Here is a 72,089-nt window from a genome sequence, read left to right on the forward strand (position 1 = left end):
GGATACATAAATGCCACAGACACATAACTCGGTGAATCTTTTCAGATTGTGACTCAGCTTTGCTAGAGTCTCCAGTTAGAGGTGCTCAGAGCTCTTAAGCACACTCTTTTTGCTTTGGACCATGACTTTAACCGCTCAGTCTCAAGCTTTTCACTTGACACCTTCACGCCACAAGCACATGGTTAGGGACAGCTTGGTTTAGCCGCTTAGGCCAGGATTTTACTCCTTTGGGCCCTCCTATCCATTAATGCTCAAAGCCTTGGATCCTTTTTACCCTTGCCTTTTGGTTTAAAGGGCTATTGACTTTTTCTGCTTGCTTTTTCTTCTTTTTCTTTCTTTTTTTTATTTTTCGCATTTTTTTCACAAGCTTTGTAATTTTCACTGCTTTTTCTTGCTTCAAGAATCAATTATATGATTTTTTTAGATTATCAATAACATTTCTCTTTTTTCACTATTCTTTCAAGAGCCAACAATTTTAACATTCATAAACTTCACTATAAAAAATATGCATTGTTCAAGCATTCATTCAGAAAACAAAAAGTATTGCAACCACATCAAAATAATTAAACTAATTTCAAGATAGATTTCAAAATCATGTACTTCTTGTTCTTTTGCAAATAAAAACATTTTTTCATTTAAGAAAGGTGAAGGATTCATAGGACATTCATAGCTTTAAGACATAGACACTAAACACTAATGATCACGTAATAAAGACACAAACATAGGCAAAACATAAAGCATGAAATTCAAAAAATAGAAAAATAAGAACAAGGAAATTAAAGAACGGGTCCACCTTAGTGATGGCGGCTAGTTCTTCCTCTTAAAGATCTTATGGAGTGCTTTAGCTCCTCAATATCTCTTCCTTGCCTTTGTTGCTCCTCCCTCGTGGCTCTTTGGTCCTCTCTGATTTCATGGAGGACAATGGAGTGCTCTTGGTGCTCCGTCCTTAGTTGTCCCATGTTAGAACTCAATTCTTCTAAAGAAGTGTTGAGTTGCTCCCAATAGTTGTGTGGAGGAAAGTGCATCCCTTGAGGCATCTCAGGGATTTCTTGATGAGGAATTTCCTCATGCTCTTGTTGAGGTCCATGAGTGGGCTCTCTTGTTTGCTCCATCCTTTTCTTAGTGATGGGCTTGTTTCCTTCAATGAGGATGTCTTCCTCTATGACAATTCTAGCTGAATTGCATAGGTTACAGATGAGATGAGGGAAGGCTAACCTTGCCAAAGTGGAGGGCTTGTCTGCCACCTTGTAGAATTCTAGAGGTATGATCTCATGAACTTCTACTTCCTCTCCATTCATGATACTATGGATCATGATAGCCTGGTCTATTGTAACTTCAGACCGGTTGCTAGTAGGAATGATAGAGCGTTGGATAAACTCCAACCATCCCCTAGCCATGGGTTTGAGGTCAAGCCTTCTTAGTTGAACCGGTTTGCCTATAGAGTCTCTCTTCTATTGAGCTCCTTCCACACAAATGTCCATAAGGACTTGGTCCAATCTTTGATCAAAGTTGACCCTTCTAGTGAAAGGGTGAGGATCTCCTTGCATCATTGGCAAGTTAAATGCCAACCTCACATTTTCCGGACTGAAATCCAAGTAATTTCCCCGAAACATTGTGAGCCAATTCTTTGGGTTCGGGTTCATACTTTGATCATGTTTCTTAGTTATCCATGCATTAGCATAGAATTCTTGAACCATTAAGATTCTGACTTGTTGGATGGGGTTGGTGAGAGCTCTCCAACCTCTTCTTTGAATCTCACGTTGGATCTCTGGATATTCACTCTTTTTGAGCATGAAGGGGACCTCGGGGATCACCTTTTTCTTGGCCACAACTTCATAAAAGTGGTCTTGATGGACCTTTGAGATGAATCTCTCCATCTCCCATGACTCGGAGGTGAAAGTAATTGCCTTCCCTTTCCTCTTTCTAGAGGTTTCTCCGGCCTTAGGTGCCATTAATAGTTATGGAAAAACAAAAAGCAGAGCTTTTTCCCACACCAAACATAAAAGGTTTGCTCGTCCTCAAGCAAAAGAAGAAAGAAAGGAGTAGAAGAAGAAGAAATGGAGGAGATGGAGGGGAAGGTTGGTTTCGGCCAAAGGGGGGTTAAGTGTGTATGATATGTGAAATTGAAGGTGGTGAGGAGGGGTATTTATAGGGCAAGAAAGAGGGGGAATTTGTGTATTAGAGGTTGGGTTTGGGAGGGAAATATTTTGAATTTGAATGGTGAAGTGGGTGGGGTTTTATGATGGATGGATGTGAGTGGTGAAGAGGTTGTGGGGAAGAGGGTAGGATTTGATAGGTGAATGGTATTTGGGAAAGAGGTATTGATGTGATTGGTCAAGTGTATTTAGGGAAGAGTGTTATGGAGAGGTGTGAAGAGGAGAGAGAGTGAGTTGGGTTAGGTGGGGATCCTGTGGGGTCCACAGATCCTGAGGTGTCAAGGAATTCTGCTCCCTGCACCTTTCTGGCGTTTAAACGCCCTCTGTGTGCTATTTCTGGTGTTTAACGCCAACTCTGCTACCTTTTCTGGCGTTAAACGCCAGGCTGATGCCCATTTCTGGCGTTTAACGCCCATCAAACACCCTTTTTTGGCGTTAAACGCCAGTCTGTCTGCCATTTCTGGCGTTAAACGCCTAGAATGCTGCCCATTCTAGCATTTAACGCCCAGAATGCTGCCAGACTGGGCATTAAAGGCCCATTCTGCTATCTTTACTGGCGTTTAAACGCCAGTAAGCCTGTCCTCCAGGGTATGCTATTTTTTATGCTGTTTTTTATTTTTCTTTAATTCTGCAGCTGTTTTTATGACTCCACATGATCATCAACCTAAAGAAAACATAAAATAACAATGGAAAATAAAATAAATATAATTAAATATCATTGGGTTGCCTCCCAATAAGCCCTTCTTTAATGTCAATAGCTTGACAGTGAGCTCTTAGAGAGCTTCACAGAGACTCAGAGCTTAATGGTGGCCTCCCAACACCAAACTTAGAGTTTAAATGTGGGGGCTCTGTTTGACTCTGTGTTGAGAGAAGCTTTTCATGCTTCCTCTCCATGGTTACAGAAGAAGATCCTTGAGCCTTAAACACAAGGTAGTCCTCATTCAATTGAAGGACTAACTCTCCTCTGTCCACATCAATCACAGCCCTTGCTGTGGCTAGGAAGGGTCTTCCAAGGATAATGGATTCATCCTCATCCTTCCCAATGTCTAGGATTATGAAGTCAGCAGGGATGTACAGGCCTTCAACTTTTACTAAGACATCCTCTACAAGTCCATAAGCCTGTTTTATTGATTTGTCTGCCATCTCTAGTGAGATTCTTGTAGCTTGTACCTCAAAGATCCCTAGTTTCTCCATTACAGAGAGAGGCATGAGGTTTATTCCTGACCCCAGGTCACACAGAGCCTTCTCAAAGGTCATGGTGCCTATGGTACAGGGTATTAAGAACTTTCTAGGATCCGCTTTCTTCTGAGGTAATTTCAGTTGAACCAAGGCATTCAGTTCATTGATGAGCAATAGAGGTTCATCCTCCCAAGTCTCATTACCAAATAACTTGGCATTCAGCTTCATGATTGCTCTTAGATACTGAGCAACTTGCTCTTCAACAATATCTTCATCTTCTTTAGAGGAAGAATACTCATCAGAGCTCATGAATGGCAACAGTAAGTTCAGTGGAATCTTTATGGTCTCTATATGAGCATCAGATCCTTTTGGTTCCTCAATAGGGAACTCCTTAGTGGTCAGTGGATGTCTATTGAGGTTTTTCTCATTGAAAATCACTGCCTCTTCCTCCTCTATAGTTTCGGCCATGTTGGGTATATTTATGGCCTTGCACTCTCTTTTTGGATTCTCTTCTGTATTGCTTGGGAGAGTACTAGGAGGAATTTCAGTAACTCTTTTACTCAGCTGACCTACTTGTACCTCCAAATTTATGATGGAGGACCTTATTTCAGTCATGAAACTAAGAGTGGTCTTAGATAGATCAGAGACTATGGTTGCTAAGTCAGAGAGGCTCTGCTTAGAATTCTCTGTCTGTTGCTCAGAAGATGATGGAAAAGGTTTGCTATTGCCAAACCTATTTCTCCCACCATTATTATTATTGAAGCCTTGATTAGGCTTTTGCTGATCCTTCCATGAGAAATTAGGATGATTCCTCCATGAAGGATTATAGGTGTTTCCATAGGATTCTCCCATGTAATTCACCTCTTCCATTACAGGATTCTCAGGGTCATAAGCTTCTTCTTCAGAGGAAGCTTCTTTAGCACCGCCGGATGCAGCTTGCATTCCAATCAGATTCTGAGAAATCATATTGACTTGCTTAGTCAATATTTTATTTTGAGCCAATATGGCATTCAGAGTATCAATCTCAAGAACTCCTTTCTTCTGAGTCATCCCATTATTAACAGGATTTCTTTCAGAAGTATACATGAAATGGTTATTTGCAACTATCTCAATGAGTTGCTAGGCTTCTACAGGCATTTTCTTCAGATGAAGAGATCCACCAGCAGAGTGGTCCAATGACATCTTGGACAATTCAGATAGACCATCATAGAATATACATAAGATGCTGCATTCTGAAAGCATGTCAGAAGGACACCTTCTGATTAATTGCTTGTATCTTTTCCAAGCTTCATAGAGGGATTCACCTTCCTTCTGTCTGAAGGTTTGGACTTCCACTCTAAGCTTGCTCAACTTTTGAGGTGGAAAGAATTTGGCCAAGAAAGCATTGACCAACTTTTCCCAAGAGTTCAGGCTTTCTTTAGGTTGTGAGTCCAACCATATCCTAGCTCTGTCTCTTACAGCAAAGGGAAAAAGCATAAGTCTGTAGACCTCGGGATTAACCCCATTGGTCTTAACAGTGTTACAGATTTGCAAGAATTTAGCTAAGAATTGATGAGGATCTTCCAATGGAAGTCCATGAAACTTGCAATTCTGCAGCATTAGAGGAGCTAATTGAGGCTTAAGCTCAAAGTTGTTTGCTCCAATTGAAGGAATTGAGATGCTTCTTCCATAGAAGTCAGAAGTTGGTGCAGTAAAGTCACCAAGCATCTTCCTTGCATCTCCACCATTGTTGTTGTTTTCGGCTGCCATGTCTTCTTCTTTTTCGAAAATTTCTGTTAGGTCCTCTCTAGAGTTTTGTGCTTTAGCTTCTCTTAGCTTCCTCTTCAAAGTCCTTTCAGGTTCAGGATCAGCTTCAACAAGAATGTTCTTATCCTTGTTTCTGCTCATATGAAAAAGAAGAGAACAGAAAAGAAGAGGAATCCTCTATGTCACAGTATAGAGATTTCTTTATATGAGTAGAAGAATAGAAGAAGGAAGAAGAAGAAGAATTCGAACACAGAGAGAGGGAGAGGGTTCAAATTATAAGTAGAAGAGAAGTGTTAGTAAATAAATAAAATAAATAGAAAGAGATGAGAAAGAGAGAGTATTCGAATATTAATAAAAATAAAAGAAAAATATTTTTGTTTTTATTTTAATTATTAGTTAGAATTCAAAATTTAAGAAAAGAAATAAAATAAAATTAGAATTTAAAACAATTAGTTAATTAAAAAAATTTTGAAAAAGTGGTTAGTTGTTTTCGAAATTAATGAGAGAGAAAAGTAGTTAAGTGGTTTTGAAAAAGACAAGAAATAGTAAACTTTTTAAAATTAAAACAAACAAGTCAAGTGGTTAATTGAAAAAGATTTGAAAATCAATTTTGAAAAGATAAGAAGTTAGAAAAAGATTTTGAAATTAAGTTTTGAAAAAGATATGATTGAAATTTATTTTGAAAAAGATTTGAAAAAGAAATTTAAAAAGATTTGATTTTGAAAATTAAAGTTGATGACTTGACTAACAAGAAACTAAAAGATATGATTCTAGAATTTAAAGATTGAACCTTTCTTAACAGGAAAGTAACAAACTTGAAATTTTTTGAATCAAAACATTAATTGTTAGTAAAGTTTTTGAAATTATGAAACAAAATTAAGAAAAAGATTTTGAAAATTATTTTGAAGAATTTTTGAAAAAAAAATGAAAGAAAAATAAAAAAGATTTGAAAAGATAGAATTTTTAATTTAAAATTTTGACTTGACTAACAAGAAACAACTAAATTTTAAAAATTTTTTACTAAGTCAATCCAAAATTTCGAAATTTATGAGTAAAATAAGGGAAAGATATTATTTTTGATTTTTTTTTTGAATTAATAAACAAATATTATTTTGTTGCTTTTCTCATTCTTCATTAAACAACAAAATGAAACAAAACATAAAAATTAAGATCTAAACAATAAATGCATGCAAGAACACTTTGAATATCAAGATGAACACCAAGAATACTTTGAAGATCATAATGAACATCTAGAACATATTTTTGAAAAATTTTTAAGAAAAGAAGCACATACAGGACACCAAACTTAAAAATTTTTAATCCTTAGACACCAATAATTCAAAAATGCATATAAAAATAAGAAAAGATACAAAACAAGAAAAATTAATGATTAAACAAGGAAAATCATCAGGAACAACTTGAAGATCAAAGAAGAACATATGATAAATTTTTGAAAATTCAAGAAAAAAGAAAGACATGCAATTGACACCAAACTTAAAATTTGACACAAGATTCAAACAAGAAACACAAATTTTTTTTTGTTTTTATGGTTTTATTAAAAAAAAATTTTGTATTTTTCGAAAATATTTTGGAAAAAGAAAATAAAGAAATTTAAAATTTTTAATAAGAATTCCAGGATTCATGCCATGTTTAGTCTAAAGCTTCGGTCCAAAAGAATTAGACACGGCCAAATAGCCAGCCAAGCTTCAGCATAACAAATATATACATGTCCTTTCTATAATTGAAAGTGGAAACCTCGGTCCAAAAGATTAGACATGGCTTAACAGCCAGCCAGGCTTCAACATATCTCAAGAAACTCTAGAATTCATTCTTAAAAATTCTGAAGAACAATTTTTTTGAACACCTTTTTTTTTAATTTTTCAAAAATAAAAAAAATAAAGAGCTTAAACATAAAATAAAATTACCTAATCTAAGCAACAAGATGAACTGTCAGTTGTCCAAACTCGAACAATCCCCGACAACGGCGCCAAAAACTTGGTGCACGAAATTGTGATTCACACTTTTCACAACTCCGCACAACTAACCAGCAAGTGCACTGGGTCGTCCAAGTAATACCTTACGTGAGTAAGGGTCGATCCCATGGAGATTGTCGGCTTGAAGCAAGTTATGGTCATCTTGTAAATCTCAGTCAGGCGGATTCAAATGATTATGAGTTTTGATAATTAAAAGATAAATAAAACATAAAATAAAATAAGATAAAGGTACTTATGTAATTCATTGGTGCGAATTTCAGATAAGCGTTTGGAGATGCTTTGTTGCTTCTGAACCCCTGTTTTCCTATTGTCTTCTTCCAACCATGCATACTCCCTTCCATGGCAAGCTGTATGATCCTCTCGGATGAAAAATACCAGGTACAATCTCTACACGGCTAATCAACTGTCGGATTTCTCGTCTCGGATGAAAAATACCAGGTACAGCTACCACACGGCTAATTATCTGTCGGTTCTCACTAGCGTCGGAATAGGACCCTTGTCCTTTTGCACACTGTCACTGTGCCCAACATTCGCAAGTTTGAAGCTCGTTATAGTCATCCCTTCCCAAATCCTACTCGGAATACCACAGACAAGGTTTAGACTTTCCGGATCTCAAGAATGGCTGCCAATTGGTTCTAGCCTATACCACGAAGGTTCTAATCACGGATTCGGATGCTCTGTTGTCAGGACAGACGATGCGAATCGTGGCTTAGAGACCCAAGAGAATATACTCCGGCTGTCGTCCAATGACTACGTTGAACATCATGTAGACCGCTTTGTGGCTGTCAGGCACGCGGATATTGGCTAAGCGAGTAACGAAGATTGGGTGATTGTCACGGGTCACCCCTTCATTCTGACTTAACTAAATTAAGTACGAGAGTATATCTTGGAGAATAAGTAGGCGTGAATTGAAAGAGAAATAATAGAACAGCAGAGCTCCACACCTTAATCTATGGGGTGTAGAAGCTCCACCGTAGAAAATACATAAGAGAAAAATGTTTAGGCATGGCCGTGTGGCCAGCCTCCAAATGTGAAAAATGGCATAAACTAGATGCGAATACAATAGTAAAAAGTGCTATTTATACTAAACTAGTTACTAGGGATTACAGAAAATAAGTAACTAAGTACAGATAGTGCAGAAATCCACTTCCGGGGCCCACTTGGTGTGTGCTTGGGCTGAGCATTGAAGCTTTCACGTGCATAGGCCATTCTTGGAGTTAAACGCCAGCTTGGATGCCAGTTTGGGCGTTTAACTCCAGTTTTGGTGTCAGTTCTGGCGTTTTACTCCAGAAAAGGGTCACTGGTGGGCGTTTAGACGCCAGTTTGGGCCATCAAATCTCGGGCAAAGTATGGACTATTATATATTTCTGAAAATCCCAAGATGTCTACTTTTCAACGCAATTAAGAGCGTGCCAATTGGGTTTATATGGCTTTAGAAAATCCACTTCGAGTGTAGGAGGGTCAGAATCCAACAGCATCTGTAGTCCTTTTTCAGCATCTGGATCATATTTTTGCTCAGGTCCCTCAATTTCAGTCAGAAAATACCTGAAATTACAGAAAAATACACAAACTCATAGTAAAGTCCAGAAATATGATTTTTGCATAAAAACTAATAAAACTATAATAAAAAGTAACTAAAACATACTAAAAACTATGTAAAAACTATGCCAAAAAGGGTATAAATTATCCGCTCATCAGCCCACTTAGCATATTACCAAAAGGACTATGACTCAACTGAAGAAACCTTGTATACATATTCGTGTACGACCATCAATACTATTCAAAAAGTTGCTTTGATTCTTACTCTAACAAACTTCACCACAAGAAAAACAGTAATTATATAACTGTTACGATGGGTAACTGGAGATTAGTGGACTGGACTCATTGGGTTGGCGCAATCACCTGAAAGAGGGAGCCTCTGACTAAGTTTGCATCTGGGAGCCTCCGTCCGACTAGTATGTATGGAGGAATGGGGGTTGGTACCTGTAAAGACACTCTGATGCCTAAGTCAGCAAGGGTCTTAGCAAGTTTAGAGAGTATTGGAACTTAAAGATACCTGAAGGGTGTTAGTGTATTTATAGTGGTGAACCAATAACCACCGTTGGAGTAGTTCCACCTTTTAAGGTGGATAACCGTCCCTTCATCTTAGAAAAGTTGAGATATGGCTCCTGGAAGTGGGTTGAGAGATTTTAGGAGCAGTTACTTATTTGAATAAGGGTTATCTGCCAGCTACTCTTTACTCTGACTTCCTTAGAGAAAGTCTGTGCTGGATCCGACTTCTTGAGAGAAGGTCGGTGTCGAGTGGAGGCCAATCTTTGGATTGGGCCTTTTATCTAGACCCGGGCCTTAGTATTGGGTCAGGGTATGAACAGTGCCCCTACTCGAGTTCAATATCTTTTTCTTAAGAGTTGGATTCGAGTATTTGAACTCGGGCCTGTAGCCGACGTGAAATGGGAACCGACGTGATTCAAAAAATTTTCAACAGTCACGTCTAATCAAACGTCGCGTCTGTTTAGAGGTTTTGTATTTATGAGTTGGGGAGGGGGGACAGTTATGTTGGTAACGGTGCATTTTGTTTTTAATGATTGCGTCGTTTTACCCTTCTGCCTCTAGTGTGTTTATAAATACTTTTCCCTCTCTTTTTTCTGTTTTCTTTCGAATTCTGAAATCCCTTATCTGCAACCCTTATTTTTCCTCTTTATAGAAATGGTGACGAAAAATTTCAGTTCCTCCTACCAAAAGGTCCAAGATGCCAAGAAGAGGTCTCGAGCCCAAGTTGACACTGCCAAGGCTGCTGGCACTCTTCCTCCTCCTCCCCCTCCTCCTCCTCACAACTTGGTGACCTCTTCTCGTCCTATTATAGTATCCTCTTCTTCTGTTTCTTCTCTTCCTTCTCTTCCGCCCCGATCTTCCCCTGAACCAGAGAAGAAGAAGCATAAGACTTAATAGTCTGGCTCTTCAAGGGAGGCTAAGTTTAATGACCCCCAATTCGTTCGGAATCACATTTATCCTCATTCTCGAATAAATATGGATGATGTTTCCATTCGAAACCATCTTAATATACTGGTCCAGGTGAGTGTTCGTGCGGCTGGAGTATGTACTAAACTTTTTGATATTTTGGGGAAGACTCCCCTTAGCTCTTTGAGTTCTACCCAAAAGGTTGAGGAGTTAGAGAGGAGGATCTTCCTTTATCAAAAGGAAGAGAAGAGGCTTAAGGAAGAGGTCGCCGAGCTGAAGGAGGAAAGGGATCATTTCCAAGAGAGGGAGAAGAGGCTGATGGGCCAGTGTGCCATGGCGGAGGGCCTTAAGGAGAAGGCGGAGCAGAATTATATCAGGCTCTATGGGGAGAATCTCGACCTGAAGAAGGAGCTGGCAGGATGTCGAGAGGCTTTCCAGGATCTAGAGGACTCGGTGGCTGAGGGTTCAGAGGAGGCTTGGAGGGTCTTTAAGGAGCAAGTCGGAGTTATTGCTCCCGATTTGGACCTTTCTCCTCTTGACCCCGACAAGATTGTAGTTGATGGAGCCATTGTCTCTCCTCCCCGTCCTGAGACTGATTCTGACCTGAAGACTCGGGGACAGAGGATATTGGAGTCTCCTCCTCGTGAGGAGCGACAAGATGGAGATTTTCCGAGCTCTTCTGGGGTTCCTTCTCAAGGTGCAAAACAGTCTGCTCCAACTTCTCCTGTGGCTGCTCCGACTTCTCTTTCTGCTGATCCTCCTTCTGGTGGTGGTGATCTTCCTTCCGGTAGTGCTGATCTTCCTTCTAATTGACATGTGGTTATTGGGGCTCGGCCTGTGGGCCCCCTTGTTATTTAAACAATTTGACATTTTGTTTGTTGATGGTGGTTTGTCCTTGACTCTTACTGGCCTTTTATGGCCGTAAACAAAAATGCTTTTAATCCCTTTTTTGGATAAGGGGTTTTATGGTTAATTAGCTTGTGCATGCTTTCTATGTTTTTCTTTGTTAGGTTCTTTGTGAAAAACCCTTTTGATCTTTTCTTGTCTCTTGGAAAAACCTTTTATCTGGGCAGGCTGTGCTTTATTTGAAATGACTTAGATTTTTCAAAGATTTCGAGCCAGCTCATGCTTATGATTTTTTATGATTTTCCCTTTTTTCTCTTTTTTGTATTCCTTGTGAATTCAAATTTTTCTATCTGAATTGCTTGTAACTTAGGTTATTTTCGCGATGCATTTTCATTCTTCTCGGTTTTGCCGACTTATAGGTCGATAAATTTCTGAGTTTATCATGATCTACTTTTATAACCTCTTTACACCGACTTGTACCTCGTCGTTTTATCCTGATGACCTACTAGGTCGGTTCATGGGATTTTCACGTTTTGTCGAGTTTAAGTCGGTGCGTTTCATAGAAAAAAATAGTAATATCTTAAATGGAATTTATAAAGAGATGTGGAACAAGATCTTTATTATATTTTGCAAAGGTACTTTTTTGCTACCAAGGGGTTAAAAATTGGTGCCCCTTAGCCTCCACTTTGATGCCTCGTTAAAAACCACCTTTAGGAAAACCCTTTCTTTGGGAAAAAAAACCATAAAGTTGGGAAAAGAGTACACCAGAGAATGGAGTTCGCTTATAACTATAGTACCTTTCATATTACAAGCATGCCACGATCTGGGTAATTCGGTGTCGTTCAAGTCGGTCACCTTATAGTAGCCTTTTTCCTAAGACCTCATTAATTTTGTATGGCCCTTTCCAGTTGGCAACAAGCTTTCCATCCCCAGATTTATTAACTCCAATGTCGTTTCTGATCAAGACCAAGTCGTCCGGGGTGAAACTTCTTCGAATGACTTTTTTGTTGTATCTATTTGTCATCCTTTGCTTTAGTGCTACTTCTCTTATTTGGGCTTGTTCTCGGACTTCGGAGAGTAGTTTGAGTTCTTCTTGGTGCCCCTGTATGTTGCCAACCTCGTCGTAGAAGTTTACCCTTGGACTTTGCTCATTGATTTCAACTGGTATCATGGCTTCTATGCCATAAGCAAGTCGGAAGGGTGTTTCTCCTGTGGTAGACAGAGGTGTAGTCTGATAAGCCTATAGTACTTGAGGGAGCTCCTCAGCCCATGCTCCCTTTGCTTCTTGCAACCTTTTCTTCAATCCTGCCAGTATAACTTTGTTGGCTGTCTCGGCTTGTCTATTTGCTTGTGGGTGTTCTACTGAGGTGAACTGATGCTTGATCTTCATACTGGCTACCAGGTTTCTGAAGGTTGTGTTAGTGAACTGAGTGTCATTATCAGTGGTGATGGAGTAAGATACCCCGTACCTTGTGATAATGTTCTTGTAGAGGAATTTCTGACTTCTCTGGGCGGTGATGGTGGCCAATGATTCTGCTTCGATTCACTTCGTGAAGTAGTCTACTCCCACTATTAAGTATTTTACTTGTCCAGGCGCTTGGAAAAATGGTCCCAATAGGTCCAATCCCCATTTTGCAAAAGGCCATGGAGAAGTTATACTTATGAGCTCCTCGGGGGGAGCAACGTGGAAGTTTGCATGCATTTGGCATGGCTGACACTTCTTTACAAACTCGATGGCATCTTTCTGCAAAGTCGGCCAGTAGAACCCAGCTCGGATGACTTTCCTAGCCAAAGACCTTGCTCCGAGGTGATTTCCGTAGATACCATTATGGACCTCTTCTAAGACTTCTATCGTCCTTGAGGTCGGGACACACTTCAATAATGGTGTTGATATTCCCCTTTTATAGAGGATATTTTTTACCAAGGTGTAGTTCTGTGCTTCCCTCCAGATTTTCTTGGCCTCTTATTCCTCTTTGGGTAGGATGTCGAATTTCATATATTCGATTAGTGGGTTCATCCATCCGAGGTCCAACCCGGATATTTCAAGGACGTCTTGTCTGCCCTCCATTTTTGTAACTGAGGGTTCTTGGAGAGTTTCTTGGATCAGGCTTCTGTTGTTCCCTCCTGGTTTGGTACTAGCCAACTTGGAAAGGGCGTCTACTCTACTGTTGAGATCTCGAGTTATATGTTTGACCTCGGTTTCAGTGAATCGCCCAAGGTATTCCAAGGTTTTATCTAAGTACCTCTTCATGTTGGGGTCTTTAGACTGATACTCTCCATTTATTTGGGAGGTCACCACTTGAGAGTCACTGAAGATGACTACTTTTGTTGCACCGACTTCTTCTGCCAGCTTTAATCCTATAATCAAGCGGCTTCGTACTCTGCCTGATTGTTGGAAGCTGAAAATTCAAATTTGAGGGAGACTTCTATTTGCATTCTCCCTTGGTTGACTAGTATTATGCATGCACTACTTCTGAATTTTATTTGAGGATCCATCTACATATAGATCCCACGTAGTGGATGCTTCCTCTTGATCTCCTGCATATTCTGCCACGAAGTCGGTGAGGCATTAGACTTTTATTACTGTCCGAGTTTCGTACTTTAAGTCGAACTCGGATAGCTCTATTGCCCATTGAACCATTCTACCCGCAATATCCATCTTCTGGAGGATATGCTTCGTGGGTTGTTTCATTTGAACCCTTTATTGTATGAGCTTAAAAATAAGGTCGTAGTCTCCGAGAGGCTACTATTAAGGCGTATGCAAACTTCTCAAGTTTTGGATACCTTAATTCGAGGCCTTGTATGACTTTGCTGGTGAAGTATACAGGATGCTGCCCAACCTCGTCTTCCCGTATTAGAGCTGATGCTACAGCTTTGTCTGCTACGGACAAATACAGGACGAGTTCTTCCCTAACTTTAGGTCGGGTCAGAATGGGAGGTTGGCTTAAAAACCTTTTGAACTCCTGGAATTCTTCTTCGCACTCACGAGTCCATTCAAACTGGCATCCTTTTTTTAGTAGAGAGAAGAGTGGTGGGGATCTTAATGCTGATCCTGCCAAGAATCCGGAGAGGGCGGCAAGTCGACCGTTCAGCTGCTGGACCTCCTTTAAGCAAGTCGGGCTTTTCATTTCTAGGACAGCTTTACACTTGTCGGGATTTGCTTCAATTCCCCTTTGTGTAAGCATGAATCCTAGAAACTTTCCTGCCTCCACCGCGAAGGTGCATTTTGTAGGATTTAATCTCATCCCAATCATCCTTATGGTGCTGAAAACTTGCGAAAGGTCAGCCAGGAGGTCGGCCTTATCCTTGGTTTTTACTAGCATATCGTCTACGTAGACTTCCATCAATCCCCAAGGTGAGGCGCAAACACCTTGTTCATCAGCATTTGATATGTGGCTCCAGCATTTTTCAGTCCAAAGGGCATAACCACATAGCAATAGTTTTTCCTAGGCGTGATGAATGATATTTTTTTCTTGATCTGGCTTATACATCGGGATTTGATTGTACCCCGAGTATGCATCCATGAACGACAAGTACTGATACCCTGAGCTAGAGTCTACTAGGGTATCAATGCTTGGAAGTGGATATGGGTCTTTGGGACACGCCTTGTTCAGGTCAGTGTAATCGACGCACATCCTCCACTTGCCGTTTTGTTTTTTGACTATTACCACATTTTTCAGCCATACCGGATATTTAACCTTTTTGATGAAACCGGCTTCTAGGAGGGCTTGCACTTGTTCTTCCACCCCTTGGGCTCGTTCAGGTCCGAGCTTCCTTCTTCTTTGCTGAACAGGTCGCGATCCGGGGTACACTGAGAGTCTATGTGACATGAGCTCGGTATCTATCCCTGGCATGTTGGAGGCTTTCCAAGTGAAGAGTCGAAATTCTCTTGTAGAAGTCTTATAAGCTTCTGCTTCAAATCTTCTTTCAGGTTGGCTCCTACGTTGGTGTTTTTTTCTTTCTCTTCTCCGACCTGTACCTCCTCAGTTTTTCCCCCGGGCTGTGGTCGCAACTCTTCTTTAGCTCTGATTCCTCCGAGCTCAATTATGTGCACCTCCTTGCCTTTTCCTCTCAGGTTCAAGCTTTCATTGTAGCACTTCTTTGCCAATTTTTGGTCTCCCCTAATGGTTGCTATTCTCTCTGATGCTGGGAATTTCATGCAAAGGTGGGGAGTGGATACCACTGATCCGAGCCGATTTAGGGTAGTTCTGTCGATTAGGGCATTGTAGGCCGACCCCACATCGACGACTATAAAGTCAATGCTCAGAGTTTTGGATTTTTCCCCCTTTTCAAAAGTTGTGTGAAGGGGTATGAATCCCAGTGGCTTTATTGGTGTGTCCCCTAGCCCATATAGGGTGTCAGGGTAAGCTCTTAACTCATTTTCATCCAACCTCAGCTTATCGAATGCTAGTTTGAATAAGATGTCGGCTGAGCTTTCCTGATCCACCAGGGTTCTGTGAAGATGGGCGTTGGCAAGGATCATGGATATCACCACTGGATCATCATATCCAGAAACAATACCTTGCCCATCTTCTTTAGTAAATGAGATGGTTGGGAGGTCGGGAGGTTCGCCCCCGACCTGGTAGACTTCCTTCAAATGCCTCTTGCGAGATGACTTTGTGAGGCCACCTCCATCAAATCCTACCGAGATCATATGTATATGTCTTTCCGGAGTCTGAGGTGGTGGATCTCTTCGATCATCATCATCTCGCTTTCTTTTCCCCTGATGGTCTGACCTTTTCATGAGATATCTGTCCAGCTGACCTTCTCTGACCAGCTTTTCTATCACATTTTTGTGGTCGTAACAACCATTTGTTGAGTGACCATATAGCTTATGGTAATCATAGTAGTCGCCACGACCCCCCCCCCCCTTATTTTTGATGGGTCTAGCGGGAGGTAGTCTTTCAGTATGACAAATTTCCCTGTAGACATGAACTAGGAAAACTCGTAGAGGAGTATAGGAGTGGTATCTCCTGGGCCTCTCAGGGCCGAACTCCTCTTTTTTCTTGGGCTCTCTCTCTTTCTCTTTTGATGACTGAGAGTGCCCAGGTCGCCAGCCTGGTTCTTGAAGCCTGGCATTTTCTTCCATGTTGATGTACTTCGCAGCTCTCTCCTATACATCACTTAGGGAGGTCGGATGCCTTTTCAATATGGACTGGGAGAAGGGACCTTCTGAAAGTCCATTAACTAGGCCCATAATCACTGCCTCTGTGGGCAGGTCTTGAATCTCCAAGCACGCTTTATTGAACCTCTCCATGTAGTCCCTCAAAGGTTTCTCGACCTTCTGTTTTACTCCCAGGAGGCTTGGTGCATGCTTCACTTTGTCCTTCTGGATGGAGAATCACATCAGGAACTTTCACGAGAGGTCATCGAAACTGGTGACCGACCTCGGGGGAAGACTGTCGAACCACTTCATCGCTGCTTTCGTCAAGGTTGTCGGGAAAGCCTTACAGCGAGTGGCATCAGAGGCGTCGGCCAGATACATCCGACTTTTGAAGTTGCTCAAATGATGCTTTAGATCGGTGGTTCCATCGTAGAGGTCCATATCAGGGCTTTTAAAGTTCCTTGGAACTTTTGCCTTCATAATGTCCTCGCTGAACGGGTCTTCTCCTCCTAAGGGAGAATCTTCTCAGTCGCTGCGGGAGCTTCGACTTTTAAGAGCAGACTCCAACTTTAAGAGCTTTTCTTCTAGCTCTTTTCGCCGCTCAATCTCGTTTCTCAAGTTTCTCTCTGCCTCTCGCTGTTGTTCCAGCACTTGTTCCAACTGTTCCAGGTGCCCTTGATGGCCGTGGAACAATCCCATGAAATCAGCTGCGTGGGATTGTCCCTCCTTTCCTGACTCGCGTCCTTCAGAGGAGTTTGTCTCCGGGTTTTTCAATCCTGAGGTGCCTTCTCTATGTTGATTGGTCACCCCTTGGTGAGTGTCGATATCCTCGTTGTTGTTTCCAACATCCTGATTTTCCTGCTCTGAATCAGATGCTGTGTGGCCATCTTCATGCGAGTCATCCACCATTACTGGTTGATCTCTCGGGTCCTCGGCAACGGCGCCAATGTTACGATGGGTAACTGGAGATTAGTGGACTGGACTCGTTGGGTTGGCCCAATTGCATGAAGGAGGGAGCCTCTGACTAAGTTTGCGTCTGGGAGCCTCCATCTGACTTGTGTGCATGAAGGAATGGGGGATGGTACCTGCAAAGACACTTCGATGCCTAAGTCAGCAAGGGTCTCAGCAAGTTTAGGGAGTATTGTAACTTAAAGATACCTGAAGGGTGTCAGTGTATTTATAGTGGTGAACTAATAACCACCGTTGGAGTAGTTCCACCTTTTAAGGTGGATAACCGTCCATTCATCTTAGGAAAGTTGAGATATGACTCCTGGAAGTGGGTTGAGAGATTTTAGGGGCAGTTACTTATTTGAATAAGGGTTATCTGCTAACTAATCTTTACTCCAACTTCCTTAGAGCAAGTCTGTGTTGGATCTGACTTCTTGAGAGAAGGTCCGTATCAAGTGAAGGCCAATCTTTGAATTGAACTTTTATCTAGACCTGAGCCTTAGTGTTGGATCAGGGTATAAATAATAACGATCATTGTTATCTTTATGTATGTTAGTAACGATAATATAAAACATATATTTATTATTAATATGGTCAAATTATTACTAAATAAAACTTATTATGTTAATAATAAATATATTACAATGACTAAAGTTACATAAAATAAGCATGTATTTATTGTTGATGTAGTCAAATTATTAATAAATAAAAGTTATTACGTTAGCTATAAATATATTACGATGATTAAATTTACATAATATAATTTTTTTTAAATTTCTCCAAAAATATTTAGTCAAAAAATTTAACATTCATCATGTTTCCATAACAAATAAAGTAAATTAAATATATTATAATAATACATACCCCTCATATTATTATATTTACTATTATAATAATATTATTAGTTACATCAAATATTTTTTATTAACATCTTAAATTTTAATTTTTTTTATATATTTTTTAATTTTTACTAATCATATAATATATGCTAAATATAAAATTACATATTTCTGGAACGCGTCAATTATTATTTTTTTATTTAAAATAATAAAATAACTGTCACCGATTTATAAGTAAAAAATATTATTACAATGTAAATTAGTGAAACATTTTAGTCGAGAAGACTGTAACTTCTTACAATGCTGTAATTTTTTTTCTTCTCTTTATTTTTTGTAATGGCTTATGTCTTTCTTTGTTTTTGGCCAATAATTCATATAATATATGAGAGAAATTTTTTTTTTGGACATGATATAAAGACATATTTAAAGTCTTGTCTTTGACCCAAAAAAAATAAAAGCCTTGCCTGAGTCACTTTGACACACCACCTGTCACATCCTTCAAAATCAAGGTTTTGGCTACGAGTATTTATTCGGAAGTCTTGATACAATAAAATTTTTTCTTTCATCCAATTAGTATGCAACATAAGCAGGCCTAAATGAGCCTAAATAACTTCAGTTCACAAACTCACATTAACCAAATATTTATCTTAGAGTAAACTACCATTTGTACCCACGAAAGTTGAAAATGCTAACATATCTACCCATAGAAAAAAGAAATTACTATTTGTACCCATAAAAGATTATTTTTACAGGAAAAATTATCCAAACACTAAAAAATTACCTAAAATCCCTAAATTACCCTCATCTTCACCACCACACCACCTCCTTCACCCAATCACCTTTCTAACCCTAACCCTCTTCACCCAGCCACCACCCCTCTTTTCTAACCCTAACCCTCTTCACCCAATCACCACCCCTCTTTCTCTTTCTAATCTTAAATCCCATCACCCAATACATTCCTTTATCTCTCTGTAAAGCTTTTCTTGGACTTCCGGATTCGCAGTCAGCTGCGCTATCCCCTATTTCACCGCCGGCGCCGTCATGTCCGTTCCCCCGTTCAGGAACTTTGAGCAGAGGGAAACCAATTCATCATTTAAAGGACCAGATTTCCTCCCTTCAACCTTCAGATCGAACAGTGTGTCAAGGTATGAGAACGTTGTTGCGATTTCGTCGGAGCCTGGATTCTCTATAGCTTTTCTTCTCTGTTCAATCAACGGTACAATGAAATCCACCTGTTCCTTTCGAACTTGTAACACTCTTTTCCTCTGTTTCGATAAGAAAGGACTCAGGATCGGAAGTTAATCATCGAGTCTTGGATTCAGAGTTATGAGAATGTTCTTCATCACTTGATCTATTTTCTCCACCTTGTGTTCTTCCATGTCGAGGCCAAAACACATTGCAACGAGGATACAGAACGTGCGAACCTCGCGTCTTTGCGGACGAAGACAACGCCATTTTTGTTCTCTGCTTCAATTCTGAGGCGGTTGATGAGCTTCTCCATGGCATTGTCCTTCACGGTACGGAACTCCCTCAGCCTGGTGGAGCTCAGCATGTTCTGAACCATGTTCTGCCGTAGAGACTTCCAAACCGGTCCGTAAACGGCGGCATTAACGGTGAACTTGTTAGAGCTGAAGATAGTCCTGGTAGGATATCTCATCAATGTGGGATTGGAGATTAGAAAGGGAAAGAGTGGTGGTGGCTGGGTGAAGAGGGTTAGGGTTAGAAAGGTGATTGGGTGAAGGAGGTGGTGTGGTGGTGAAGATGAGGGTAATTTAGGGATTTTAGGTAATTTTTTAGTGTTTGGATAATTTTGCCTGTAAAAATAATTTTTTATGGGTACAAATGGTAATTTTTTTTTCTATGGGTAGATATGTCAGCGTTTTCAACTTTCGTGGATACAAATGATAGTTTACTCTTTATCTTAACATAAACCTTGGATGACACATGATCTCTTCTGTCTCGGTCACTGTGTGATGATTGGATTTTTGACGGTTTAGAATTTCACAAATGAAATCTCGTTGAAGTATAGTCTCTAAACCAACAATAATCCTTTCATGCAAAAATTTGTTTGTCACAAGTACAAACCCCTAAAATCTATAAACCGAAGTATTTAAACCTCGGGTCGTCTCTCAAAGGACTTGCAGGGTAGTGTTCTTGTTATTGGTTATGGACTTGTTTATTTTGGGGTTTTGGATGAGGAATGTGAATAGTAAATGGTAGGAAAACTTTATTCACAAAATGGTCTTGGCAAGGTTTGGTTGTCAAGGGTCTTCATCATCATCACTAGCCACAAGTATGGTAGTTGCAAGGATTAATCCCACTTAGTCATCCTTAAATCGATTAACAAAGGAAAGTCAAGTGAGTTATATCAATCCTAGTCCATAAGTCCTAGCTTTCCACTAATTGGATTAATGAAGGCTAGAGTTAATGGCTATCAACTATCACTCAATTGGACACTAGTGACTCAAGAAATCCTAAGTTACCTTCTCAAGCCAAGAATATAAAATTCTAGTCTAAAATTCTTCCAAGCATTTAATCAAACACTTGGAAGGCACAAAAGAAAAGTATAGTCAATCACAACAAGAATGAATTCTAACTATAATTGAATGTAAAGAATTAACAACAACAATCAAGGAAATCACAATTATCATGAATTACCTCCAATTGCATTATTGAAAGAAAATAAAGAGAACAAAAGTATCTCAATTACAAAACCTAGAAACAAAATAAGAGAAATTACAACAAGAGAATAGGGATAGAGAGAAGAACCAAAGTGTAGCAATCATCAATTGAAGGTAGAAGTAGAAGGAGACTTGAATTAAACCTAGAACTATGAGATCCTAATCTAACCCTAATTCCTAATCCTAATTCTAGAGAGAAGGGAGAGCTTCTCTCTCTAGAAACTAACTACAAAGCTAAACTAAACTAATTGGTAACTAACATCTGTTTCCCTCTTCACTCCTTGGGTTAAATAGCATCAGAAATGAGTTGGATTGGGCCCACAAGGCTTTAGAATTCGTTGGCCACGTTTTGCTAAAAGTGAACTAGGTGGCAGCAACGGCGCGTGCGCGCCACCATACGTGTAGCAACTATGGCAAATCTTATATCGTTTCGAAGCCCCGGATGTTAGCTTTCTAACCCAACTGGAACCGCATCAATTGGACCTCTGTAGCTCAAGTTATGGTCATTTAAGTGCAAAGAGGTCGGCTTGACAGCTTTCCGGTTCTTTCATTTCTTCATGAGTTCTCCACCTTTTCATGCTTCTTTCTTCATTCCCTTGATCCAATCTTTGCCTTCTAAATCTGAAATCACTTAGCAAACATATCAAGGCATCTAATGGAATCAAGGAGAATTAAATTTAGCTATTTTAAGACCTAAAAAGCATGTTTTCACTCTTAAGCACAATTAAAGGAGAATATACAAAACCATGCTATTTCATTGAATAAATGTGGGTAAAAGGTGATAAAATCCCCTAAATTCAATACAAGATAAACCGTCAAATTGGGGTTTGTCACTGTGCTGCCAGGCTTTTCGGTATGCGGGCCCTCATGTGGAGCAGGACTGCATGAGCATTTGTCCTACGCGTCACTCCCTGCTCTATACACGTCAGAATCCATATGTATGGATGTTTGTGTGTATCCATACCAGAGAACTTGCCATTTTATATAGGGCCAATTTTAAAATATCAAAGACTTATTATTTTTTACTTTAATTTTTAATAATTTATTTATAAATTAAATATAAACCATTAGATCTATTATCAATCTAATCTAACACTTCAAATTATATGGTGTATCAGATAAGTTCAAAAGACTTGGAGTTGATTTTAGACAGATCCATTATGCTTTGTCTCTAAAATATTGTAGTGACAATCATTCATTTACTAATAAAGACTTTTTAATGGCCACAAAAGATATATTATTATTGTCAAAACCTAAGTTAAATAAGAGCGAGTTATTGTTACTAAAATTTGTCACTAAAAATAATTTTTGTTATAGTGTATTCATTTGATTGAAATAGTATATAAGTAGTGCATTTTTAGGTGTACACCAAAATAAGGAGTAATTTACTTATTTAAACTATTTACACTTTAAAACTATTAAATAATGGTCCTAAAACTAAATCCTCTACTATTTTGTCTTTTTAATTTATATATAAATCGTGACCTTTATACAAGTTATAGATTTAAGAATAAATCATGGACAAAGACAACAATTTTTTAGTCTAAAAATAGACATAAATTGTGGGATACATTTAAGTTTTATGAATTTGAAAAAAGAGAACCTAATACAAAATTGAGATTTTAGTTTCAGTTAAAAATTTTAAAATTTAAAATTTAGATGAAATATTAACAAATTCAATTCGGATTGTAATAGTCTTAGTTGGATAATTGAATTAAAAAAAAATAAATTGATATTATTGCATAAAATTAGGTTGTATACTTGTATTGAAAAAAAAAATTAAACCTATCCAATAAATTGTGGGATTACAGTTGTGTATTAGTTTCTCTTTTTTTAAACCCATAAAACCCAAATGTATTCCACGATTTATGTTTATTTCTGGCTATATAAATTGTTGTCTTTTTTCATGATTTATCCTTAAACCTAAATTTTGTATAAAGAACACGATTTATATATAAATTGAAAAGACAGAATAATAGAAAATTTGGTTTTAGGACAATTTAGTAGTTTTTTAATGCAAATAGTATAAATAAATATTAAATAAATTACTCTCAAAATTAATTTAAAATATATATTAAAATATAAAACACTTATAAAAAATGAATTAAATTATACATAACTTTATACATAAATATATAATAATTAATTTTTCATAATCACATAGCATTTTTGTTAATTATTAACCAATCATTTTTTTAAATAATTTTAAATTTTTTTAATAAGTATCAATAATTATTTATTATGATTTTTTTAAAATTTATATTAGCTAATAATATAAATGAAATTATTTCACATTTTAAATGAATAAAAGAAAATGTTACACTTGGAATTAGTATAATACAAATAATGCATAAGCTTAAGCTTGTGTTCGAATAGAGCTAATTTAAAAACAAAAAATTATTAAACATATTTTGAATGAAGAGTTGATAGAGTATAAGCATCAAATTCATTATATATACAAATAAAATAATTATAATGATAATATTGAAAAGCGAAAACAATTATATAATAGTAACTAATGACATAACAAATTGATAAAGATAATACTTAAAATTGGAAAACGTATGAAATTGAGTGCTATGATGTACATGGAGTGTCAAGATGCATAACCTTAAAATTTGATGCATATTAAACGGGGAATACATCTTTTTAATTTTTTTAGTCATTTGGTAAAGTGTAATTTTATAATTTATATTTTTAAGTAAGACTAAAAAAAATATTAAATAATAAAAAATTATATTTTATTAAATAATTGAAAAAAATTAAGAAAATCTACTAGCTATTAAATGAGAAGTTGAATCTTCAATAATTATTTATTATATGTTATAGTTATTTTTCTAATTTTAGTAACAACAATGCTACATGCTAGCAGTCAGTAATATTTAAAAATATTGGTTAAAAATATAGTATTAGACTACTAGCAAAAAGTATTGATCAATATAAATTAAAATTGTTGGTCTTTAAACTTTTTTTTTAATCAATTTGGATTAATCTAGTAATTAGTTCACTAGTCCACTTAAGTAAGTATCAACTATAAAGGGTTTGAATAATGCTTTGTGCATACAATAATTACTCATTGACTAATGGTAAACTCTTAATGAAGTTCTGATCTACGATATATTAGTCATTAGCCTGCCAGACTTACTATGAACAAAAAATTAAAGAAATAATTAACATGCATGATTAAATAGATTTTATAAATACAAAGTTTTGTTTAATTTTAAATAACTTTGTTACTATACACACTACTTATTATCAAATTTTGAATTTATCTAACAATTTAAAATTATAAAAGAGTAGAATGTTACATTATTGTACATGAAATATTCTTTTCATAAGCATGTACGATGTTATATAACATAGCACGCATCGAAAAGTACTTTTAACGGTCAAGATGTTAGACAACCTCTTGATTAGTGATGAGATTTGTGTAAAGAACTTATGAATGGGACCATGTGTTCGTCTTATTGAATGCAATATGATTGAGTACATTTGTGAATACATGATAGTTATATTTATAGCTACTGATATAACATAACCTAATCAACTATGTAGCTACCAATTCTTGATTATAAGTAAAGTCTTCTTGATTTTCACTTGTAGGGTATTGTTACTCTATTACCTCCCTCAAACTCATAGTTAATCTTGGTTTAACCTTGAGTTTGTCTTCGAAAGCTTCAAACATAGAGGCAGAGAGAGGTTTTGTCAATATGTCTGCCACTTGAGATGAAGAAGGTACGTACATGGCATGAAGTTTGGATTGATTTACTCTTTCTCGTACAAAATGTAAGTCTAATTCAAAATGTTTTGTCCGGCTATGAAGGATCGGATTCACTACTAGCAAGATAGCACTAATGTCACAAAAAAGAGTAGGAGTTGTGTTAGAAGTGATACACAGCTCTTCCATGAGATATTGTATCCATATGACTTCTGAATATGTGGCAGCAAGGGATCTATATTCAGCCTCTGTGCTGGAGCGGCTGACTAAGCTTTGTTTTCAACTAGACCAAGACACAAGATTCAAGCCAAGATAGATTCCATAGTTGCATGTAGACCTTCGATCATCAACGTCTGATCCCCTACTCAGAGTCTACAAAACCAAAAATACGTAAATTAGTGGAAGTATGAAACAATAATCCCTGATCAAATGTGCTAGCCAAATAATGAAGAATTCGTTTAACACATTTCTAATGAATGTTCAATGACTTGTGCATATACGGGCTAATCTTGTTGATAGAGAATAAGAGTTCTGGTCGAGTAAGTGTTGTATATTGCAACAAGCCAACAACAGAACGATATAGAAATGGAAATTCAAAAACATCATATCCATGCTGTGACAATTTTAATGTGGTTAACATAGGAATAGGAGCTCCAGCAGCTGCATTCATTCCAACTTTAACAAGAATATCTCTAATATATTTAGATTGAGAAAGATGATAAGAAGTAGGGGATACTTTTGTTGCTTCTATACCCAAGAAATATGAAAATTTCCCTAAATCTTTAAGTGAGAATATGTTGTTTAATTTATTTATCATAGACTGAATTTCATAATTATTATTTTCAGTGATGAGTATATCATCAACATACACTAAGATGTAAAAAAAGCTTACTAAGTTGCTTGATAAAGAGCGAAGGATCAGAATGAACTCTATGGAACCCAAAAGTAGCTAATGTTGAAGAGAGTTTAGTAAACCATGCTCTAGGGGCTTGTTTAAGCCCATAAAGTGATTTGTTTAATTTGCATACTGAGTAATATCTCCTTGATGAAAGCCTGGTGGTTAGGACATAAAAATTAATTCATTAATTTTCTCATTTAAGAATGCATTATTGAAGTCAAATTGACAAATTTGCCATTTGAAAAAAAGTGCAACAATTAATACTACACGAATAGTGGTTGGTAAAAACTTGATCAAAATCCATACCCTCAAGTTGATTATTTCCTTTAGCAACCAATTAAGCCTTGTATTTCATGATGGTGCCGTTTGGATGTCTTTTAATTACAAAAATCCAACGACATTCAATGACTTTAGCTTGTGGTTCTGGAGTGATGAGAGACCATGTGTTGGCTGTCTTCAAAGCATTTAGTTCCTCTAGCATGACAGCATGTCAATGCTTGGAACTTAAGGCTTTGGAGACTGATGATGGTATATTATTGACTAAATCCTCACTGCTCATGTTTGTACTTGTGATTGAAGTAACAGCCAAAATCTTTGGTTTTGCAATTCCAAACTTTGACCGAGTCTGATTGGATGTTGATTATGTGGTGTTTTAGTGAAGGGAGAATTACCAAGTTGTATGACTACTTCTCCAATAGAAAAGCTATCAGGATGTCGTTTTGTGTGAATATTTGGTGAAAGAGGTGTGTCTAATGCAGTTGGAAGAGGAAGAGGATAAAGATAGAACTGGAATGATAGCAGCCATTGGAAAAAAGAAAAAGAAAAAAATAGCTCAAGATCGATAGGCTCTTGATACCATGATAAGATTTGTGTAAAGAACCTATGAATGAAGCCATGTGTTCATCTTATTGACTGAGATATGATTGAGTACATTTGTGAATACATGATAGCTATATTTATAACTACTGATATAACATAACCTAATCAACTATGTAGCTACCAATTCTTGATTATAAGTGAAGTCTTCTTGATTTTCACTTGTACAGGGTATTGTTACTCCATTAATTAGATAGTAAATAATGTTAATTTTTAAATAAGGTCACTTTTAGAAATTAAAGATAGGGACAATGTGACAATGTGAAAAATATAATTTAGAATCCTATGTTATGATTTTACAAGTGAGTAATATTATTTATTAATTTAATAAGTAAGCTATAAATATCTAGAAATATATATACTCAAAGAAAAATATTAAACCAATATATCAAACATCATATGTTGAAAGTATCACCTAATTCGCCACCAGCAAATTGTTCTCCACTATATCGCCCCCGAGTTCCTATAGCTGTGATATTCACCGTAATCACCTTATATCACCATTACCATGTATTATACCTTCCTCCAAGAAAAAAATTTTGACCAAAATAACACAAAATAACTTTTTTAAAATAGAGAAATTAATTAAATAATAGCTGTTCTTAAAATAATTGCAATAAATTAAAGACTAATTAATCTACAAAGCATGCTTAGGAATGGAATAAAAAAAGATGAAGACTCAGACAAAGACGTTTAAAATGTCCTTAAATAGAGACATTTGACCTCTTACATTGAATAGTTTTTTATGTATTAAATTTTTAACACGTGACATAGATTAAAAGTGTTATCTTTATTAAAAAAAAGTGTTGTTATATTCTTGAATCGTTAATATTTTTGTACGTAAGTGCCTCTAATTGGTTTGTGCTCTGCTAGGTTTTGTGATACCTTAGTGCCGTCTAGGATTTGCACACAACTTCAACCTTTGACTACTACTTTTCAATCATTGATTCTCTCTCTCTATCCTTCTTTCTTCTTCCGGATTATTAGCTTCACACTTCATCCTTAATCATGCCCATCCATAATTCTTCTCATCTACAATTCTAATTCTTTTCATTAATTCTGAATTCTCTCAAAGTATTTTATTGGAATTCTTACATGCATAATTTTGACTTCTATTATCCGAATTTATATTATTTCAAGCATTCTCTCTAAAACTTTTTTCATGTTCTTGCCCTTGGCACCCCTTATTTCATTATGGCAAACTTTTATCAAAGAGCAAACCTACTTGTGCATGATAATGGAGGTGAAGAGGACGAGATAGTGGTTTTGAATGAGAAGGACGTGTCAATCGAAATTGAAAGATGTTCCAAAAATCTAATCAAAAGAATTTTTGTAAAAAGATCATTCTTAGTTGGTACAATGGAGGTAGCATTGAAGGCAATATGGAATAAATCCATGGGTTTTCAGGTAACAGAGAAAGGTAACAACCAATTTCAATTCTTTTTTGAAGATGAAATTGACGCATGTAGGATCGAAAAAAGATCACATTGGCTGTTTAAAGAATACATACTACACGTTAGTTGATAGTTAGAGGTCGATAATTCTATAAGAGAGCCAATTGTGTCTTTCCCTATTTGGGTTTAATTTTGAGAGATCTCTGAATATTATAAGACGATGAAGGTTGCGAGGAAACTTGAAGAAAAAATGGGGAAGGTCTTAGAGGTAAGGCTATTCGAAATGAAAGGGAAGAAGGAGGCTCAAATTTTAAAAGCTAAGGTGATGCTCAATGATAAAAGACCTGTTAAGGATAGTCTAAAAGTACAAGAACCAAATCAGACTTTTATGGAGGTTGGATTGAGATACGAAATGATTAGAATTTTCTGCACATATTGTGGACACTTAGGACATGATTCTAAGAGCTGCCTTATTTTTTTGCGCGATTCATCAAACAATTTCGTAAAAGAAGATAAGGTTAGTGAATGGCTGAAAGCTGATCAAATGGGCAGACGAGTTGAGATCATGGGAGAACCGAAGGAAAAAAAATTTAACAACACAGCCAAACATGACCAGCATAAAAGAAGAAACCGCCTCCATCATGGCTGCTTGAAGGATTTGCAAACCTCAATATGAAGGACAATGAAACTCAGGAGGTAAGAAGTAGTTCTCGGTGAATAGCCTTGCATCTAGGGATTATGGTGATAACGGGCTAAAATAGATAAAGAGAAGAGCACTATTGAGATGAATATGGCCTTGAATGATACAACCTCAGCCCTCAATATAGACCACAGGAGTGCAACCTTTGATAGGAGTCATGCTAATCAAAATAAGTCTCCCTCACTAAAACAAATGGCGAGATAAAAAAAAACCAATATGTAGAGGATTATTGGAGGAAAACAAAGGTTGTGCGAAAAGGAAAATGAAGACAGTTTGAAGAAAATTTGTTTCGGATTGGATGCTGACAATAATTTCATGGTGGAAGGGCAGCCAACAAATCCCCCCCCCCCCCGAGCCATGAAGTGCATTATTTGAAATTGTCGGAGTTTGGAAAAATTCCTGATAATCCATAGGTTGAAAGGAATTTGTAGATCTCATTCTTCCGATATTGATTTTCTCTGAGAAACCAAAAACCAAGCTCGGTTGGTGGAAGATAAATTCAAGAGTTATAGGTTTGGAAGCTGGTTCATAGTCAAATAGGACACAAAGATTCAGGTGGTGGGCTCGAAAGAATTTTATATTGTTGCCAAAGAATTTTATATAGTATTTTTCATACAATCCAAATACAATAAATTATACTAATTTCAGCTAAAATATTCAAATATAAATTGATTATTATACATTGAATATTTTGAATAATGACTATATAGATAAAAAGAGTAGATTATCAAAATGGCATTTAAACTTTTGTAACGCTAACAAAAATAATCCCAAGAGATGCTAACGACAAATAATTTCTCAAAAGATTCAAAAACGCGACAAAAAAACTATATATTAAATATATATTCTAAAAAATGGGTTTAGAGATAATATTTTGATGCAATATTTAATATTTAATTGGTAATTTTATGTCAAGTAAATTTTTTTTATTATTGTGAATAACTAAATTTTTTTGAAAAATAAAAAAAAATTAGAGATCAAATTTTGCTCTTAATTTTTTTGTGTATTTTTTAAATATTTATTCAAATATTGTCACAAAAATTCGGATCAAATGGATAAATCATTTGTTAAATACAAAAAATTTTTATCACTTATAAAAATATAATATTTATTGATTATATTTATCGTATTTTTAAATCATTCAAAAATTATTTTGTCGATAACATTTTTTGTAAAATTTTTTTTGTCAATCTTTTAAATTTTAAATTAATAGTTAACTCTAGATAAAAATTATTGAAATGAGTTTAACTTTTCAATATTTCCAAGCACACCCTTAGTGATAAGAAATTAAGAAATAACAATGTCTGATCTAACTTGATAAAAAAAAATATATTTGTAGTTTGGTTTTTAAATTAATTACAACAATTAAATATAATTGTATATGATATTTTAGAAGCCTAAATAAAATAAAATATGCTTGGAGGGATATGGATAATAACTCCACCAAACACACTTAGCTTGTACGATATCTATATATATATATATATATCTAATCACCTGCATTGTATATCTATATCATGCTGTCCAATTCATGTCGGAACTCGGAAGAAAAAGATGGAAAATATTTAAGAAAAAACAGAATTTTAAGGTGGTTTCATAATTTTGATTTGAATATAATGTAAGCTTGGGTTTAATATTATGCACTTGGTAGTTGGTCCGTCACACTTGAGTCACATATTACGGATTAGAATTCAGAAGGGAACGGGAATTATGCCACAAAATCAGGATTCTCATAATCTAATGACTAGTTAGAGTAGAAAACGACTTTGATATTATTACCTTTTGTAAATACTAAAACGTTATACTAAGTTACTAACCTACGAATAAACCTTAGCTTGCTTTTTCTACTCGTTTAAATTTATGTGTCTGAACTCTGAATATACTTAGGAATTGGAATAATATATAGATGATAATTCACATGCAGTTATTTTTAATTATTAATTTTATATAAAAATAAATACACAAACATTTTCACCTAATATATGTGTTATATCTAATACGTACTATCATTATTAAATTGATTGGACGTACTCTTTTTCTTTCCCAATTGAATAGATAATTAGAGCACGGATTAATAATATAATAAACACTTGAATTTACCCAAAAAATTTTAAATAAAACCCTTTAATTTTTAATAATGTTTTATTTTTTATAAGTTTTCAAAATTTATTTTTATCAAACAAATTAATTATTTCGTCATTTTAAAAAAGAATTCATTTGTTTTTTAGTAATATTTTTAGAATTTAATTATTTTATAATAAAATTTATTAACAATTTATTTATTCAATATAAATATTAAAAATTTGATTTAAAAAAAACTAATCTGTTCAACGAAAATTATTCTCAAGAATTTTTAGTTAATAAAAACTTGTTATAAACTTATCAAATCTAAAATTTTTTAGATTAATTTAGATATTTATTTTTAACAACAACAACGACGACGTAAAGATTATTGACAGCTAAGGTTAACATCTCTCTTGGGTCTTCGCTAGTTCAAAAAGATAGTTGAAAATTTGAAATTATCATATTCAAGGGGCCAAACTTTTTCACAGAAAACAACCTGCCCCATTTGTTTATTTATGCTTTTTTTAATATGATCGCAGTGAGGAGGTACATTCATTTTCCTAATCCTGGTATTTTTTATATAGGATTTTGTTAATAGCAAAATAAATAAAACATGCACCGAATGATATTTTACTATAATAGGTTAGGAATCATAAAAGTACCAACAAATTTTGTTGCAGAAAAAAAAAAGTTGAGAAACTTTTGTCCAAATCCTGATAAGAAAAAATGTCTCTTCCAGCTTTGTTTGTTTTTTTTTTTCATTAACGAATCTTTGGTGCATATTATCACTCTAAAGTTATTGTTAATGTAAAAAAGGAACATCTAATTTGAATTTTAACAGCTGAGTTAGTTAGCATATTTAAAATTGGGATTAGTAGGCTCTAATACTTCTTTTCCACAATATTGATTTTATTAAGGTACAAAATTTATATAAAAAATAGAGGGTTAATAATTTTTTAGTAAAGTTCAATAATGTACTCAATTTTTAATATTTTATTGATTTTTGCATGTATATATAAATACATGAATCAGTATAATTTATATTTAGAGTAAAGTATTGTTTTTGTCCCTAATGTTTGGGGTAAATTCTATTTGTATCCCTAATGTTTAAATCGTCCTATTTGTATCTCTAACGTTTGTAAAAGTGATTCAATGTTATCCTGCCATCAATTACACATCATGAGCGCTTTAATTTGAGTTTTAAAAATCTCTTCTTCAAGTTAGAATACAAATATCTGAGATAGAATTGATGATCTACTCCAAAAAATAGCTCATCAAATGTTAAAACTAATTCCTACAATATTTACATAATTTATTTTTTTAGGGACATAATTGAATCTAAACACAAATAGTGGGTATAATATTAAAATCGAACACATCCAAGTGAGACCTAATTGAGAATGAATATATCCAAGTGAGAATAATTGAAAAATATAATCTAATTTGTTAGTATAATTGATAGTAGGATAACATTGAATCACTTTTATAAACGTTAAGGATACAAATAGGACGATTTAAACGTTAGAGACACAAATAGGACTTACCCCAAACATTGGGGACAAAAACGATACTTTACTCTTTATATTTATATTATAGTATTATATAGAATTTGTACATATAGATTGACAAAAAATATACACAAATAAATCATCAGTTTTATTATTTCTATAAATATTGGTTACATGTTGAACAAAAAAAGTTATCAACCACTTGTCATGAAACTATTTTTTTTTTAAATTTAAATTAATAAAAAAATAACATTTATATTTTTAATATCTTTTTAAGTAAGAGCCTCTTCTTAGATCCGTTTAAGTTTTGCATAGGCCTTATTTTTTCTCATTTTATTAATTTTATTAGGCTATTTTTTCTACTTTTAAGATTCAACAAGGATAAATTTTTACATTTTTCAGATATAAAACTCTAATACAATATTATGAAATTACTCTTAAAAATTTAAACTAATAAAAAAAACGATATAAATAATAATATTTCTAACGCTATTTAATAGTGCTCTTCTTGTAATTTGTAAATAGATATTTCGTAACAATAAACATTTTTGTTGAAGGTTCAAAACATTAGATAATTTACAAAAAAGTGGGTTTCAAGTTCTTCCTACTATTTTGAACAATTTTTTTTTTGGCAAGTGATATATAAATATCCACATAATCATTTATTAGGCTTGTAAGCATGCCTTGATGAGCTTGATAGATTAACTAATAACTAATATCAAACTCACTTAAACTTTTATGTATGAAAAAAATTCCTTCAACTATACATTCATGTGGACGCACTCAACACCCAAGACTCCCAGCTCGTAAAAAGCTTCATTTTCAGTTAAAAAAAAAAACTTTATTTACTTATTATTCCATGTTGCTAATGTTGCTAATGTTTGTTTCAATGGCACCGAGGGTTGGCAGCAGCAATGGTATCCTTGAGTACATAATCCGACCCAATCTGGTCAGGTAGAATTACTAATCCGATCACTGCATATAGGATTGAGTTCAGAACAGGCCTACAGGTCGGATAGGACGTAGATTAAAACTCAATCCTACTGATAAACCCGCACCATATACATATATATATACTAGTGGTGAGTGTCGAATAAAAAACATTCCATTCATATAAAAAGCTTTTAACCACTAAATCAAAATTTTTAATTGAAAATTTAACACTTTTATTTATATAAAAATCAAATTTATTTAGTGATATATAAATTTCAAAAGTAAATTCTATGGTGTCTATAATATGATGCCTAACTTTTACCTAATTTACTTGTTATGATAAGTTTTGAATATTTAATAATTATTTATTTTTATACTTTTAAAATTAAATATTAATTTTTAACCCTTTTAAGAAGTTAAGCAAACATTTGTAAGCACCCTAACAATCACCTATTTCAAATTACAACCCTAATATCTCATCAAATTATTGAATATTATATTTTTTTATAACAACGAATATAATTAGAGTTGGCATGTTATAAACTCGCAAATAAATTAGAGCTGAGTTTTAGTAAAAAAAAATTAAACCACTAATAAATCATCAGTCACATTAATCCTCAGCGAAAGATGATACCCGAAATAAAGAATGTAGAAAAAGCTTTATCATAACTATTTCCTTACAATGAGAGTGGCACAGCGGACGCAAGCGATGCTACTGGTTTGTGTGATAGCATATTCTTCATATTCTCTTTGCATTAACTGGTTCTCTGCTGATGTTAGAGCAACACGAAGATCTGTATTACGCTCCCATTCTTGCCTGGTATATAGAAACAAGATAAATCTTTCTGGGAAAAAAAAGTCATTCCTATTAAAGCTATTACTACAAATAGCACAATAGTAACGAAATTATAGAAGTGTATGAATTAAGTTCTAGCCTTCAGGGAGTGTCCATCGAGCTTTGTATCATATTAACAACATCCCTTATGAAATCTGAATGATCAAAGTTTACAAGGGTACTATATTTAGGCAATGAAAATATTGATGTTAAGGCTAGCTAACTTCTCAGATGCTCGAATGGAAGTATGCATTAAAATCTTTAAAATAAGGTGGTTAAATTTTGATCATCCTGATCATTTGGTGATACACAAATTTTAGCACCATCATTCAAAAGTGAATTAAGGCCAACATAACTACTATTCAGTACCAAACATTCCAAATTGATTTATGCTTTTATTTCCAATTTGTTCCCTCACTAATGGAGAGTCCAACTTCTACAATTTTGTTACCATATTCAAAGAAGCTTCTAACTGCACAAGATTACTTTTCTTGCCATATTTTAGAACTAAAGAATAGTTATATGAAGAATAAGCAATCAATTCCCAGGCTTACACAACAGCTACACTGCTACAGTAATCCAGACAATAAGAAAACCTTTCAAATGCATTTGGAATGGTACACTAGTTAAAATCAGATATCTAATACAAGCTCAAACTTACCTTAGATCAATTGCTATAATGTCGTTGCTTCTGACTATTGGAAGAGAATAGTTTGGTGAAAATACCTAGAAAGAGTGAAAGATAGAGAGATCATAATTCCAATCTTTTAACAAAGAAAAAAAAAACAGTGAACGAGTTAAAAACTTCAACCTGATTGCAGATTTCACATATTGTATTTCCTTTCTTGTTGCACCACTTTTGGATGCACTTTCTATGAGCAAACTGCACGCCAAGAAATAGTGAACCACCATGTTCATGATCCAGTCTCTATTTAAGACAACGAGTATCCAAAAGATATGCAAAGATTGCAACATGTTGGGGAGAGTAACTAACTGAAAGCCAACTAACACTTGAAACTAATGGATTATGTGAGACACCATAATAGCAGACTGAATGCGAGGGTTAAGAAGAGGCCATGTGCCTCTCCCTTGCCACACTTAAAGGCCTCATTTTTTTACTCTCCAAGAGTAGTGTAACATGAGAGAATGACATACAACTTTCTATTCTTTCCTTTTTCCTCCTTAAAGTGGCCACTTACACTAAATATCACAAGACCACATAATACCAAGAACTCTCTAGGTAATTAAGGGTACCAATTCAATTCAAATGAAAGTATATAAGTATACGAGTTTAACAATTAACATGGCACAATCCACTACGAGTTGCTCACTATACTTTTCATTCCACAATGTGACAGAACATAACAAAAGGAGAGGCAACGTCAGAATGTGAGTAAAAAGGGAGTAACTTGAAAAACGAGAGGGTAATAATGTAATATACTATAGTATACCTTGAGAGTGCCATTACAGGAACAAGGGGCCTCCATGAAATGGATTTGATCTTCCTCCTGACATATTCTACACTCCACAACCACATCATCATCGTGACGCTTGTAATTTGAAGAGGAAGAATTGGAGGAGGAGCAGGCTTGTTCTTGTTCTGGAACATGATCATGGTGCGGCGGTGATGGTAAACAAGAGGTGGAAGGTATTATACGATCAATGCAAACAATGAAATGGTCCACCATGGTTCTTGTTTTTTTCTGTTGTGAGAGTCAAACTCAAAGACAGAGTGGAAGGGTTGGTGGAAATTCAAAGAAAAGAGGTGACAAGTGACAACACCACTCGCCTTGTGCACTGCGTTGACGGAATTTACAATGGCGTAAACTCGGACCAAAAAAAAAAAAAATTGTCATCTAGTCCCTTGAATAAATTATCATTATCATCTATTAAATACCAAAAAAAAAAAAAAGAATTATCATCTATTAAAATTTTAATATGTAGCATAAATTAAAGTATTATTTTTATTAAAAAGTATTGTAATATTTTTGAAATCATTAATTTAATTCAGATACCAATTTTTTAGTTATTTAAAATTTAAATTGTTAACAAAAATCTTATTAGAGAATTGTTTTATTTTTATTTTTTTATAAATTTTGTAATATTATTTCTAATTTTATTTTATCATCATTTTGATATTTTTTATTTTACAAATTTAATAATTTTTACGAGTTAAATTTTTATTTACAATTTTTATAATTTTTTATATTTTTATAAATTTTTAAAGATTTATATTTTAATCTAATAATTTTTATTATTAATTATTCTATTTTTAATCTAGTAATTCTTATTTATTTTTGAATTTTTTAAATAAAATTTATTGTAAAATTAAAATTAAAAAAATATTTTATATTAATTTAAAAAATTTAGTGTTATTTAAATTAGTATTAGTTAGAATCATTAATATAATTATTTTTTTTCTTAGATATTTAATTTTATTCATAATTTATACTTTCATTATTAAAAATTTAATTTTAAAATAGTCTTTACTATTGAGTCAAAATATCAATTAATAATATAATACTTTTTTTATATAAAAATCAATTCTATTTTAGTGATATATAAATATAATATTATATTATAACATTTTATTTGTGTGTTATTAATTTAAGCAAAAATTTTTTATGTAGAATTAAACATTTGATAGTTATATTGTTTATGCGATATTGGGACGATTGTATTGTTTGTAGAATAATTTTGCGGTTTATATTAAATTTTTAATTTATTTGCTCATTAAAATTATATAATAATATTATATATCTATAAATGAGCTTGGAGTGGCTGGACGCTTACCCGAATACTCGTCTTAGAGGAGAACTAAGAGGCCTATCAGTCATCAGATCATTGCCCATTGATAGTGGAAGATACAAGAATGGTTCAGGGCCCAAGACCGTTTTACAGCCTAGACTCATGGTTCACGCACGACGGCTTCCTAAGGATGGTGAAGGAAGAATGGAGGGGGTTGGGAGATGCACGGTTTTTGGATAAGCTGAAGGCATTGTCAAAATCGCTGGGTAGATGGCACAAGCAACATTTTAGAAATATACCTGAGAAGATAAAAAAAGTTTGAGGATGAGATCAAGAAAGTGGACGACATGGTCAGTTCTGGGGTTTATGATGGTACAGTAGAAGTAAGAAGGAAGGCGTTAGTAAGATGTTGTGAGGTATGGTATACGAGGCAAGACATACACTGGAAACAAATGTCCAGACCTCACCATGCCAAGGAGATGGACAGGAACACCAGATTTTTCCACAACATTGCATCAGCAAGAAGAAGGAACAACCGGATTAAGGCTTTGGTAATCAATGGGAGATTGGTAAGGAATCATGCAAGGATTAAAGTCGCCACTAGAGATTTCTATAGGAAACTATTCCAACAGGAAGCTTCGCCGAATATCAGCTTTCGAGATGGTCTAGTCAATCGATTGGAGACGAAGGAAGCTCAAGTGTTAGAGGTGTTACCGTTGGAGGAAGAGGTGAAGGATGCAGTTTGGGATTGTGAATCATCAAAGGCGCCGGGAAGCGATGGATATAACATGAACTTTATGAAAAGGTGCTGAAAGGAGATTGGAGGGGAATTTACTAAAGCTGTGATGACATTCTTTCAGACAGCAAGGCTGCCAGCAGAATTCAATGTCACTTGGGTTGCGTTGGCACCGAAGTTTGTGGGTGCGAAGGACATGAAGGATCTTAGACCGATCAGTATGGTTGGATGCATTTATAAGGCAATATCAAAAGTGTTGACAAGAAGAATGAGGAATGTAATGCCAGGATTAGTTGGAGAATCACAGAATGCTTTTGTCAAGGGCAGGAAGATACACAATGGAGCGTTAATAGCATATGAAACTGTACAGTGGTTAAAATTGAGAAGAAGGGCGTCAGCAATCATCAAACTGAACTTCCAAAAAGCCTATGACAGAGTCAAGTAGAACTTTGTTGATATTGTGCTAGAAAAGATGGGGTTCGGCAGAAGATGGAGAGCATGGGTTACAAAGTGTATGAGGACAGCGTCTATCTCCATAATGGTCAATGGGTCACCGTCGAAACCGTTCAAGATGAAAAGGGGGCTGCGGCAAGGCGATCCTTTATCACCCTTCCTATTCATTCTTGTTGTAGATGTGTTGAATAGGATGATTGGGGAGGCGGTAAGGAATAGGAGAATCTCCCCTCTTCTAGTCGGAAATGATAATATAGAGTTATCGCATCTGCAATTTGCTGATGACACTATATTGTTCTGTCCATCGGAGGAGGAAATAGTGAGAAATTACAAGAGACTATTGAGGTGTTTTGAAGTGATGTCCGGTTTGAGCATTAATTTTGAGAAGTCCAGCTTGATTCCAGTAAATTGCAGTCAGGAGTGGGTGGATCGGATATGCGGGTTACTAGGGTGCCAGGCGGCGGCTCTACCGGTGAAGTATCTGGGTATTAACCTAGGAGCAAACCCAAGACTGGTAAAAATATGGAAGCCGGTTATCGATAAAGTAGAGGAGAAACTTAGCTTATGGAATGCAAAAACTCTCAGTAAAGCAAGGAAGCTGGTCCTCATAAAGTCTGTTATCAATAGCCTACCTATATACTATCTGAGTTTGTATAAAATGCCAGTTGCGGTAGCGGAGAAATTAATTTCATTGCAACGGAGGTTCTTTTGGGGGAAGGACGATGGAAGAGCTAGGCTGGCCCTTGTAAAGTGGGAGTTGATGCAAGTACCGAAGAAACTAGGAGGGCTAGGAGTGGGAGATGCCATGGTTCGCAACACCGCCTTATTGTTCAAGTGGTGGTGGAGATTCGCTAAGGAAGACTGCCCATTATGGAAGAAGGTTGTGTGCTCGTGCAATAATCTGAACTCGAGCCAGTTGCTATCTACTCAAGTCTTACCAGCAAAAGGGGGCCGTGGAAAGACATATGTAACCTGCAAATAAAAGAGCACACTGCCAGACAGAAGATGATTGATGGACTTGCTATGGAAGTAGGAGATGGTAGACTAACTAGATTTTGGGAGGATAGATGGCTACAGTCGGGGAAGTTGAAAGATTCTTTTTCGAGACTCTTCTTGGTTTCAAATAATAAAGGATCCGTAATTGGGGACTGTGGATTTTGGGATGGGATAGAGTGGGTGTGGAACTTCCAATGGAGGAGAGAACTCTGCCAATGGGAGATTGAGAGTTTGAATCAAATGCTAGATATCTTGCATGATGTAAGATTGATAGCAAGTGTACAAGATAGAGTGGTGTGGAAATTTGAAAAGGAAGACGTTTATACTACTAACTCATTTGTGCAGGTCTTGCAGGAACATACTCTGACAGATGATATCCTAAGGTACAAGTACACAAATGAAATTTGGAAAGGACTAGTGCCCCCTCGAGTTGAGTTGTTTACGTGGTTTGTGCTAGTAGGCCGAGTTAATACAAAGGATCGATTGAGTAGATTTGGAATTATTGATCAGAATGACAATATTTGTGTCATGTGCAACAAGGAACTTGAAACTGTGCAACATTTGTTTGTTACGTGTGAGTATGCTTGGTAGGTATGGTGCGCATGGATTACTCATGTGGGTCGGATTTGGTGCATCACAGGGTCCATCAGAGAACACTTTGAGAGTTGGATGACAATGCCGAGGAGAAAAGAGGAGCGCAAAACATGGTTATTGGGATTTTTCTCCGTGATCTGGAATATCTGGCGGTGTAGGAATGAACTTATTTTTCAGAATAAGACAACGGTAGTGGTGGAATGCATTGATAGATCATTCCGTAAATCCAAGGAATGGTATGAAACAAATTCATGTCGTTGATGGCCATGCCAGAGATGACATAGGAGTTGCTACTTTTTGTTTTCACCTTGTATGCTCCACCTAGTGTGTTGAGCCTGTTATGACTTTCAAAAAAAAAATTGTGAGTAAGGTCGAATACCCTCGAATTAACTGCAAATAAAGTTAGAATTAGATTATTTTTAGGGTAAAACATTTATATAAACCAAAAGCAACTCAATATAATGTGTATCGAATGTCTTCATGTATATATCTATATAAATCGAATTTACTAAATTTGATTTACATATTTTAGTAGTAAATCGAATTAATGTGTATCGAATTATATGAAGCACTATATTTAAACATAAATCGAATTCATATAATTCGAATTAGCTATTGTGACACTAAATCGAATCAACTAGATTTGATTTACTATATATAGTAAATCAAATCTAGTTGATTCGATTTACTACTGCACAGCACATATATAATTGATTGATTCGATTTATTATCTGGACAGATTATTGACATTTATTACTTTTAAGTTAATTAACTTTAAAACATAAATGTCAATAAGAAAATACTTCCATTTAAATTAAAATAAAATATCAAAAAATCAAAACGAATAAGAATAGAAATTCAACTTTTGTGTTATAGTTCAAATTCTAAAAAATTTACATTTTTATAAACTTATAAATTTAAAACGGAACAATAAATGATTTCTAAAAATTTATTAAAAATCATCATGTGACTCATTAGCATCTAAAGAATCATTACTTAAACTTTTAATGTTGAAAAAGTTAATATAAAGTATAGTCTTCCAAGGTGACATAAGAGTTAAATAACTTAAATTTTTTCAAAGTCAGAAATAACAAATAGTTATACATTATAAAATGACCAACTATATTTATATAATATGTAAATTGGAAAATAATTAAAATGACCAACTACATTATAAAATGACCAATTATATATATTTACATATTGATAAATTAATATTATATCAATATGTAATTGATATAATATTTTAAAAGTAATAAATGTCAATAATCTTTACAAGTAGTAAATAGAATCAATCTGATTCGATTTACTATATATGTGCAGCTTGATTCGATTTATTATATATGTGCTATGTAGTAGTAAATCGAATGATTTACTATATATGTAATGTGCAGTGGTAGATCGAATCAACTAGATTCGATTTAGTGTTACAATAGCTAATTCGAATTATATGAATTCGATTTATATTTAAATATAGTGCTCCATGTAATTCAATACACATTAATTCAATTTACTAGTAAAATATGTAAAATGAATTCAGTAAATTCGATTTATATAAATATATACATAAAGACATTCAAGTAAAGTTTTTTATTTTAGATAATTCAAGTAATATTAAATTGCTTTTGGTTTATATAATTATTTTACTCTTATTTTTAACTCACAAATAAAATGAGTTAAATTTTAGTAATAAATTCAAGACATAAATAAAATTAAAATTGAGTTCAAATCCTACCATATTCTATCTATTGCCAACCCGGTATACGAGTAGTTCCCATTTACAATACCAACGGCTGCTTTTTTTCTCTTCATACCCTTACGTAAATACTCCTATGCCCCACACTAGTTTTTTTATTATTATTTTTCTGTAATATTTTTTTAGGCTGATTTTTTTCTATATGAAAACAAGAAACGTGAAGTGCAATGAAATGGAAGAATGAAAAGAAATTCCACTGCTAAGGTGTCAGAATAAAATGTAAATGACGTTTTACAAATTTTAATAGTTTATTTTTTCTGTTTAAACTAACAAAACGTAGCCTCCGTTTTAAAAATTTAAGGTTTTTAAATTTTTTTAATTTCTTTTCGGTCCAAACGCATCCTGCGTTTTATGGATGGGCAAAAATTTTTTTTTTCGAAACAACAAACGCATCCTATATTTTTTGGGCTGTCAGAATTTATTTTTGAAGGGTGCAAAACGCCACCTGCATTTTTCAGGTGTCAGAAACTTTTTTTTGCAAAACATAAAATGCAGGTTGCGTTTTTTTGAGAAAAAAATATTTTAATCCAGATTGTTGCCTATATATACGATCCGGAGTTCATTTGGCGTCCCTCACTTCACTTCTTCTCCTATTCCTCTCTCTTCCGTATGTGTTAGAGTTGTGAGCCTTTTTTTTTACAGTTTCCTATGTCAAAAAAATCGAGTTAGGTAAGGTTGAAATTATGGAAGGTGTTGCAAATTTGCGAGTATATTATAATGGAGAGATTATACCCAACACACACGAAGGAGTGACTTTTGTTTGTGAATATCCATTTTCATTTGCTATTCCATGCGCCATGAATTTTGTAGAGTTGCAAAACGGTCTTTGTGATAACATACAAAGTCACATTTCGAAAAGGGTGAGCAGTATTTTATACAGGAATCCTGTGCAAGTATTTGGTGGGCTGATACAGTTTCAAATAATGTCCATCACTGACGATGCAAGTATGCAGTAGATGTTCTATATTTATCAACAAACCCAATTTCACGTGCCAATGATAGAGTTGTATGTGAAATTTGAACAGCAGTTGGGGCTGGATGCGGTTGGCGAGGAGGTCAATATTGATGAGTTCGGAGATATAAATTGGGAAGAAGATAACAACGATAGTGAAGAGGAGTTCGAAGCCAACTACAAAGTTGACGACGAAAACGATGACGGAGACTTGGCAGGTAATCTGGCGGTACAAAATGAAGCGGAGGTGATTCTAAGCCAGCACCCCTTTGGTGTTCCATCTTTTATGCAGACTCTAGATCTCGAAGCCATGCATGCCCCGGAATTTCCTGAGTATGCGAATATTGGTATGTTATGATTATTCATTCAATTTACCACTAGTGTGCATTTTATTTGCCTTGTCTAACGGATGGTGGTATGTGTTGGGAATAATACACCATTCTCCTTGAGAAAATATTTTTCACAGAGAAATAAAATAGACACAATCACAACACAAGAATTTAACGTGGAAAACCCCAATTACTGGAGAAAAAAAACTACGGCCGTTATCAAATGACAACCAGAGAATATCACTATGTGAAAATTGTTACAACACATAGATTTCTTTCTCTCTAACACCGGCACCCCAGTACACCCACACTCTCAAAGCAAATATTTAACTACACCTCACAACACTCTCTAATCAAAGAGTATAAAGGAAAATAGAAGTCAGATACAAGCTTTAAGTGTTTCCGACTGGTGCAAAAAACATGGAGAACTTAGCCTCATATTTATAGCCTAGGCCACCCACTCCATTTGCTATCCTAAGCAATGTGGGCTAATTCAACCAAATCCTAACAATCTCCACCTTGATTGAAATAGTCACACATCTTCAGCTTCCATAGTCAACACCGACAATTCTTTGCTGCCATTGTCTATACCGACAATCATAGTTCAGAGAACTATCATACTCCACCATGAAAGTATACTCACTTGGAATTAGACCACTCCAAGCATTTTGCCTTGGTACAGATCGAAACCTTGTTGAAAATTTATGGTACAACTTCCAAATTGGCTTTTTCTGGAAGTTCTTCAGCCATCGACATAACTCCGCCACACACCTTGCATCTCAATGCCAACCAATGCCCGTGTGCAATTGTGGACCCGATTGCCACAACTTATCCTTATCCATGGCAGTGCGGCAATACCATGAGGATACTTCTCCTTCAACGCCTTGTGCAAACCTGATTGTATCAACACATCCTTGACTTGTATTTGCCACAAGCCAAAATTGATTCTTCCATCAAATTTCTCTATTTCAACCTTCACAGCACTTGAATATCCTGACATTGTTGTAGCCGTATACTGGAATAGTATAACTCAACTGTAGACCGTGCACTAGGAAGGGTCCCCAGGAAAGAGAGGTGGGTCACAATGGACACACTTAAATACCAAGTCTTTCCTTAGCCAGAACCTTTCCAAACTGCACTCTCAGAGTGTCACACTGCCTTCCAGCAACAACAACAGCAACCAAATATCAACCTCAAGCCACAGGACAAAATTCTTTTCTGATGTGAAAGGTCAGACTAGGCTGCAACCACAGAGCATACTAAGAATAAATCCCACCGAACCGAAGCTCTGATACCACATGTTGGGAATAATACACCATTCCCCCTTGAGAAAATATCTTTCACAGAGAAATAAAATAGACACAATCACAACACAAGAATTTAACGTGGAAAACCCCAATTACTGGAGAAAAAAAAACTACGGCCGTTGTCAAATGACAACCAGAGAATATCACTATGTGAAAATTATTAAAACACATAGATTTCTTTCTCTCTAACACGGGCACCCCAGTACACCCACACTTTCAAAGCAAATATTTAACTACACCTCACAACACTCTCTAATCAAAGAGTATAGAGGAAAATAAAAGTTAGATACAAGCTTTAAGTGTTTCCGACTGGTGCAAAAAACATGGAGAACTTAGCCTCATATTTATAGCCTAGGCCACCCACTCCATTTGCTATCCTAAGCAATGTGGGACTAATTCAACCAAATCCTAATAGTACGCATGTCGTAGGTGAAGGCAACGCTGCGGCGGAAGATGGCGAGTTTAGTGCCGGAATGGAATTTGGTTCGAGAGAGTCGGTGATATCTGCAATCAAAAGCTACACTATCTCTAGAGGAGTTGATTACACCGTGTATGAGTCTGAGCCACAGACATTCTATGCGAAATGCAAGGGGTATGGTGCAGGGTGTGATTGGCTTATCCAAGCTAACTTGATTAGAAAGAAAACATGTTGGGAGATCAGGAGATACAATGGCAAGCACACGTGCACCATGGGCACGATTTCACAAGATCATGCAAAGTTGGAATACCAACATCGCCGAGCTGATCGCGGGGTATAGGTGCCAAGAGCGGCATACGCTCCCACGCCCAAACAAAAAGCAGTATCAGTGGGTCATCCATCTCTTTACAGTTGTATCGTAAAGTACGACACAACGATCTATATAGGTGTGTCAGACTGGCTGCCTCCCAACTGTATCCTGAAATCCGGTGGAAATCCCGAAGTAGCGGTAGAAACTTCGAGTTCAATGAAGTGGTCGACTTATCCGGAAACACAACTGTTCTGAGCACGTAGAAAATGTACGCCCGGACGTACCACTCAACAAACTCCTGAGTGTCACACGGCTCGGTGTCTCTGCACCGCCGGACCCATGCAATATTAACCTTTCCCAACATGTGATCTTGCGGACCAGGCTCCCGACTAAAACACGCAATGCAGTTCTCCAGCAAAAACTAGTGACTGCTGTCTGATCTACCCGTAACGGCCTCCCCATTAATCGGGAGACCAAGAATATAGCTCACATCTTCCAGCATCACCGTCACTTCACCGACCGGAAGATGAAATGTGTGAGTCTCCGGCCTCCAGCATTTCACCAAGGCACTCAACAGTGCAGAATGACCTCTCATTTTGCCTACTCGCGAAACGTGTTGAAACCCAGTTAATGCCAGTGCCGCTGCAGCTACCTCGTTAAAGGTATCTGGCGGATCGAGTTTCTTGGACAACAAATTCCTGATAGCCTGCAAAAAGAAAAATAATTATTTAAATTCTATATAATATCAATTAATTATTTATTCAAAAATTTTGTATTGTTATCATTATTATTATTATTATTATTTTTGTCATTATTCTAAACGGTATTTTATTATTATATTAATAGAAAAACATTAATAAATTCTTAAAAAATGATTAACATTTATTTAATTAACAGTATTATTTATTTATTTATTATTAGAAAATAATAATAATTTATTATTATTACTCTAAACACTACTATTATAAAAATAACTTATTCTCAATATCATAATAATTACTCAAATATAATATAACAATAATAACAATAATAATAACCATTAATTATATTATCATTATCTTAAATGGTATTTTATTAATAAACAGTATTACTTATTATTAGAAAATATTAATAAATTATTAAAAAATAATAATTTTTTAATTAAACATTGTTAAAAAAAACCGTTTGCTAAACAGTATTATTATTATTACACAGTATTATTATGAAAAAAATATTAATACATTATTCTCATTATGATACCCACAACTATAAACAAATAATAATAATAATAATAATAATAATAATAATAATAATAATAATATTAAACCATAATGAGAAATAAATAATAATATAATATTAGTAATAATAATATTAATAACCACAATAGTACTAATTAAAAAATAATAACAGTATTATTTATTTTTTTATTATTAGAAAATAATAATAATTTATTATTATTTTCCTAAACACTACTATTATAAAAATAACTTATTCTCACTATCATAATAATTACTCAAATATAATATAACAATAATAATAATAATAATAACCATTAATTATATTATCATTATCTTAAATGGTATTTTATTAATAAATGGTATTACTTATTATTAGAAAATATTAATAAATTATTAAAAAATAATAATTTTTTAATTAAACATTATTAAAAAAAACCGTTTGCTAAACAGTTTTATTATTATTACACAGTATTATTATTAAAAAAATATTAATACATTATTCTCATTATGATACCCACAACTATAAACAAATAATAATAATAATAATAATAATAATAATAATAATAATAATAATAATAATATTAAACTATAATGAGAAATAAATAATAATATAATATTAATAATAATAATATTAATAACCACAATAGTACTAATTACAACACAAATAAATAAAATTCGAATATATATATATATATATATATTTATCGTTAAATATTAAAAAAAATTACTTATCCATTGAGAATGATCCAAATACTCAATAATATGTTCTTCTGGTTTGGTAAAATTTCGCACCATTTTTTTTTGCTGCACTGTATGCTTCTTCTTCTCCCACACTTTCCTTCTTCACTCTTAACCTTCTTTACTTTAGCTTCCTCACTCAGGTTCAACTCTTCCTCAGCGTAGCTTACTTCGTTTTTTTACTTTGCTCTCCTAGCTATCTACGTTTTGGCTTTTAAGGACCCAAGTAAACACCCTCCATGACACGTGTCGCGCATGCAGCTAGGAACGCTGCAAAACGCAACCTCCGTTTGGCTGTGCAAGGCTGACAAACGTAACCTGCGTTTTGCCCAGCCCTATGCTGGTCAACACCTACTCCTCTCAGCATGCAGGTCACGTTTCGCAACCTGGTTTCCTTCCCAACCCAAACACAGCCTGCGTTTTACAGTAGTTGCAGATTTTTGTTTTTTATCGCCAGCATTTTGCATGTTACTGAGCAACGCAGGTCCACATTTGTGGATAACTCACCATGCATCCATATTCAAGTTTATCACCATTATTGTTTCCATAACCAAATTAATTTCTGTTTTTTTGAATTTACGTATTAATATTATTAATAATAAAAATTTTATTTTAATAAATACATAGTAAATAAATACTTAGTTCTATATCATACACTGATGCACATGATTATTTTCTAATTTACATTGTTACCAATTTAAGAGTTGATAAACGATGATGAGATCATACATGAGTACAAAATCTAGTGCTAGTAAGTAAAAGAAAATTAAATTATTAAATAATAACAAAAAATTTATACTGCCAATACAAATAATCCTTAAAAATATGAACAAAAATAATAAAAAATATTATATTTTTTTAATAAATAACAAAAAAATTTTACATTTAGTAAATAACTAATATATTTTAACCAAATTTTTATAGTAATGTTTAAATAACTATTTAGAAGATATACACAAAAAAAAATCAAAACATAGTTTTTATTTAGACTTTTTGTTTTTAAAAAATAATTGGTCATTCATATTTTACTTGCCATAAAATTATCAAATTTAAACATAAAAATATTTTATTTTTTAATAGTACTTATAAAAAATTATATTAAAATTTAATCTTTAAAATTTATTTCAAATATATATTTATTATCTAGTTATTTTGGTCACATTCTTAAATTTTTCAAAAAAAATTTTATCGTTCAAATCTTTTAGAGTTATTTTGGTTAACGATATGAATTTTCATATACAGTTTTGATAATTTATCCTAGTAGAAATTATCAATTTTTGTTTATTTCTACTCTTGTAAGCAAAGTAAATAGATACAAACATTTCTTATAAAAATTATAGCTTTAATTAGTTTATTAGTCTTTAAAGTTTTATCAAATTTTTTATTAAGTTTTTATAACTAAAAAAGTTATACTTTGATTCTTATATTAGATAAAAATTTATAATTAAATTTTTATTAGTTGATTTTAAAAATAATAATCTAAAATATTTATTTTTGAAATAATTTATAATTCATCTAATATCAAATACAAAAATAGTATATTTTAACAAAAATAATTTTTTTTAATAACGGGGTACAAAGCCCAAACAAAAAGAAAATTAAATAGAAACTATAATAGAAAATGTAATTTCAATGAACTCTACATGAATACTTAAAGAAATACACGAAGAAATAAAAAAAAAATGATATCCCGACTAAAATTCATATTCTTACCATGCCAATCTATCTGCACAAATTTTTGTTTCTTAAAACTCGTTATGAATGTTTCAATTACTTGGCCTATTGTAGCGATCTTTAATAGCGAAAACTTAAACTCTTGTAGAATGCAACTTGATGGTTCTTTGAAGGCAGAGACTTATTGCTATTTTAAAATTCACTTCCATACAAATATTAATGTATCTAAGATTTAGGGCCAAGTTCAAACCCAACAAAATATCCTAGAGTTCTACTAGAATCACCATACAACTATATAAATTCGCACGGTAACAAGCCAAGAACTTACTTTCATGGTCTCTTAATATACCACTGCAAGTCACTTGACTGTCCTTTGTAACAGAGCTATCAGAATTCAGCTTAATGAAGGGAGGGTTTGAGGGGATCCAATGGATTTGTTTTTTAGCAAAGCACACAACTCTTTTCTTTACTTGATCTATTTCCTCATACGCTAAATTATATTCTTTAGCTAAGTACATCGCCAAATTATGGGCATGACTATTACTCGTTATAGAGATTCTAAGAAACTTTATTTGTCACAGGAGAAGTACATAAAGAAGGTGCTTCAAAAGTTTGGCATGAATAATGCCAAATGTGTTACTAGTTCTTTTGCTCCTCATTTTAAGTTGAGCACCAAGCAGTGTCCAACCACTGATGAGGAGAAACAAGCAATGGATGAAACTCCTTATGACTCAGCTGTTAGAAGTTTGATGTATGCTATGGTGTGTACTAGATTAGACATTGCTCATGCAGTTGGTACTGTAAGTCATTTTTCTCTCTAATCTAGGTAAAGAACATTGGAATGCTGTTAAATGGATTATGAGATATCTCAAAGGTATGGCTAATTTGAGTTTGAGTTTTGGTGGTGAGAAAACTTTGCTAGTTGGCTTTATTGATTCAGACATGGCAGGAGATATTGATTCTCAAAAATCTACTTCAGGTATTTGGTCAAGTTTGTAAGGGGAGCTATTTCATAGTAGTCAAGGTTACAGAAGTGTGTTGTACTTTCTACCACAGAGGTAAAGTTTATTGCAGCAACTGAAGTATGTAAAGAGTTGTTGTGGATGAAGAAGTTTCTTGTAGCACTTGGTTTCAAGCAAGACCATTATGTGTTGTTGTGTGATAGTCAAAGTGCTATTCATCTTGCCAAGAATTCTACTTTTCATGCAAGATCTAAACATATTGATGTTAGGTATCACTAGATACGGGATGTGTTAGATTCTAAGTTGTTGAAACTTGAGAAAGTTCACACTGATGACAATGGTGCTGATATGATGACAAAAACATTGTCAAGAGATAAGCTTGAAACATGTTGTTTGATCGCCTCAATGACGAGAGCCTCCATCTAGTCGAGATGGGAGAGATTTGTTGGGTTTTTTCTCTCCTTTGTGAGGCCCAAGCCCAACTTTTTGGGAGTGTATTCTTGCACCCTAGTCTCTCAACCCTAATCAGATTTTTTGGGGTCTTTTGAGAGTGTGAAAGAGTAGCCACAAAGTGAGAGAGAAGAGGGAAAAACAGAATTTTCGTTTTTATGCAAAGTAGTAAATTTTAAATGATAGTTTCTCATTGGGTTCGTTCACCGTTGGATTGGCTTGAAATTTAAATTACATGTTCCTCTTTTCTTGTTCTTCATTATGAACGGTAGAGATGTTGATTAGAAGTCTTTAGTGAGATAAATTGGTTTCACAAGAGAGAAAATAAGTTTTTCATTTTTACATAGAGCAGTAATCTTTGAATAGCAGTTTCTCATTCTTTCACCGTTAGATCAACATGAAATTTGGACTACAGATTTTTCTCATCCTATTCTTTATTCTGAACGATAGAGATTTAATTGAAGGTATGCAGAGGAAGAAATAGGCTTCGAACAGCAGCTCTATTTTTGGGTATTTTTCATTTTCTTGCTTCTCATTTATGAGCTTTAGTGCTTTGATGTTTTGGCTGGTTATATGCACGTTTTTGTGCTTTGTTTGAGACTCTCTTATACCTATTTTGATTATAATGGAGCTATTTCATTAGTCTGGACAACTCGTGGTTTTTACCTCTCACATTGAGGGAGTTTTTCACGTTAAAATCTCGTTGTGTTCTTATTATTGCTTTACTTGCTATATTTACTTGTTCATAGTTGCTGTCATATTATGTTATTAGTGCTTCCCTATTATTTTTATGTTGGACATTTGTGTCGTTTCCATTGCTAGGCTCTTTAGGATCTTACCTTCATCTATTGCATTGTCCTTCTAAAAAATATGCTTGTTACGATGATACTAAAGAGAGCATAAGATGCAAGTAAACAACAAGGGTCAAGAAATGTCTTGGTAATGAAATTGAGATGGTAAGTTATTTAACAAATAGGAAAAGAAGGGTTGACTAAAGATCGTACTAGAACTCAATGAAGCGTCTATGCTCTTCTACATATTTTTTGCAACTCTACAGTCGCGAAGAATGTGGAGCAAGACTCTGAAGAAGAACTACAAACCAGACAAGTATCCTCTTGGATCATGTACTTGCGGACTCAAATCTCATTTTGTCAAAAGGGCTTCATTAGCAACTAGACAAAGAAAGATCCGAAACCTTTGGCGGCTTCAACTTTTCAAATTCTCAAAAATAAATTAGCCTTAGAGTCCTTAGGGGCATTTAAGTAAAGGGAGCATGCTGACTTAATGTTAAATTTACCATTGGAATTAAGAAGTCACGCTACCTGATCATCCCCAAGTTTGCTTCTGAAGTCTTTAAGGATGAGAAAACAAGGACCCAATTCTCTCCTAAAACCTCTTCAATTTTACCTAAATTCCAATTGTCATTTACTGCATATTCACTGACCATGTCGTTTAAGATATCCTCCGATATATCTGGTTGAACAAAGTCTTCAAGTTTATTCACGTCGGGGATCCATGATCTTTCCAAAATCGAATGCTATTATTATTATTGATCTATCGTGCTCGATTCCTTTTAAATTTGGGTCATACTTGAGTGATATCCTTTCAAGTATTCGAACAAGATTGAAACTTCTTGATGATGGATATAGTATTCTCCCCACATTTATATTTCCTTCTGATTACCTTTATTCAAAGAGCATTTATATTTTGCATTACGTTCCATACTAATTTCATAAGATTAGCATTGTTTACTACTGATTAGTTTGAACTCCAAGCTGTCGAACTTTTTTAGCAAACACAATTTTTCCTAGCTAATCAAATGGACCTTTCTACCAATTATGTTGTTGTCCCACGAAAAATTCCTGCAGACTTGATCAATCTTTTTACACACACTCAGTGATAGTCTTACGGTTTGAATAAGATAAAAAAAATAGTTGCTAAAACTGATTGGGTCAAAGTGACTCTGTTCGCAAGAGAGAAATTTCGCATCTTTCAAATACTAAGCGAGATGTCATTCTATCAAGGATAAAATGAAGATATTCTTTTCTTATACGATTATGCAGCAAAAAATTTTTTAAGTATTTATTTAAATTGGATGCCGGTTTTATTTCCAAAATTTTATTTAATTTTAGCGTCTTTGTCAAATATACATTATCAAAAAAAATATTTGATTTTTCATAACTTAATTTTTTATTTGAACTCCAGCAAAATAAGTTCAAAAAATAGTTAGAACTATGAGAACTATCAAAGTAAATTATCAAAAGAATATTACCGTTTGAAGATGGAAAAAATCCAAAAAAAAAAAAATAATTATGTGATGTTGCTTGTGAAGAAAAAATAAAAGATAAATAATTAAAAAAATAAAAAAATTATATTATTTTAATATAAAAACAAAGAACTTGATTTGAATTCAAAGAGAAACTAATGAATTATAATTTAAAAAAATAATGAAAAAGATATATTAAATACATAAAGTATCATTGTAAATAAGAAGATAAGTAAATAAATAAAAGATAAATAAGTTATAATTGTTGTAAAATAAATAAATAAGGAAGAGATAATAAAATAAAAATAACAAAGTATAAATAAAAGATACTAATATTAATATTTATCAATACTATTACCTTATAATGATAATATATTAATATTGTATTAATAGTATATGAAGAGAGAAAAAGAGAGAATTGCTTTTTATTTATATTGTTGCGTGTCTGTCAGAAACTTAAGCCTATATTTATATACATACATAAGGATAATTTTTCAAACCCTATTAAATGTATTTTTTTTTTTTAGAATACTCAACCACACATCATAAATGGGCATCCACCTAATTATTCTTATCACAACACTCTCCCTTAGATATCTATTTAGGAATATGTCTCATTAAAACCTTACTAAAGAAAAATTCAATGGAAAAAACTTTAGTGAAGAAAAAAGAGTACAATATCATTTGATGGAGACTGCCTCATTAAAAACCTTGTCAAGAAAAACCCAATGAGAAAAAAATCTGACCAAGAAAAAAAGAGTACAGTCTCTCCCTCTTGTCGACATCATTTAATATCTCGAAATTTGTGCATCCCAATCTGATCTATCAATTTTTCAAAGGAGTATTTTGGAAGTGACTTTGTAAATAAGTCTGCCAAATTATCACTTGAGCAGATTCGTTGGATATCAATTGTTCATTGATTTTGAAGATCATGAGTGAAGAAGAATTTGGGAGAAATATGATTTGTTCTATCACATTTGATGTATCCACCCCTAAGTTGAGTAATGCATGCTGTATTATCTTCAAATAGGACAGTTGGAACTATCTTATGATCAATCAGTCTACATGATGACAGAATACATTGGATCAAACTCCTGAGCCAAAAACACTCGCGACTTGCTTCATGTATCGCTAATATTTTAGCATGTTTAGAGGAGGTTACCGTTATCGTCTATTTCATGGACCTCCATGATATAGCTGTACCATCATATGTGAATAAGTATCATGTTTGAGATCTTTTTTTGTGTGAATCAGATAAGTATCCAGCATCTACATAGCCAACTAATTGTGATTTGGATCAATACGGATAGAACAATTCCATATCAACCGTTCTATGAAGATATCAAAAGATTTGTTTGATTCCATTACAATATCTTCTGGTTGGAAAGGAACTATACCTTGCTAGTAAATTCACCGCAAATGATATGTTAGGTCGTGTATTATTAGCAAGATACATTAGTACTCTAATGGCACTGAGATATGGTACTTCAGGACCAAGGATATCTTCATTTTCTTTTTTAGGACGGAATTGATCATTTTCCACATCCAAAGACCTTACGATTATTGGGGTACTTAATGGGTGTGACTTATCCATATTAAATCTCTTCAAAATCTTTTCTGTGTATGCTGTTTGATGAATAGAGATCCCATTTTTTGTATGCTCGATCTATAGGTCGAGACAAAATTTAGTCTTTTCAAGATCTTTCATCTCAAACTCTTCTTTTAGAGATTTTATAATTGTTGGAATCACTTCAGAAGTTCTAATGATATTTAAATCATCAATGTACATAGCAATTATAATTGAATCCAGATGCAGATTTCTTTATGAAAACACATAGACAGATATCATCATTCTTGAATCTGTTTTCGGCCAGATACTCAGTAAGACGATTATACCACATTTGTCCAGATTGCTTTAAACCATATAAAGATCTTTACAATTTGACTGAGTATAACCCTTGTGAATATTCATTGGATGGTTTAGATATCTTTAATCCTTCACGAATTTTCATATAGATATCACGATCTAATGATCTATATAAGTGGACTGTTACCACATCCATTAGATGCATATGTAGTTTATGGTATGCAGATAAACTGATCAAATAACGCAATGTTATTGCATCTACTACAGGAAAATATGTTTCTTCATAATCTATACCGGGCCTTTGTGAAAAACCTTGTGCCACAAGTCGAGCTTTGTAGCGTACAACTTCATTTTTTCATTTCGTTTTCTCACAAATATCCATCTGTATCCAATAGGTTTTACATCTTCTGGTGTACAGACTACAAATTCAAAGACTTTATACTTTGCAAGTGAGTTTAATTCAGCCTTCATAACTTCTTCCCATTTTGGCCAATCATTTCTTTGTCGATATTTTTTGACTGTTCTTGACTCAAGATCATTACTTTCATACATGATATTTAATGCCACATTATATGCAAATATTTCATTTACAATTGTCTTATTTCGGTCTTATTTTTCTCTTGTAAAGACATAATTTATCGAGATCTCGTCATTTTTACAATTTTCAGGTACTTGGACGTCTTCTGGCGTCAAAGCTATATCAGAATTTTGGACAACTACATGTGCCTTTACTATGTCTTTATCTTTTTCAACAGGAATAGTATTTACCTCTTTTTTTTCGAGGATTTTTGTCTTTGGAACCGACAGGTCTACCACGCTTCTGGCGTGAATTTATTTCAGTGGTCATTTGTCCGACTAGGATATCAATTCAAATTGAAGCATTTTCAACTGGTATATAGGATTTAGTTATCCTTTTCGTATCAAAAAATGCATCAAGCAATTCATTTGCTATTCTTTGCAAATGTATAATCTTTTGAATTTCTAGTTTACATTGCGCTGATTGAAAATATAAATACATCAAGGATGATGCATTCCAATTAAGTTCCTTTTCAGGAAGCTTATTCTCTCCCCCCTAATGTTGGAAATTTTAATTTATCAAAATGACAATTTACAAATCGGGTTTTAAATACATCTCTAGTTTGTATCTCAAGATACTTCAATATAAAGGGATAATCATATCCAACATATATCTCCAATTTTCTTTGGGATCCTATTTTATTGCAAGAATGTGATGCAATGAAAACATATATCACACACCTAAATATTTTTAAATGAAAAATATTTGGCTGCTGGTCAAAAGCTAATTGCATAGGAGAGAACTGATAGTAACTTGCTGGCCTCAAATAAATAAGTGTCGCAGCATGTAAAATAGCATGCCCCCAAACCGAGGTTGGAAAATTTATTCTCATAAGTAAGGGTCTAGCAATTAATTGGAGGCGTTTAATAAGTGATTCTGCTAACCCATTTTGTGTGTGAACATAAGCTACTTGGTGTTCAACGCTTATTCCGTTAGCCATACAATAAGCATCAAAGGCTTGGAAAGTAAATTCACCAGCATGATTAAGATGAATTGCTTTGATTAGATTTTTTGGATACTGTGCTTTTAATCGAATAATTTGAGCAAGTAATCTCACAAAGGCCAGGTTGCGAGAAGACAATAAGCACACATGTGACTATCTCAAATATGCGTCTATTAGGACCATAAAATATCTAAAAGATGCCTCAAATGTGCTCCTACAGTAGCAGTATCGAGAAAAAGAATTTAAAAAATATTCTGAGTTAATTTCTTGCCTTCTTGTTGCTGAACGCACAATGAGTTGCTTTTAAAAAATCACGAAGCGCGCCCAACTGGCACCGCCCCATTTCCTAAAGCAAATGCATCAAATCATAATCCCGGAAAAGGTAAATGACAAGGTTTTGGCATTAAAAAAAATTATGGAAGGAAGAAAAATTATGTTCACAAGAAAGGATCTCATCAGAAGTGGGATAAAGAAAAAATAATGGACAAAATAAATCAATAGAGGATAAATATTTTCATTGTGGTGGAAAGGGTCATTGGCCGCGTACCTGTAATACCCCAAGGCACCTAGTTTATCTTTATCAAGCATCTTTGAAAAAAGACGACAAAGAAAATGAGACGAATTTTGTTTCAAATAATGCTGTTGAAAATTACACCACTCATTATTATATATCTGATTTCTTTGAGGATCTTGAAGGAAATATTAACCATTTGATAAATGATGAAAAAATTTAATATGTGGGTTTGTTAAATACTCCTGTAAATAAATAATGTAAAAAAATTTTTGTTAAATTTTATTTTCAATGTATTTAAATTTTAAGTATGATTAATATAAATAATGTTTAATAAAATATTTATATTTATGAATTTCAAAATTACTATATGTGACAAGTTCTAAAATAATAATAATAAATTTTTTTTAGTATATGATACTATGTACAGTACTTTTTAAAAAAACAATCAAGAAAATAATTTTACTGCGCATATAGGTTTACTCATTTTATTATTATTATTTGTCTTTGAAGAAAATGGCAAGGACATATAGTAAAGATGTTTGTCTTGCGAATAGTGCAAGTTCGCACACCATTCTCAAAAGTAATGGTGGATGAATAGGTCCACATATGGTGGATGAATAGGTCCACATATATCGCCTTGAATCTTTTCTAGGAATTTAGGGGACTCAAATCCAATCTTTACTGGTGATGACTTTAAAATTAGCTTTCCTCGAGAACATACAGCATAACAAAATTCACTAGATTTAAGAATTTTCTTGTTCTTTAGTGAATGTCCGTGGGAATTTTCAATAATTCTCTGTATCATGGTTGTTCCCAGATGACCTAATCAATTATGGCATGTGATTCAATTACACAAATTTTAGTATAACCCAGATGAAAGTGAGAGTAACTTTTCTAATATAACCTTTTTATTTGAATCATGAGTTGTGATACATAAGTACTCATGATTTTCCTCATTCATTGTTTCAATATGATATCTATTTTGGCGAATACCTTTAAAACTCAACAAGTTCCTTAGAGACTTAGTAGAAAATAATGCATTATTTATTATAAATTTTGTTCTTTTGGAAAACAAAATTATAGCTCTTCCGGAGCCTTCTATCACATTGTCTTAGCCAATAATAGTATTAATATATTCTTCTTTTGACACAAGATGAGTAAAATATATTTTACTTTTGAGAATGGTGTGCGAACTTGCACTATCCACAAGAAAAATATCTTCATTATATATCCTTGCTATTTTCTTCAAAGATAAATAATAATAATAAAATGAGTAAACGTATATGCACAATAAAATTATTTTCTTGATTGTTTTTCTAAGAAGTACTGTACATAGTATCATATACAAAATTTTTTTATTATTATTATTATTATTTTAGAACTTGGCACATATAGTAATTTTGAAATTCATAAACATAAATATTTTATTAAACATTATTTATATACATACATCACACTTGAAATTTAAATACATTGAAAATAAAACTTAACAAAAAATTTTTTACATTATTTGTTTACATGAGTACTTAACAAACCTACATATTGAACTTTTCCATCATTTATCAAATGGTCAATATTTCTTTCAAGATCTTCAAAGAAATCAGATACATCATAATGAGTGATGTAATTTTCAGCAGCATCATTTGAAAATTCGTCTCATTTTCTTTGTTGTAATTTTTAAAAGATGGTTGATAAAGATTGATTAGGTGTCTTGAGATACGATAGGTACGCAACTAATGGCCCTTTCCACCACAACGGAAATATTTATCCTCTGTTGATTTATTTTGCCTATTGTTTCTTTATTTATCCCACTTCTGGTGAGAATGTTTTCTTGTGAACATAATTTTTCTTCCTTCCATAATTTTTCTTATTGCCAAAATCTTGTCATTTACCTCTTCTAGAGTTATGATTTGCCGCATTTGCTTTAAGAAATGGGGTGGCACCACCTGGGCGCGCTTCATGATTTTTTAAAAAGCAACTCATTATTGCGTTCATTAATAAGGCAAGAAATTAATTCAAAATATTTTTTAAATCTTTTTTCTTGATATTGCTACTGCAGGAGCACATTCGAGGCATGGAAGGTCGAGAAATTTTTTTCTAATATATCATTATCAATTATCTTTTCCCCACATAATTTTATTCATGAGGTGATTCGAAATATTGCTAAATTATATTCATTTTAAAATCCTATAAACGCAAGTGTGTCCATTCAAACCAAGCTTGAGAAAGTATCACTATCTTTTGATGATTATACATTTTTTCAAGGTTTTTCTACAGATCTGCAGAATCTTTTAATGTGAGATATTCATTTTTCAATCCTTCGTCAAGGTGATGATGAAGGAAGATCATGACTTTGGTTTTATCCTTCTATGATGCATTATTTTCAGTCTTAATGGTATCTCCAAGATCCATTGAATCAAGATGGATTTCAGCATCTAGTATCCATGATAAGTAGTTGTTTCTAGATATATCAGGAGCAATAAATTCAAGATGAGAGAGTTTCGACATAATAAAAATTTGTTACATAAGTCTTCCTAAAATTTGATCAGAGTCTCGTACTGATAACGTGTTATAAAATAAATAAATAAATAAATAAATAAGGAAGAGATAATAAAATAAAAATAACAAAGTATAAATAGAAGACACTAATATTAATATTCACCAATACTATTATCTTATAATGATAATATATTAATATTGTATTAGTAGTATATGAAGAGAGAAAGAGAGAAAAGTGCTTTTTATTTATATTGTTGTGTCTCGTCTAAGCTTCTATTTATATACATACATAAGGTTACTTTTTCAAACCCTATTAAGGTCCAATTTGGATAAACAGCTTAATTAATCTCTTTTTGAAAAAATAGGTTAAACAATAAATATTTATATTAAAAGTAACTTATAAATAAGTTATTTTGTGTTTAGTTTTTTAGTTTTAAAAGTGCTTATTTTAAGAGAAGAATGATAAAAAACTTTTTATTATGAGAGAAGTCATTTTTTCAAACTTTTCTATAAGCACTAAAATAGTTTTTTAGAAAGTTACAATTTGGTTTTAAAAATTATACCAGACATTAATACTATACATTTTCATAAGTTAAAAGTAAAAAAAAAAAAATAACTTATAAACCTACCCAAACAGACCTTAAATGTATTCTTGAGAATACTCAACTATCCATCATAAATAGATATCCACCTAATTATTTTTATCACAATAATAATTATTTAATATAAATTAAAAATATGTTGTTTACTTTTAGAGGAAAGAGGAAAAAAAATGTGTGTGTGAGAGGAGCAAAATTTACTTTTACTCAAATATTTCAAGCCAATTTCTTATTATTTTTTAGTTAGACACATAACATAATTAGTTAATTCCTCAATTATTTTAATTATCCCAAGAGTCTTAAATTTTATTAATATGCATGCATATTCTTTTGTTAAAACTAATACATTTATCCAAATTAATTTTTATAAGTATTTAATATAAAATATTTATATTAGTCTTTCCACATAAACAAATACAATTTATCTCTAGTTAAAAAATTATTTGATAACTAAAATTTGATAGAGATTAAAGGCTATTTGGTTTTAAATAATAAAAAAATTGATCACTATTAGTATAGTTTTAGAAAATAATAAAAAATGATGTCCTTATAATTATAGAATCTCCATCCTTGTTCCAAAATCGCCGCCGCAGGCATGATCCCCCAAATCTAAATAAAACCAATTTAAGCATCATATCACAAATAAGTTGTTCAGTTCTAATCTTTCCTCAAAGTAGAAACGGAAACGGAAAACCCAATACTCCGTCGTTCAGTTCAAACGAATGATTGAATTCAATTCCGCTTCAATTCAGCTGCCATAGTTAAAGGTGTGACATTCAACTTTCTCTTTCTGTTATTGTTTCTTAGTATGCATAAATAGTGCAATGTTAAGTAAGTAGTCTTTATTGTTTTCTGCTGCATCAAACTAAGGTATAACACTCAATTGAATTCAACTAATCATGAGGTTGTTAATGCCAGTGCATTTGAAATGCAATCTTGATTTTATTTTTTTTATCTATGTCATATGAAATCATAATCTAATAAGACGCACCATTTTTTCCCTTTACTTTCATTTTCAGCATTCTCTCTGCAGCTTCTAATGGCATCAACTGACCAATCACCGGCTTTGGAGATATTAGGTATCAACTACAATAGCTTTCTGATTTTTCTCAGCTATGTATGCTTGTTCATTCTTGCTTGCTGTTGTTATCAATTCCTTATTATATTTGTTGTAGTTAGTTTTTACTACTATTACTACTACTACTTTGCCTCGATCACAGTTCGAACACCCGAAGAGTTATCAATCTGGACTGGACCCCCATTTGCCAATGGTCAACCTGGTGTCAAGCTTGAGAAAGTTAGCTGCGTGAATGCGAAATTCAGCGATGATGGATCGAGACTCATGGTGACGAAATCCAACTCAGTGATTAGCATATATGACTGCAAGAGTGCCAAAGAGATTAGGTCTTTTGAAGTCCCAAACGTCACTTCTGCTATCCTGTCCCCTTGTGGAACCTTTTTGCAAACATTTCAAAAACCTTCGACACCACAAGAGAAGAATGTCATGCTGTGGAAAACGGAGAACGGTGATCCTGTTTATCAACACTCCCAAAAGAACCTGACAAAAACAACTTGGTATGTGTAATTCATGAATAATGAGAACAAGATAATTTGCCTGACCAATATTATTCTCCATTTTGGAGCTGATAATAATCGGGGCATCTGGCCAGGATTGATTAGATAGAATATAGACCAGTGAGCATGGGTAGAGGAATATCTAAAAAAGACTCTGAATGAAGAGGTCAGAAGAGATTTAAGTATGAAATACCTTACTTCAGCAAGGCACAATAGTGTTGTTTGATTTATGTAGCTGAACCCAACTAGTGGATTTTGTTGTAGTTGTTGTTGTCGGAGAAGTTAATAATTGGGAAATATGGCACGGTTTATTAATTCACTAATGTTCTGATAACATCTTGTGTTTAACTATCACCATGCTTGTTGTACAGGCCTGCTATTCAATTCAGCTCCAATGAGGCCACTGCATGCCGGATGGCAACTAATGAGGTGCAGTTTTTTGACACAAGGGATTTCTCTAAGGGGATCATTGATCGATTAAGAGTTCCTGGAGTTTCTGCCATTGAGCTTTCTAGTGCACCTGGGTCTCATGTAGCTGCATATGTGCCAGAATCCAAGGTTTGTGTCCCTCAATTCCATGCTGATCGAGTAGTTTTATTTGTTTTTTAAAAATGAATGTGACATTGGTATCATTGTCATTTTAGCATTCTGTCCAACTCAAAATTCTTGAAATAGTGTATTTTAGTTTGTTCTATATTCCTGGATAGGTTACTGAAAAAATTGAATCTGAGAATTATGTACTGTACATAACTCTTTGTTCCAATCAATGCTACTGATAAAAATTGAGGAGTGCTGGGGGTGCAGCAAGTTTTGTAATTTGTAGCCATCAATTAGCTATCATTAGTGTTTTTAATGTTGTGAGATTACATCCAATGGTGTGGGATTACTCACTTTTCTTTTGATGGTTAAGTGCTTGCCAGATTTTAATAAAAGTGCTGGTCCCCTAGACTTTCTCATAAAGATATTAATAATATTCATGTATTGTATATTTGATATTTATGGTGCTTAGTTGATTAAGTGGTTGGAGATAACTTAAATAAACTTATCGCAGAATAAACTAATGATTTGGTATTTGAAAGTAATAAGAATTTTAAAAAAAAAATTCACAATGTTTCATTTGTATTTTCCCAATTGAATTTTGAATAATAATGTAACTCATTTTAGTTTAGTCTTGGGATTGAACGCACTGGGTGTACGAAATGACCAAATTGAAACCATTGAAATCATTCAATGGTTCAATTTAGAAAATCAAAAAGTAGGTGGGAGATAAATTAAGAAGTGATGTATCTTTGATGGACTGAATAATTCTGCTTAGTGAACAGCATGAAATCATTTTGTCGAATATTGGTGGTATAACAAAAAAATGTTAATTGTTTTCTTGGTTTGTTACATATGTAGTCTCCTTTCTTTGCAAATATTAATAAGGGTTAAAACAAGGTTTTAGTACATGTTTACACCCTGTGAATAACTAAGATGTTTTTCAACTTGTAGGGAATTCCTGCCTGTGTACAAATATTTCCTAGTGGAAATGCTTCTCAAAGTCAAGCTGTTGCACGACGGAGTTTTTTCCGATGTTCAACAACCCAACTTAAATGGAATCATGGTTCTACTGGTCTTTTAGTGCTGGTGCAGTCAGATGTTGACAAAACTAACCAGAGTTACTATGGGGAATCAAAGTTATTCTATCTAACAATAGATGGAAAGCATGAAGGGCTTGTGCCTCTTTGTATGTTCTTATTGTTAGTAAAAGAACTGATAATAATTGATTATATAATTTCCATAGAGCTAACATTTCTTTATTTTGGCAGCTAAAGAGGGTCCGGTTCACGATGCTCAGTGGTCATATTCTGGCTTGGAATTTGCTGTAGTATATGGTTGTATCCTTTTCTATATGATATCTATTGTATGGAGGTAAACCAAGCACACTAAAGTTCCCATCACTTGATATTATTTGCATAAGATATTTTACTGAACCAAAATGGCTGGATGTTTCCTTCATAATTTTTTATGCCTAATGATCTGTGCATTTGAAAGATATTAGATATGATTATCTTGTATCGTCATTAATTTTATCAGCTTTGATGGTTCTTTATAGATCTCTCGAATCCTTCACTTTTCCTTAACCTTTTATAGTTATGCCTGCTAAAGCAACTTTGTTCGACAAGAAGTGCAATCCTCTGCTGGAGCTTGGAACCGGTCCTTATAACACCATTAGATGGAACCCGAAAGGGAAATGTATCCTTTGCTGATGGAATCTATTTTATATGCTCTTTCTCTATCTTTTATATGGCTAAAACTTAAAAGGCCCTTGTGGGTTGTGGGAATGAATTCGGAATTTGAAGTGGCTCATTACAAATTTCTACATTTAAATGTATCTGATTTTGTGGCCTTGACCTCTTGCCTGTAGTTTTATGTTTGGCTGGCTTTGGCAACTTGCCTGGTGATATGGTATGTTATCCTGAATAATTTAATCATTATGATTTCTTTTTCCTATATGGTGGTAGAGATATGTTTTTGTTATCTATTACTAGTATCCTGCTTTCTTTTTCTTTTCCTTTTAAATAAAGAAAACTAAGTTAGGACTTTTAATCACTTTAAAGATAATAAATTGCTGATCTTTGTCTTATGTTGCTCTTTGGTACTGACTTAACTTTGTTGTTTAAATCATTGAAATAAATTTATACTTTTGCATGTATCTGTTGTAGTCCCATAGGATAGACGCTCAAAGATAACACATGCTTCTCGCCTGGATCTCATATGTTTTTCATGCTTATGTTCCAGGTATTCTGGGATTACGCAGATAAGAAACAACTTGCAGCAACTAAGGCTGAATGGTCTGTGACAAGTGAATGGTCTCCAGATGGGCGCTATTTCATGACAGCGACAACAGCTCCAAGGCTCCAAGTTGACAATGGGTATGTTATATACTTAACTGTTAATGAGACCTTGCTGACGGGCTGACCTGGCCATTTAGCCCAACCTTTATAAATCGCGAAATAATGGGTTGACTCATTTCGCCCGATGGGTTATAAATAGGAACCTGGACCATGCCACAAACATATGATGTCATCTACATTGCTACTTTCACATGATCTTGTTTTAATCATGAGTGATTAATCTGAACATCATTTATGAGGTGATATTTCATTAACCTGAGCAATCGATGGTGAATGTTTTGGCGATTGTCATATCTTGGTTCTCACTTTATTGATGGTTAGTCTTGGAACATATTTATAGAAGAAAACATTTCTTACCTATCTAATTTTTTCTCTCTTCTTTCTAAGGATCAAGATCTTTCACTACAATGGGTCACTGTACTTCAAAAAGATGTTTGACAAGTTGTTCCAGGTCAGTAGTATCTCAAACTTGTTATAGTTAAATGGTTCTTGTATTGCATTTTCACATATACCATTGAATTTTCTACAAATTGTACTAGGCTGACTGGAAACCGGAGCCAGCAGATAAGTTTGGTGACATCACCGAATTAATCAAGTCTCTCAATTTGGGTAAAGTCGAAGATAAAAAGCCATCAGGTTTGTCTGCTTATCGTTAGGACTTGAATTGGTTATTTAGTTATGTCTCAAGTTCTTTTGAAGATCACAGACTTTATTGCAGGTCCAGGACCAAAATCGTCTCAGGCTTCTAACAAACTCTCTTCTACGAACCCCCCTGCACAAAAGCCTGCCGCATATCGCCCACCACATGCCAAGAACGCTGCTGCAGTTCAGGCTGAGGTATACACAATATAGTTGCTCGGCTGTTGTTATTTCTGCTTTAAATTGTTAATTGTGAGTATAATTTTTCATAGCATAACTTATGAACTATAAAGTATGCTAAAACTTGAAGAGTGGTCAAAATGATTCGATATGCTTTTATTTATGCATCTTCCCTTAAATTCTAGTTGAGTTTCATTTTTTTTTTTTTTTGAAGTTAATGTCTCTAATAATGTCAAATGATTTGTATTTTCAGTTGCTTGGAATAGGAGAGAGCAGCCCTGCAGGGTAAGAGATTTTCTTTTACCTGCTTATTAGTTATTATGACTTATATTAAATGCAAAGTTTTTACTTATTCAGATCAATGAGCAAGAATGCATTAAGAAACAAGAAGAAGAGGGAGAAGCAAAAGGAGAAAAAGGCTGCTTCGGATGCCAGTTCATAGTGATGTCAAAGATTGTTTCTAACTTATGCTGAGTTCATCCTCTACTACTGCAAGGAAATACCTGAAAACCCTGATGCTTCAGGTCTACAATTCCTAGCATCAAATCAATTGTACTATTAATACTTCTTTTGGAGGGAAAACTTGTGCAATTTTGGGTCGTTCAAGATTTTGAGATTATTGAAGTTGTGTAAGGGGATATTGTGGTTTCTTTGGTTTTCACTAGGATATATAGAGGGTAGGTGGTGTAAGTTTATTTTTGTTCATTTGGAATAGGATCCTTCTTATTCTTTCCTTTTCTTTTTTTCTCTTTTTTCCTTCTTTTCCCCGTGTTGAAAATGAATGAGCGATCAAAATGCATTAATGGAACAAGGTTAGAGGGTAAATGGTCAAATTCGCTTCTAAAAAATCACTAATTCTCTAAATTAGTTTTTAAAAGATTTTTTTATTAAATTCGTCTTTCAAAGATTTTTAATTTAATTGCGTTAGTCTTTTTATCATTTTTTTTTGTTGATGTCGCCAAAATTTGTTAATGTGGAATGTTAAGTGATACTACAACACAGACATAGAAGTCTTAATTGATTATTAGCATAATAAGTTTATAAAATTAGATAAAATTAAAATCTAATTGAAAGGAGAACTTAAAGCATTAGAATTTCTCAATTTGGAGTTGATTTGATTTAATTTCATAGACTTATCATATTAAGTGCCAATTAAGATTACTAGGTGTGTTATGGTGTCATTTAAAGTGTCACATTAATAAATTTTGACGCCGTTAACATCGGAAGGACCAAAATAACTAACTTAAAATTTTTAAAAAATGAATTTGATTGAAAAAAATTTTTGGAACCTAATTTAAAAAATAAATAAATTATTGAAAACTAATTTGACTATTTATTCAAGGTTAATGTATGGCAACAAGACATGATATATTTATCATCACTTCTACTCAAACTAATTCTAAATCCAAAAGTAAAAAAATGGTTAAAGAAAAAGCGTGAACATTGTTACGTGACCAAATATTTAACAATAAAATAGCAAGGTTTAATTATCATTCATCACATACGTCATGAGAAAAAACTCTTAGAACGCCTTCTTATAATTACTCCAAAAGATAACAAGGTTTTTAACCAAAGAAAAAAAGAAAAATTCGGCCTTTAATCTTTATTTTTGTATTACTTAGTCTTTTTATTAATATTTTTTTTATTAACGAAATATGTTTACTGTTTAGATTTTTTTTTGTTGTTACCTTTTCATATATGTTGGCTAAATTTATTATGTAAGAATTGAGAAATATTAGTAATTTTTAATTTTTTTTACTTATAAAAATTAAATAGAAGATATATTTTTTTAAAATCTTTTTATTGTTTAAAAAAGTTGTTAAAATATTATATTATTAAGATTATGTTAAGTTGTAGGTATACTCAATTTAAATTAATTATCATAATTCACAACTCATTATTATTAGAAGTGTATATTCTATTTTATAATAGATAATAAAAAAATTGACATAATATTTTATCTAAAATAGATACAATAAATGAGAATGATTATGTCAATTAACCATGTAGATATAACATCAAAAATTCAAATTTCAACATTTTAAAATAACTAATAACAAATAGATAAAACAGATAACAATTAGTAATGTCATTCTTATTAATATTGTATATTCTCTATTTAATTTTTATAAGTAAAAAAATATAAAAAATTACAAATATTTCTTAGTTCTTATTCAATAAATTTAGCCAATGTATATAAAAAAAATAACAAAAAAAAAAAAAAAATTTTAAACGGCCCTAATAATTATCTCAAAAGACAATGAGACTTCGAACAAAAAATCTGTCAATTCTAATTGACACTTAAAAGACAAATTAGTCAATTAACGTGCCACATAAATACATTCTATTAACTTAAGAGAGCGATTATTGATAGCGGAACAAATAAGTCTTATAAAATTAAAAATCAAAATCTGAAAAGGATACTTTTTTGCTAAAGGCCTTCGGAAAGTTGTTGGGCAAAATGGATAGGGAAATGCTAGTTGTACAATATTAATCAGCCTTCAGTCAGCCTTTAATCAGATTTAAATAATATTTAATTATTTTTTTAGTGTAACATGTTCCTATTTTGTAGATACATATCTATAATTAGATTTTAATTTAAATTTAAATTTTAAAACTCACCCACTTTATTGGTGGTTATTATGACTTTGCTTTACTTTCGTAACTTCACGTAACAGATACAGTTTTTTAAATTCCTTATTCTACTGGACATTCACACGCATTAGTGAATCCCAAACTAAAAAGGACGCTGCCAGCTGAATTCTCCATCTCATCTTCATTGGTGAAGACTATCACCACCTTCCAGCTGAAGCACTCTCTCATTTTGCATTGGTGAAATGTATCATTATTTTTCACACATGTGTTTATGTAATTTGTTAAGAAATATCATGTTCAACATTTTTAATTATATTTTAATTTAAACATAAAAACACTTTGCTGATTTAATTGGAACAAGGTTGATCTTATTTAATTTTATTAATAAAGTTGTTGTAAATAAAGTACTTTCTACATAAGTAATTTGAACAAAGAAGCAAAAAAAATATGGAGTTTAAGAGAGAAGATGTAGTTGATATAGTCATAAAAATTCTGTTGTTGTTTATCAATTATAACACATATGATAGTATGATATTTTATTCAAAATATTTTTAAAACACATCCAAAATCAGGCTAACTTTAAATATTTAAATTAAAACGTTAATAATACAATTAATCTTTTGATTTTTTATTCGATCAAATGAATATAATATTTATTATTTAAATTATTAGTTAAATTTTTTTCGATACTTATTAGTTTTCAAAATTATTATAATCAACAATTAATTTAAAATTGTGTTGTTATTTTTCGATTATAACACATCTGATAGATTTTTACGATTTTAGATGTGTTTTAAAATATTTTGTATATAATATCATACTATTAGATGTGTTATCATTGAAAAGTAACGAAAAAATCTAACCAATAATTTAAATAATAAATATTAGATGCATTTTATCGAATCAAAAATCAAAAGATTAATTGTATTATGTACGTTTTTATTTAAAAACTAGAATTTAACGATTTTGAAAACGTTTATATCTAAAAACTAGATTTTTATCATTTTAGATGTGTTTTAAGAATATTTTGTATATAATATCATACTATTAGATGTGTTATAATTGAAAAATAAAAACACAATTTTTTATGACTATATCAGCTACATCTTCTCTTGTAAACTCTAGATTACTTTTTGCTTCTTTACTCAAACTAATTAAGTACACGTCCTGAATCCTAATAATCCACGCTAATTACTTGTATAAGTTCTTATCTTTATTCTCATCCCAACAAATAGATGTATTTCTTTTAATTTCAGTGTAACCAGCCCATGCAACCAACCCAGCAAGTTAATTGACTATGAAAGTTATGCAACAAAAATAACATCTTTCGATCATTAACACACTACTAAATAGAACTTAATCATAATTTTCTTGCACCCGTCAGAGTTAATCCATTCTAAAAAGTAAAAAATCTTTAGAATTTTAAAAGTTAAATTTTAAATTTTGAGTAATTTAAATTTTAGATGTGTATTTAAATTATAAAATATTATTATATTAAATATATTAAGTTTAAAACAAAAATTTAAGATTTAAATTTTAAATGTTAGTTTGATTTAATTTGAATTTTAAATATGAATTTAATTCTTAAAGACACTAAATCTATTTACAATTTTTAAATGTGTTAGTTTTTTTTTTTTTTTTTTGAATTACTGTAAGAAAAGGCTAAAAATTGTACCATATTTAAAGGATACCTAGTTGAACCGAAATGGATATTCACTCCATTTGTCATGTTTTGTATTTATTTGAATTTTTTTTTTCTAAAATTAAGAAGAAGACTTGAATCCAAAACCTCTAAGTGAGGATAGAAAAATTATATGTCATTTAAATTATAATTCGTTAGCTGTATTTATTTGCTTGTTAAATTGTTATTTATATTTTTAATCCAAGTCATTATATATATACTCGTTTTACTTGAAATTATAAATATACATTTAATACATAAAATAGTGTTTGAAGTGTTGGATACATTCTTTAACAATCTCCATAGCGGGAAACCCAAATTTTATGGATGGTTGATATTTTTAATCTAATTTATTTAAATCCATATAAAGTATACTAACTGGGTTGGTGATATTCTAATCCATGAAAGCATTCTTGATTTACCAATTCAAAGCAGTGTGCAACAAGAAAACTAATATTAGTAATTTAGTACTCAACGCTTCGCTATGCACACAGGCTCATCCAAAGAAGAGAAAAAACAAAAGAATACATCAGAAGAAGAGAAACAAAAATTAAAAAACAAAAGACGAGCTCATCCACAAAAAAATAATAATAATAATAATAATAAAAAGATAAAAAAAAATTAGAAATAAGGAGAAAAATCCAAAGAAAGAGAACTGAATAAGGGGAATCAGAATATTACAGTAACTTTCTCAAATAAAATAAGCCTTTGTTTCTTGAGCTAGCTTTGTATTCCCCATACAAAAGTTGGGGAAAAAAGAAAAACAATCAACTGCTCTCAAGAATTAGATCAAAACTGGAAAATTTGGAAAGGTCTATGAGGCTAAGAAAATATGTTTACCTACTAAAATAAAATTCTTCTCTCCCAATCAACAATCATTTCAGTTTTTATTCTACACTGTTACATGGCAAGAAGAAAATTGCTTCCATCTTAACTAGATGATTCAAAATTGTGATACTCAAATGATATAGCAAGACCCCATGACAATATCAGTCCTTGAATCTGATGCTTCGACTAACGAAAGGATTAATTCCAGTAGCTTCACCACCATAAGGACCTGTAGGCTTTCTAATACTCTGAACTTGTCCCTGCCGCTTCTTGAGAGCCTTTTGGTGTTTGAGCTGAACATTGAGACAACAAAAGAAAGAAAATTAGGAAACATAAAGTGATGAAAGATAGCAGTTTAACATTAATATCCGAGAAGTTAATCCAAAGAATAACTGCTTCTTTGTTAGGTACCTTGTAATTCTTTCTTGGATTCTTCTTTGCCTTGTTGCGGATTCGAGTCAACCCCCTGTTCTTTGCCATCTATAAAATATTGCCAACAATGAAGTAAGAATTTACAAGTTTGTAAGGAATAATGAATTATATTAGAAAAAGTGATAGATTGGGCAAGAACCTGAGATGTTATTTGGCGTTTTCCTTCTATAGTCTCTGGCATGGATGGGACAACCCCTGACTTCCTGCAAAAGCAAGCCAAATAGCCAATCTTTATTTCCCATGTTAAAATGAGCGAATAGTACATTTCCAATAACTTTCTTTTTATGGTCCACAAAAATTCTGGTTATTCGGATTTTCGGATAAAAGAATTTTCTAGCAATGTCATAGAGCAATACATCCCGAAAAAAATTTGAAAATACATAACGGGTGCCAAAACTTCACCTCGAGTAAACCTGAGCTTTTGCAGCAAGTTTTGCATTTCGCTGTTGTTCCACTTGTTTGTAAAATTCATTTTCCGAGTCACCACTATCAAAATCATCCTCTTCGTTTGTATCATCGTCAGATCCACGACGGCCAACTTCATCATCATAGTCACCACCATTGTCATCCTCATTCTGAACACCAGCACCAGCCATAACCCGGAGCTCGTGTTTCCTTCGTCTTTCTCCAATATCATCTCTTTTGGGTAAATCATCATCACCAGAAATGACCTTCATCCAAACAGGGGACTAATGAGATATTTCACGTTCAAGTGATACAAAAAATGAACATGAATGATAAGGACTAGACAGCATACACAATTAATTAATAACGACACTATGAAAGTAGCAGCTAACACCCGGCAGGTTATTATGAATTTCACAAGAATACATTTTACAAAAATCTATACTTCAGTACCTTTGGTTTCTTCAAATTAGCATTAAGATACTGTGCAACTTTATTGGAACCATTAACCAAGCCAGCTGCCCCCTTAACATCCGCAGTATCGTCAACAAAATCATCATATGTTTCGAGCCGTCTACAAAAAGTTAGGTTTCTAATAAGTTCATAGAAGTTGGAAGCAAGTAATGCTTATAATATAAGAGCATAGCTATACCCATTAACCGGTCTTGAGCGTTTTAGGGCCCCACTAGACTTTGGAGCAATGGAGCTGTACAAACCCTTTTGCTTCAATTTTTCCTCAAGAGAAGCTCTAACTTTTAACATTTCCAAACTTTGCACACCAATGGAAGCTTTCTGCCATATTCCCAGATACTTAAGTCAAATTAACTGTCTTTTACAACAACATAAATAAACCAAATAAAAGTACAGCACTGTATAGGCAATTAGGTAGGACTTAGGAGGTATATTATATCAATAATCAATAATTTCGAAGTAATCGAGCACTATTCTTATTGATTGACAAGAACAATTCACCTGATGTTCATCTTTTCTTGCTTTCTGAACAGTATCCTTCAAGGATTGGAATTTTTCTGTCTCGACTGATTTTTGAGACTGCGTCAATACATAAAAAACAATGATCTGATGAGTATACTTCCGAAGATCATCGTTTGAAAAATAGATAAATCTACAAGGAAATATTAAGACGTAATACTACCACTTCTTCCTGTGATTTGGCAAAGACAGAAGGCTCCATAGAAAAAGAATCGATTGTTGTTGGAGCATTCTTTAGTACCGGTTCCAATCCATTATTTCCTTTAAGAATGTCCTCGAGTTCAAATGGAAGTTCTGTGTCAAGTTGTTTTATCTGTTGAATATGACATGTTAGAAAATTGCAAAATCCAAAGAAAACTTTCTTCTTCTTCATCTCAAATCTGATATTTGAGTGCAATTAAACATCAACCATATTATTTATAGATGATTATACAGTTTCCATTGCTATTGAAATCACATAAGAACGGTCACACATTTATCTAGGATGAACTGGAAAATTTCTTCAATATTTAAGCAAGGTTAGGATTTATGCAATATTATATACTTGATCTATATAACGATAAGCAAAGGCATTCCAATAAATTTAGTTGAACTAACACCAGCAACATAAAAAACAGTAGCTAAGCCTTGCCCCACGAGGTGTGAAAACACTACACGAATTACTCGAAACCACAGTGTTGTCACTTAATCCATTAAAAACTTCTATACATGCAAGGTCAGGATGTATGCAATATTATATACATTTACATTGTTCTATATAATTATATGCAAAGGCATTCCAATAAATTTAGTTGAATCAACACCAGCACCATCAACAATAGCAGTGAAGCCTTGTTCCACAAGGTGTGAATAATGTCATACACTACATAAATTAGTTGAAACTACAATGTCTTGTCATTTGATCCAGTTAACAACAACAACGAAGACTTGCCTCCACCAAAAACTAAACTAAACAACTGATGTGATGGTAATAAGTCAAATACTCTTGCATGTTATTCCCAATAAATTTAGTCAAACAAACTAGCCATCTAAAAGAAATTGATTACTTAGAATATCACTGCAACAGGTCAAATACCTTCATATATGCAATGCAACATCCAGGTTACTAAACTAACTAGAAAATCCGGCATAGAAAGTTAACACACTCAAATATTTTGACTCAATCAAGTAGAAGTACAATATGTTGGTATTCATCCCAGAAATGTTAGTTAGTTTGAAAATAACAAAACCTGATCCAATAAGTTCTTGATCTCTTCAAGGCGACCCATCACAGGATGATCATGGACTGGCTGTCCTTCAGACTTGAGGAGAAGGTAGAAAGTTATAGCTTGGCAATATGACAACAAAAGAAGCTGCTTCAACTCAAAGTAACGCACAACACCTTTCATATCCAATTCCCCTGCTTTAGCCTGCACAAAATATAAAATCAATTCTAATACAACACTTCCTTCATCCTCATTGGAAAAAAAAGCATGGTACATAATTTTTATTCTGAATAAAATCATAACACTGCAAAAATAGAAAACATCTACAATTTCATCAACAAAAAGGGGCCTAATATCTTGGTTAAAGGAAATAAAAATAA

General features: G+C 33.4%; 3 protein-coding genes and 1 pseudogene across 3 annotated transcripts in view; 1 reads left to right on the forward strand and 3 right to left on the reverse strand.

The window, feature by feature from the left end:
* Positions 1-18,714: 18,714 nt before the first annotated feature.
* On the reverse strand, positions 18,715-19,414 carry LOC112785820 (cytochrome P450 77A3-like; annotated as a pseudogene).
* Positions 19,415-33,173: 13,759 nt separating this feature from the next.
* On the reverse strand, positions 33,174-35,235 carry LOC112786832 (uncharacterized). The gene is made up of 4 exons (XM_025830197.2): positions 34,829-35,235; positions 34,189-34,260; positions 34,039-34,103; positions 33,174-33,359 (listed from the first exon to the last, which is right to left on the reverse strand). Exons 1-4 carry the CDS (start codon positions 35,063-35,065, stop codon positions 33,212-33,214), a joined length of 522 nt encoding a protein of 173 aa, XP_025685982.1. The 5' UTR covers positions 35,066-35,235; the 3' UTR covers positions 33,174-33,211.
* Positions 35,236-58,795: 23,560 nt separating this feature from the next.
* LOC112783278 (eukaryotic translation initiation factor 2A) lies at positions 58,796-64,406 on the forward strand. Its single transcript, XM_025826158.3, has 14 exons — positions 58,796-59,049; positions 59,302-59,361; positions 59,503-59,857; positions 60,229-60,415; positions 61,349-61,583; positions 61,666-61,734; positions 61,991-62,092; positions 62,265-62,305; positions 62,639-62,772; positions 63,142-63,205; positions 63,294-63,390; positions 63,473-63,591; positions 63,827-63,858; positions 63,931-64,406. Exons 2-14 carry the CDS (start codon positions 59,322-59,324, stop codon positions 64,013-64,015), a joined length of 1,560 nt encoding a protein of 519 aa, XP_025681943.1. The 5' UTR covers positions 58,796-59,049; positions 59,302-59,321; the 3' UTR covers positions 64,016-64,406.
* A 4,083-nt stretch (positions 64,407-68,489) lies between these two features.
* Positions 68,490-72,089, reverse strand: part of LOC112783091 (protein THALLO) — a 7,207-nt gene continuing 3,607 nt past the window's right edge. The window contains exons 8-16 of the mRNA XM_025825858.3: positions 71,734-71,913; positions 70,668-70,817; positions 70,487-70,564; positions 70,167-70,306; positions 69,968-70,088; positions 69,512-69,780; positions 69,249-69,312; positions 69,089-69,157; positions 68,490-68,970 (exon numbers count right to left, since the gene is read on the reverse strand). Of these exons, the coding sequence (XP_025681643.1) occupies positions 68,839-68,970; positions 69,089-69,157; positions 69,249-69,312; positions 69,512-69,780; positions 69,968-70,088; positions 70,167-70,306; positions 70,487-70,564; positions 70,668-70,817; positions 71,734-71,913 (1,203 nt within the window). The 3' untranslated portion in view covers positions 68,490-68,838. The remainder of the gene's footprint in view (positions 68,971-69,088; positions 69,158-69,248; positions 69,313-69,511; positions 69,781-69,967; positions 70,089-70,166; positions 70,307-70,486; positions 70,565-70,667; positions 70,818-71,733; positions 71,914-72,089) is intronic.

Source organism: Arachis hypogaea, chromosome 20, assembly GCF_003086295.3.
Source record: "Arachis hypogaea cultivar Tifrunner chromosome 20, arahy.Tifrunner.gnm2.J5K5, whole genome shotgun sequence".
Classification (NCBI taxonomy): domain Eukaryota; kingdom Viridiplantae; phylum Streptophyta; class Magnoliopsida; order Fabales; family Fabaceae; genus Arachis; species Arachis hypogaea.

Bases quoted from the DNA above. Each gene is read 5' to 3' on its own strand.
- LOC112783278 (XM_025826158.3), top strand. From the start codon at position 59,322: ATGGCATCAACTGACCAATCACCGGCTTTGGAGATATTAG. The intron at 62,773-63,141 runs GTATGTTATATA...CTTCTTTCTAAG, and splicing joins AGGCTCCAAGTTGACAATGG to GATCAAGATCTTTCACTACA. The intron at 63,859-63,930 runs GTAAGAGATTTT...TTACTTATTCAG, and splicing joins GGAGAGAGCAGCCCTGCAGG to ATCAATGAGCAAGAATGCAT.
- LOC112786832 (XM_025830197.2), bottom strand. From the start codon at position 35,065: ATGGTGGACCATTTCATTGTTTGCATTGATCGTATAATACCTTCCACC. The intron at 34,261-34,828 runs GTATACTATAGT...CTTGGCGTGCAG, and splicing joins CCTGTAATGGCACTCTCAAG to TTTGCTCATAGAAAGTGCAT. The intron at 34,104-34,188 runs GTTGAAGTTTTT...CACTCTTTCTAG, and splicing joins TATGTGAAATCTGCAATCAG to GTATTTTCACCAAACTATTC.